The 70,552-nt window shown below is 48.9% G+C and overlaps 2 protein-coding genes, 1 long non-coding RNA gene and 1 pseudogene across 3 annotated transcripts in view; all 4 read left to right on the top strand.

Annotated features, from left to right (window-relative positions):
- Positions 1–6,797: 6,797 nt before the first annotated feature.
- On the top strand, positions 6,798–10,074 carry LOC127033140 (zinc finger protein 850-like). Its single transcript, XM_050920944.1, has 3 exons — positions 6,798–6,978; positions 7,590–7,703; positions 8,031–10,074. The coding sequence occupies exons 1-3, from the start codon at positions 6,798–6,800 to the stop codon at positions 9,767–9,769; spliced, it is 2,034 nt and encodes a 677-aa protein (XP_050776901.1). The 3' UTR covers positions 9,770–10,074.
- Positions 10,075–17,148: 7,074 nt separating this feature from the next.
- On the top strand, positions 17,149–28,408 carry LOC127033301 (zinc finger protein RFP-like; annotated as a pseudogene).
- Positions 28,409–32,576: 4,168 nt separating this feature from the next.
- Positions 32,577–49,764, top strand: LOC127033346 (myelin-oligodendrocyte glycoprotein-like). The gene is made up of 7 exons (XM_050921374.1): positions 32,577–36,208; positions 37,210–37,557; positions 40,287–40,307; positions 41,259–41,279; positions 42,369–42,389; positions 44,233–44,259; positions 49,153–49,764. Exons 1-7 carry the CDS (start codon positions 36,037–36,039, stop codon positions 49,284–49,286), a joined length of 744 nt encoding a protein of 247 aa, XP_050777331.1. The 5' UTR covers positions 32,577–36,036; the 3' UTR covers positions 49,287–49,764.
- A 16,493-nt stretch (positions 49,765–66,257) lies between these two features.
- The window catches only part of LOC127033398 (uncharacterized), a 5,413-nt gene continuing 1,118 nt past the window's right edge, over positions 66,258–70,552 (top strand). The window contains exons 1-2 of the long non-coding RNA XR_007769088.1: positions 66,258–66,335; positions 67,393–67,508. This is a non-coding gene — a long non-coding RNA (uncharacterized LOC127033398). The remainder of the gene's footprint in view (positions 66,336–67,392; positions 67,509–70,552) is intronic.

Below are 70,552 nucleotides of genomic sequence, written 5' to 3'. Positions count from 1 at the left end.
ATAAGGATGGCCCTGCTCTAAGCTTACTAGCTGGCCCAATTTTGGGTAACAGGTAGTGTTTCCATATTGCTGAGATGCCGAGGTTGGGTGCAGGCAAGAAGGGAGTCGGGGATGTCAACACACCTGGGCAGCCTTGAAGCCAGGCCAATCCCCATCACTGAGGCAGGAGTGAGATAAGGAATCTGACAGCCCAGCCGGTCTCCGCCTCTCCCTCACGGCATAGACCCAGGGCCGGTGCAACCATTAGGCAAACTAGGCAGCTGCCTAGGGCCCCAAGATTTGAGGGCGCCAAAAAGCAGTGCCCAAAATGTCTGGGACGCTCACCCAGTGCTGTGGCTGTGCCCACTACCCCGGCAGGGGGAAGTGCAGAGACCTGGCCCAGCCACGCTGCTGGGGAGTGGTTCCCCCCTGTCCCCCCAGCCAGCCCCCTCAGAGGCCTGGGAACCCCCACTCCCACCCCCCCCATGGAATCCTGGGGCCCCCCTGTTCCCCCAGAGGCCTGGGGCACCACAGCCCCTCCCCCTGCAGGGAGGCTGCATAGGGCCCCAGAATATCTAGGGATGGCCCTGCCCGCCACCTTGCCCGCAGCCAGCCCCTGCTGCACACCCGGCCCTGCCTTCAGCCAGCCCCACACGCCCTGCCCTGCCCGCGGCAAGACCCACACCACCTGTCTCCAGCCAGCCCCTGCCGCACCCCCCGCCTGAAGTCAGGCCCACACCCCCTGTCTCCAGCCAACCCAACACCCCATCTCCAACTGGCTCCGCATCACCTGCCCTGCCTGAAGCCAGCCAGCCCCACATTCCCTATCTCCAGCCAATCCCTACCTACCGCACCCCCTTGCCCGAAGCCAGCTAGCCCCACACCCCGTCTCCATCCAATCCCTGTTACACCCTCCTGCCCAAAGCCAGCCAGCCCCGCACTCCCCTGTCTCCAGCCAGCCCCTGCCGCACACCCCTGCCCAAAACCAGCTAGCCCCACACCCCCTGTCTCCATCCAACCCCTGCCGCACCTCTGTGCCCAAAGCCAGCCAGCCCCACACCCTGTCAGGTTATTCATTTATTTTCCTTAAACATGTAGCTGAATGTGTATCAATTCTAATGAACAATGCCACGTTATGCAGTTTTCATTTTTGAAAGTTAATAATAAGCGATGCTGGGGGGATGGGGGGCACAAGGTGGACGTTTCGCCTAGGATGCAAAATATCCTTGCACCGGCCCTGCTGTCTGGTAAATCCCAGACATATGGTAACTCTATTTCTTATTGAAATATGGAACACCTACAGACTAGTTCCTCAGAGACGCCTGGTCTTGGGTGTTAGAAAACTCTTATCTGGCCGTCCACCAACAGGAAGAAAGGGGTAAACAAAGACATTTACAGTTCATCTGTAGGACGCTTTGGAGCTCACCTACACCGTGGAGTTGCCTGTCTCAATGTCCCAGCAAAGATCTTTCCAGTATAAAGGGACAGAGTATAAGAAGGGGTGGGGGGAGAAGGCCTCTGGATATCTCCTCATCCCCGTCTCTACTGAGTGCACTTGAAAGACAATAGGAGCATCATTTGGTGGGTGGGGGGGCTGGTCCTAGCTGGATGGCTTCCCAGTGAGCAGGGACTGCTGAAAGCTCTTGGGTGAGAGAAATCCTTTCGCTTGTAAGGGTACGTCTACACGCCAAGCCAAGCTCTACACATATTAGGTTGACTTACAGCCACCACAGTAATTACTGCAGCAGCCAATATTCACACTACCTTGCTTGGGTTGCTAGGGTGCGTCCTCACAGGAGCCCTTCCACCCAGAGCTGGTGCAAGGATATTTTGCGCCCTAGGCAAAACTTCCACCTTGCATCTCCCGCCCCCACCCTTCCCCCCTAGACCATTGCTTATTATAAACTTTCAAAAATGAATACTGCATAACGTGGCATTGTTCATTAGAATTAACACACATTCGGCTTGAAAATTTATTAACTTCATTATTAAGTCTACATAGTTATTGAAAATAAATGAATAACCTGATGGTGTGGGGCTGGCTGGCTTTGGGCAAGGGGGTGCAGCAGGGGTTGGCTGGAGACGGGGGGTGGGGGAGCTGGCTGCAGGCAAGGCGAGGGGGCTGGCTGTGGGCCGGGCAGGGGTTGTGGGGCTGGCTGCGGGCAGGGGTTGTGGGGCTGGCTGCAGGCCGGGCAGGGCTTGTGGGGCTGGCTGCGGGCAGGGCAGGGGTTGTGCGGCTGGTTGCGAGCAGGGCAGAGGGTGTGGGGTTGGCCTAGGGGGTAGGGGGAACCACTCCCCAGCGGCGCGGTTGGGGCCGGGTCTCTGCACTTCTCCCCACTGCCTGGCCCTGCTGCAGAGCTCAGGGGAGTGGGGACAGGGCGGGGGCCCGGGTCAGAGCCAGAGCAGCAGGGAGCAGCGCTGTGCCCCTGGCACCCAGAGGAGGAATAATATCACTCCCTGGCCAGCCGGAGCTGATCAGAGCCGCAGCGCTCCCTCGCACAGCGGCGGGAAGAGGGTTACACGTTTAGCTGGCACCGGCTGAGCATCCCAGACATTATGGGCACCGCTTTTTGGTGCCCTCAAATCTTGGAGCCCTAGGCAGCTGCCTAGTTTACTTAGTGGTTGCACCGGCCCTGGCTCAGGCCCGGCAGCAGGAAGTGACTCGCAGCTGCTGCGGTGACTCTGGCTCCCAGGCTCCTGGCGAGATCCCCGAGCCCCGGCGGCTGGTGCTGGGAGCCCGGAGCCCTGGCTGCAGCCGGGAGAGGGGAATCTCCAGCAGGGCCGTTCCCGCTGCTCCCCAGGAGCCTCTCTCAGGGCAGAGCCCCCAGCCTGGCCAGGGCCCCTTCCCAGCCCAATCACTGCCTCAGGGGGGCCCCGCTCGGAGGGAACATAAGAGAGACCCTCCCCCGCATCACCCCCGGGCTGCAGGGGGAGGGTTTGGCCCCAGGCTGCTCCCAGCGGAGCTGGCTGCAATTCCCGCCCTGGGCCTGGGAAAGCTGCCGCCAGCCCCGGTGGGTGTGGGGCAGGGGGAGCCAGCCCGGGCTGGGACAGCAACACGTGGGGGGACAAAAGGAAGGGAGAGCTGGGGCACAGGCTCTCCCAGACAGGGAAGAGTGGGAAACCCAGGAATAGGGAGGGGCAGGGGGAATAAACATTCCTCCAGATATAGATTTTTCTAGTGCCTTGTTTATACCTTTAATTCCCTGTTTGAGGTTCCCAGCCTTTTATGGATGCTCCATTTCTGTTGTGATCCATGTCAGGGATGTTCTGTGTTCTGACACATGGACTGATTTCTAGGGCCCAAGTCAAAGAATTTTTAAACTGAATTGTTCAGTTTTCCCTTTGCATTGGTCAGTTCAGGGACACCGTTCTGACCTCACCTTTTCCTTTATGTTTTTGCAGTGGACTAGCTAATGCAGGTTAGTTACCCCGTGGGCAAAAACACCCGTGTTTTCTATAGACACAGACTATGCTGCTGAGTCTGATGTTAAATGACCCCTTATCGTTCATGGGCTGAAAACTCTGATACTGATTGTGTGGCGGCTGCTGCTGCTCCTGTGCCAGGTGCTGCATTTGAATGTCTGCACTCATTTGTGGGGGCATCATGGAAAAGAAATTAAAACATTTAAAGCTAAAGGAATTAGCAGAGACCTCCCTCCCCCGCACCAACCTATTTCCCATATTCCCATCCCATTAGCATCAGTCCATGCAGACGAGCCCTGAAGAAATAAAGGTGTGACGTTAATGCACATGAATTCTAGGGCTTTAAATCCCTGTGTGGCTGCTTTCCTTCAGAAGTAAGGTGGCCTTAATTTCGACAATGGTGGTCAGGGCAATCACAGAAAATTGCCGGTGTCCTTCCCCCAACACTGTAAATCAGTGGTCCCCAACGTGGTGCCCGCGTACTGGCCGGCAGACAAGCATCAGCCGAAATGCCACCGAGAAGCAGCGTCATCAAGAGGTGTTGCCGCCAAAATGCCGGTCCTTTGTGGCTAGTCGTCCGGTGCCTGCCACCTGGAAAAGCTTGGGGACCACTGCTGTAAACCATCAAGTCTTTGATCACTTCTTGAACACTTTTAAAGTTTTCTATAGTCCAGGTGTAACCCCCATGCAGTTTTGCAAGTCGGAAGAGAAGGATCGAAGCCGTGGGGCTCTCGTCTCATCTCCCCTGAGTGTTCCCTTGTGCAGAAACGCCATTACGCTATTTCACAGCTTTAGCCTGATAGAATTTCATGAAAGGGGTTGAGGTTGAAATGTAAGGTGATCTCGCTCATCCTCTCTCTCTCTCCTGCAAAGGACAGGACAGCCTTCATGAGCAGGAGATCAAAGGCCGGATAGTTTCATGGCAGATCCTGCTGTGCTGTACAGGGTTCCGCTTTCATAAGCAACATAGACCAAGTGAGGGCACTTCTGTCCCATGAGAATGAACCGATTGATCCACAGTTTTGGTGCTTTAAACTGGAGAAACTCTTCTTTGACCTCAGCCTCTCCTTGCTTGCTAACCACACGGTATCTAAACTACACCGGACCCTCGCTAGAACGCGGGATGTGGGACCCATGCCAAGTCCCGCATTCTAGTGGGGACCATATTACAATGAAAATGGCCGTTACTAAATCTGGGATCCGCGACCACGTTCTATTGGAATTTGTGTTATGCAGATGTGTGTTCTAGTGAGGATCTGGTGTATATCTCTTCCTAACTAGGCACTGCCAGCCAGGGAAATGTAACTCAGACAGACAGCATTGTCTGTTACCCCGTCGTATATGGGGATGGTCATGTCAGTGAGTCTGACTGCCATGCTCGCAAAGGTGTGAGGGCGCAATCTGGCAGCTGTAAGAAAAATATAGTAAGCTTAGGGTTAGAGTCCGTGTCACCATGAAATGTGTCCCCTGCTGTTCTCTCTAGGACCAGGACTCCATCACTGTCGATATTGGGGACTCTCTGGAAGAACTGTGGGTCTCTATAGAAGTGCCCCTTCATCTCTCCCCAGGATCCTGATATCTCCTTTCTGTCCTTCCATTGACTCGGTGGCTTTTATGGATGATGACCCTATAGTGCTATGGCCTGGGGACGTGGAGGCTCTGAGGGGCAGGGAGGTTTCAGTGCAATGGGTTTTACTGGTCGGGCCCAGTGGCAGCAATCAGTGGTGTTCCTCATTGCCGGCTGCAGGAAGGGAATCGCATTCACTGTAGTAACTGGTCATTGCTGTGTGGAATCCCGGTTCCCTGCAAAATCCCAAGCCCTGGCTTAGAGAGGAGAGGTGTATATTGTGAGGCAGTAACATTCATGCTATGCCCCAGGAACATCTCCCAGGGAAGAGCCCCCAGCCTGACCAGGACCCCCCTCCCACCCAGCCCCTGCCCATAGAGAGGACACCGCTCAGAGGGAAGGTAAGGGAGACCTTTGTTATCTTCCCCGGGAGCGATGCCTCCCCTTTACACCTGCAGGGGGAGATGGCTAAAGAGGTGCAGGGGGATGTGTGGGCAGGTGGGAGGAACAGGGATATGTTAGGTGGCTGGAAACAGGCGTTGAGGATGCAGGAGGCAGTGAGGATGGGGCGATGCAGGGGACTCGGGATGTAGGAGGAGAATTATGGGGCTGAGGAGAACGAGGCTGGAATCAGGTAACACGTGAGTGGGGGACACAGTGAGGGAAAGGGGGGATGGGAGAGGAGGCTGGATGGGGAAGAGAGAGAGAGAGGCAGGGAGAAGGCAGCGGGGTGGGGAGAGATACAAGGGCAGCTCTCTGACTCTGTGGGGTAGGGGAGAGTGAGGGGCTGCCCCACCCAGCAGCCAGTGGGAATTTTTTCCCCTGGAAGTGGTAAAACGAGCATAGGGGAGTGAGCAGGGGTCTCACTGCTCAGGGGTCTGTGTCTCTTGAGTGTTCAGAGCTGCCCCAGGTCCTGATTTGATTTCCCTGCAGCATTTAGATCTCAGCCACACCTGGTGTCAGACCGGAGTCACTGCTGGCTCTGGGAGGGGTGGGGGGGGAGGTGCAGATAGGCAGTGAGATTAGCCTCTGCCTGCCTGGCCCTGGGGGCTGTCGGCAGCTGGGGGAGTCCAGGGCAGCTCATTCTTCAGGCGTTGCCACCAGAGGGGGAGGGGTTTACACTGCAATGGGGGGCAATCTCCCAAGTGGCCCCTTTGATTCTGCTCTTTTTCTAGTGTTTGGCTCAGAGATGCTGTTACTGGGAGGGTCTGAAGAGCCTGGTGGGAATCAGGGTATGACGAACTGAAGCCCTGTCTGTAACCTCCCTCATCGCCCCTCTCGCCCCGACAGGCTGAGGAATCACGTCCACATTTTGCTCCAGATCATCCTGTCTTCCAGGAGGTGGGGAAGGGAAATGGCTGTGATGGAGCCAGCTCAGGTAGGGGATTTTCAGGGAGCTGCTGGAGGGGGGAAGGGAGAGGCAGGGAGAAGACAGTCTCTGATAAACCTGCTGATTTTCTGAGTAGGCCCATTCGCAGCAGGGAAGGAAGCAACATTCCCATATTTGTCAAACAGGACACAACCACCTGGGCAGGGCTGGGAACATTTTCCAGGCTCCCAGTGCTGGAGCCTGAACCCGTTAGCCAGAGGCTGCTGTGAAATACGCAGGGAAGCTGTTGGGATTCCTGTCTCTGTCCCCAGCTCAAAGCTCTGCTTCCCGCATCAGCCTGTGGCCGGCAAGCGTGTGGGAAATGAGAAGACCTTGCCCTACTCCGTGTGCTGGGGGGACAAGGAGCTCTCACCTTCTCCCACCCCCTGAAGCCTCCTGGCTGCTCTGAGCAGGGTGGGGGTGGGATTCTGCATCTCTATCCCTCCTCCCCCATGACCAATGGGTTTGTGGCTGGGGCAGCAGGTGCTGAGTGGGGGACTCTTGTTGTCACAGGTGCCGGTGACCTTCGAGGAAGTGGCTGTGTATTTCACCCAGCGGCAGGGGGCTCTGCTGGACCCCGCTCAGAGAGCCCTCTACAGGGACGTCATGCTGGAGAACTACGAGACGGTGACCTCGCTGGGTAAGGGATTCCCATCCCCTCGGTTATTAGAAAGTGTAGGGCCTGCACTGCTGATGCTGGTTACTTTCTTCCCTGGTCAGTTAGGTTTGCGGAGAATTTGTCTCATAGTCCACAGCTGCAGTATGAGGGAGACGTGCATCTCTGTACCCTCTCCAATGGGACCACAATGTCAAAACTTAATGGATATGCTAAACCATTCCCACCCACCCCTACCGTTCAGTGGGGAAAAAGTTGTGCATTGTCCTGTCTGCATTATTTCTCATTCATACACAGCATCACTGTTCACTTCCCTCCCTGGGACTAGCTCCAGCCATGGGAAGGGCTCCGGGCTCCACAGGTTTAGAAATAGGCACGGATTTAATTCTCCAGCTGTGTGTTTGTCAGCAAGGCCCCCAGAGTGTACAGATCCTGCAAACTCCTAGCAAAGGTGTAATAATTCCCCCCACCTCCCCAGACGTCTGCCTCCCCCAAGGGGGCTCAGTGACCCTGTTCCTGTCCTCTTGGATTCTGATTCCTCCAGCACAGCACCGGGTCATGGTATGTCCTTTCTGACAGAAGCTCTCTCAATCTTCCATGCACCCTGATCTGATCTGATTTCACCCCCTGTGCAGGATTTCCCTTTCCCAAACCTGAGCTGATCGCCCGGCTGGAACGAGAGGAAGAGCCATGGGTGCTCAATCTCCAGGTCTGCAGGGAAAGAGAGATCCTGAGACGCGCCCACACAGGTGAGGACTGACACAGAAACCATTTGGCTAATGAAGGAGAAAGTTGAGAATCCCCAAAATATGGTGTGAGTAACGCCCTCAGTCCTTCCTCATCTCAGCCAGAGCAGGGCTGTAGTCAGCAGATATTGCTCACTGTTTTCCACCCACCCTGTTAACTGCAGGAGTTTCCTTCCCAATTTTCCTTCCCTGTGAGTGTTTGGGTGGGAAGTCACGGCAGAATCCAATTGCTTCGCCTTCGCAGTGTTAACGTGTTGGGTTTTCCTTCTGTGGTATTCCTCTTTCTCCCCAGCACAATGACTCCAGTCTGGTTTGTCTTTCTCCCAGCAGGTGCTGAGCGAGGGAATGAGAATGAGGAGAGAAATCATAAGGAGGATGTTCCTAGTGAAGTGGATGAATGTATTATATGTAGGGGAGGACCCAATGACTCCACAGTCCAGCAGACAAATCCCAATGAAGAGAATCCCTATCAGTGCCTCAAATGTGGGAAAGGATTAATTCTGAGATCACAGCTTGTGACACATCAGACAATCCATACTAGAGAGAAACCCCTTCAATGCTTGGACCATGGCAAAACCTTCAATAATCGCTCAGACCTGAAAATCCATGGGAGAAGCCACACGAGAGAGAAACCCTCTCGATGTCTTGAGCGCAAGAAATCTTTCTACTGTAAATCAGCACTAATAACACATCCGAGAATTCACACACGAGAGAGACCCCATAAGTGCTTGCATTGTGGGAAAAGTTTCACACGGAGATCACACCTCATTCAACATGGGAGAATCCACACAGGAGAGAGACCCCATAAATGCTTGGACTGTGGGAAAAGTTTCAGATACAGATCAGTCTTTCTTTCACATCTGAGAACCCACACAGGAGAGAAACCCCATAAGTGCTTGGACTGTGGGAAAAGTTTCAGATACAGATCAGTCCTTCTTTCACATCTGAGAACCCACACAGGAGAGAAACCCCATAAGTGCTTGGAGTGTGGGAAAAGTTTCATGTGGAGATCCACCCTTGTTTTACATCAGAGAATCCACACAGGAGAGAGACCCCATAAGTGCTTGGAGTGTGGGAAAAGTTTCATGTGGAGACCCGCCCTTGTTTTACATCAGAGAATCCACACAGGAGAGAGACCCCATAAGTGCTTGGACTGTGGGAAAAGTTTCACACGGAGATCTGTCCTTGTTTCACATCAGAGAATCCATACAGTACAGAGACCCCATAAGTGCTTGGACTGTGGGAAAAGTTTCATACGGAGATCAGACCTCATTAAACATGGGAGAATCCACACAGAAGAGAGACCTCATAAGTGCTTGGACTGTGGGAAAAGTTTCACACGGAGACCTGCCCTTGTTTCACATCAGACAATCCACACAGGAGAGAGATCCCTTAAGTGCTTGGACTGTGGGAATTGTTTCAGGTGGAAGTCAAACCTTATAAGACATCGAAGAATTCACACAGTAGAGAGCCCCCATAAGTGCTTGGCCTGTGGGAAGAGTTTCATGCGGAGATCAGATCTTGATTTACATCAGAGAATCCACACAGGAGAGAGACCCCATAGGTGCTTAGACTGTGGGAAAAGTTTCACATGGAGATCTGCCCTCGTTAAACATGGGAGAACCCACACAGGAGAGAGACCCCATAAGTGCTTAGACTGCGGGAAAAGTTTCACATGGAGATCTGTCCTCGTTAAACATGGGAGAACCCACACAGGAGAGAGACCCCATAAGTGCTTGGACTGTGGGAAAAGTTTCACATGGAGATCTGTCCTCGTTAAACATGGGAGAATCCACACGGGAGAGAGACCCCATAAGTGCTTGGACTGTGGGAAAAGTTTCACATGGAGATCTGCCCTTGTTTCACATCAGAGAATCCACACAGGAGAGAGACCCCATAAGTGCTTGGACTGTGGGAAAAGTTTCATATGGCGATCTGCCCTTGTTTCACATAAGAGAATCCACACAGGAGAGAGACCCCATAAGGGCTTAGACTGTGGGAAAAGTTTCACACAGAGATCAAACCTCATTAAACATGGGAGAATCCACACAGCATCTAAAATTCTGTGACACATGGCCAGAAAAGGTGAAGCAACTTGCAGGCTAATTGATCCAGTTTCAACCTTTAGAGACATGCTTCATAAGTGTGTAAATGGTATTTAGGTCCTTTCCATGCTCTACAGGCTTGAGCTTTGAAATGAAAACTTGTATTCCTAAAGAACTGGAAGAAGATGGTAACTATAGCAGACTGTTTATCCATGTCTTGTTGGAGGTTAACAATGTAACCAAAGGGGTTCCTCTCTAGGGGTGTATTCTGTTAATTTGGAGATCAAAAGGAAATATTAACATTTAGCTAAAACTTGGGTGTAATACTGTCATTGTCTGCATGTCTCTTTAAAGTTTGTGGTAAACAGTCCATGAACTGCTTAATGGATAATTGACTTATGTTAATCCATGTAGTTAATTGCCAGTGATGTTTACTAAATACAAGGTTACTTCAAAAGCCTATTGTTCACCATAGGACTTCATGCTGTTGAGAGGCTGCAAAAATCTGTATAAAAACTTTCGGGACCTGATCCTTTTCTCTCAGATTCTTAAGCTTTATTTGGGGGTAGTTTGCATCGTAAGACAGAGATCTCCAGTCCCCTCTGGACTGTGCTGAAATCGAACATTTAGACATTAGACTGAAACCTGATGAAATGATTCTGAGAGGGACTCTTCAATTCTAAAGCACCATCTCTGCAGTGAAACTGACCTAAGGACTCTTCTGTCTGTACAATGATCAACACTTTCTCTCTTTTCTTCTTTTAATAAATTTTACTTTAGTTAATAGGAATTGGCTGTAAGCGTGTATTTGGGTAAGAACTGAAGGATTCATTAACAACTTGGGTAACGTGTCCGATCCTTTGGGATTGGTAGAACTTTTTAGATGATGAACACGATTTTCAGTAATCCGCATTAAGGGGGCTGTCTGGGAGGAAGCCCAAGGCTGGGTTGTTTTAAGGCAGAGGTAGTCAATAAGCAGTCTGTGAGCCAAATGTAGACAGCCAGATGCTTTTGAATGGATCTCTGAAATCTTTTTATCTATTGTTATCATTACTGTTGTGTTTTTTTTAATTATTATTTCCTTTGGCGTGTGGACCTTGTCTATACCTTGACCAAGACATTTTTGACCTTGACAAAAAAGAATTGACTACCTGTGGTCCCTTATTCCCTGGGTAAGGGATTCCCATTCCCTTGGTTATTAGAAGCTGTGGGGTCTGTGTGTCTTAATCTGGTCAGGTTCTTCCCTGGTCAGTTAGATCAGAGGTGAATGGGTTCCATAATGCAGTTGCCATGAGAGAAAAGCTTGCATCTTTGTACCCCCTTCAGTGGGATACGGTGTCACAACCTAATGGACATGCTATGTCATCCCCATCCCTCCAGCTTTCAGGAGGACAAAATTCATTCATTGTCCTGTCTGTGTTGTTTTTCAGTTGTAAATAGAATCCCTGCGCATCTTCCTTCTGGGCTCTGCAGGTTTAGAAATAGGCAGGGGTTGAACTCCAGAGCTGTGTGTGTATCAGCAAGGCCCCCAAAGAACACAGACCCTGGGAACTCCTAGTGAGGGCGTAACAATTCCCCGCACCTCCCCAGACATCTGCTTCTCCCAAGGGGGCTCAGTGATCATGTTCCCGACCTCTTGGGTTCCATGATCACCCAGAAGAGCACAGGGAGAAGTTCCACTCACATAATGTCCTTTGTGACAGACACTCTCTCAATAATCCATGCACCCTGATCTGGTCTGGTTTTATCCCATGAGCAAGAGGTCTCATTCCCAAATCTGATCTGATCACCTGGCTGGAACAAGGGGAAGAGTTGTGGGTGCCTGATCTCCAAGCCTGCGAGGAAAGAGAGATCCCAAGAGGCACACGCACAGGTGAGGACTGACACACAAACCATCTGGGAAATAAAAGAAAAAGTTGAGAATCCCCAACTATGGTGTGAGGAACCACCCTCAGTTCTTCCTCATCTCACCAAGGGCAGGGCTGTAGTCAGCAGATATCGCTCACAGCTTTCCACCCGTCCTGTTAACTGCAGGAGTTTCCCTCCCAATTTTCCTTCCCTGTGAGTGTTTGGGTGGGATGTGGAGGCAGAATCCTATTGCTTGAGTCTTTGAAACTATGTTGTATTGGGTTTTCCCTCCATGCTATTCAACATTCCCCCCAGCACAATGACTCCTGTCTGGATTGTCTCTCTCCCAGCAGGTGCTGAGAGAGACAGTGAGAAGGAGGAGGGGAATCATCATCAGGAAGCTCCTGGTGAAGTGGAACCACAGGGGACATTTATGGGAAGAGCTGCAGGGAATTTTTTCCAGTGTGTGGAACAAGGAGAAACCTGGGGAAATTGGCACAGGTCAGAGAGGCTGCTGGGAAACTACCCAAGGAAGAAAGTTGATGAATCCATTAAATGTGCAGGAGGAGACAAAAAGAGAAACCTTGCCACTGCCTGCAGTGTGGGAAAGGATTCATTCTGAGTCAACAGCTTGTTACACATCAGACAATCCATATTGGAGAGAAACTCCTTCAATGCTTGGCCCATGGGAAAATCTTCTCTAACTATGCAGACCTTAGTAACAGAAGAAAAACATTATAGATACCTTCAGCTAAGCCACACAGGAGAGAGACCCCATAAGTGCTTAGACTGTGGAAAAAAATTCATACGGAGGTCATACCTTAACCATCAGGCAGTTCACACAGGAGAGAGATCCTATTGGAGTGTGGACTGTGGGAAAAGATTCCGAAACCGGTCAGCCCTTCTTAAACATCAGACAATCCACAAAGGAGAGAGACCCCACAAGTGCTTGGACTGAGGGAAAAGTTTCATACACAGGTCAAACCTTGTTCAACATCAGGCAATCCACACGGGAGACAGACCCCACAAGTGCCTGGATTGTGGGAAAAGTTTCATGCGGAGATCAGGCCTTGTTACCCATCAGGCAATCCACACAAGAGAGAGCGCCCTAGATGAAACTTCCACCTTGCGCCCCACCCCCCGTAACATCAGTTCATTGAGGGGCAAATCCCAACAAGCCTTTATAAACCCCAGGGGCCAGCCTGCACAGGGCCCAGCCATGCCCAGGGGCTGCTCCCCAGACCAGGTTCCCCCCTCCCTGCCCCCTGAAGTCCCCTGGAGGGTGCACAGCCCTCCCATGAGCCCTCCCCACCCCGGCGGCCCCCATCCCGAGTCCACTCACTGGCTTTGCCGGGCTTGGGCTGCTGCAGCAGCTCAGCAGAGAGGAGCCGCTGCCCCTCCTGGAGCAGGCTCAGGGCCCCGCATCTTTGCAGGGCTCCTGCCCTGTGTGCCGCACCGGCTCCTCCATGGCTGGGGCTCACTGCCCCCGCACGCCAAAGCTCTGGCTCTCCGGTGCCTCCGGAAGGTGGCTCCTCTCTGCCGAGCCAGGGCACCACTTTTTGGTGCCTCCAGGGCTGTCCTTAGGATTTATGGGGCCCTATGCAGTATTATTAAACTGGTGCCCATATGCCCCATGGCAGCCCAAGCTTGCAGCCCGGCAGGATGAGGGAGGCTCAAGGCAGCAAAGGATAATTGTAGAACCAATGTGAATGAAATTGTTTTTAGTTAGTCACTGTACCATTGTAACTTCTGTTCACCATTTCATTATTGTAACATTGTAACTTCTCATTTTGCCTACATTGTAATATTGTAACTTCTGTGCAATATTGTAACTCAAAACCCATTTTAAAATGCTGACTCCATTTTGTAGAAGGCTTGTGCTGCAGCCCCCATTTTTGCAAGCCATACTGTAATTTTATTAGTCTAGTTGAGATGTGTGAATGAGGTATGCATGGGTGATAGAATCAACCTCCAGCACCAGCCCGTCCTGATGAGATAAAGTTCAAATACCAACGGCTGAAGAACCAGACAACAGCCCTAACTCAAGCAAGAAGCATCCACCCTAAAAAGAAACAACAGAAGGAAGATCAAAGCCAGGTCCCAGGCTGACAGTCACGCCTGCAATTGACGGGTGATCAAGCAAACCCAGAGGCGGCGTGACACAGCGAGACCTAGGAACTTTAAATCCAAACTAAACTCCTATAAAAAGGGAAGGGTGAGATGAGAGATTTTGGGTAACGTTCTGCTACCAACGTCAAGGAGCATCGGTGCGCGCCCGACAGAGACCCGGCTCCTCCTCGTGCTCAGCTTTCCTGGCCAGTTAGCTGCCACGAGCTCCGATCTCAAGCTGCGAACTCAAACTGCAATCAGGACTGGTAACTATCAAGCAGCTGCAGAACATTTTGGTGTGTGTGTGTGTGTGAGTGTATGTGTATAAGCATTAGGGTATTTGCTAATAGTTACGAATTAATAATAAATGTGGCATCTTTGTCTTAACCCCTAAAACGATCCTGTGTAAGTTTGTGGGACAACATAATGAGATGCCCAGCCCGCCTTACGGTGGCGGAGAGTCACAGTTCCCCATAGAGACCCCTATACTCTCTCCCTCCGCAGAATGGATGTGCAGAAGGTACCTAATTAAAAGCACTAAACTTGGAAATAAAAAATGTCAGTCACGGGTTTTTTGATCTGCCCTGAAGTTTGTCTGACATTTATTTGCAAAAACTCATAGTAAGGGTGAGTCAGCTGTTTGCTGAATACAACATTAAATATTATGGACTACATGATGCAGCTCTTCTCTCTTTTACATTTTCTTAATCAGTATTTCTAAGCTCATTTTATATTTTAAATATACTCTTAAGCCTTCATAAAGTAATCACTCCAGAGGACTACATATTTTAACTCACTGAAACAGACATTATTTTAAATTAATCAGTCACAGAGGTTTAGTGTGTTCATAACTATGTTCATTGCTTTTAGAAAAAAGGGAACACTAATTTACTGTGTGTAATCTCCATAACAATGCACATGTTTATGAAATTTCACCAACTTTAAAAAATTTGTTTCCAAAGATTTTAGGCATAACAAAGGATTTTATATCTTACTAAGGTACTGATTTTGCTTAAAACTAGTTCATCAGATAGCCAAAAGTAAAGAAAGGGAAACTCTTTGTCCAGCTATCTGGAAGCAAAGGGCAGTTGCTTCCTTCAGTGAGGGGATGAGGGGGGTGAAGGGAGAAATAGATGGACAGAAAGAACAGAAAGCCTTTGGAAGAAAGTTTTTTTACTATAATAATTAAAATGCGTATTTTAACTGAGGGTGGTCTTCTGAAGAATTTATTTTAAAAATCATATGTCTGAAGATCCAAGCATTGAAGGCTTAAGATGATTGTGCATCTAGAAATCTATGCAAGGAGTTTTTAGAGATGTGATTTTATAATCTTCACCAACTCACTAATGAAATATTTTTAAAGCAAATTTTAAACTAAGGTCCTGTAGACTGACATGTTCTGAGTAAATATTACAGTCATGCACAACTGCTTTTGTCACTACATTCAGAAACCTATACTATATACCAGGGGGTTGGCAAATGCCTGTTAATTGGCTTCATTATCCCTTGAATGGCTCTTTAACAGTTTCAGTGTTGTGCTAATAGGTCTGGCAGGCTGGAGACTTTTTGTCTTCTAACTACTAGATCCCCTTCCCAGGAAGAAGCAGAGCCTGCAGGAAGGGTCAGAACAGGGATAGGAAAACCAGTTGGGTGGACACTAAGACCCAGCGGTGCCATACATTTTCAGGTGCCCTACACAGCTGCCTATGCTTAAGGACTGCCCTGGGCGCCCTCAACCACTTACTGCCCTAGGCCACTGCCCAGTTTACCTAGAGGTTGCACTGCCCCTGTTCTGATCTCCGATCCACTCTGCCACAATAGAGTCCTGGCTGCAGTACCCAGCCACACGAAACAGCAGCAGAATGAAGGTGTGTGACTGATGGCTCCAGATCTCCAGTCATGCCTTCTCCAGCAAAACAAGGAGCAGTGCCAGCCTTCCCCTGTAAGAAATTAATTTCAGCTCACACCATCCAGCTGCAAGAAGGTAGGAATTCCCAAGTCCACTGCATTAAAGAGTCTTCAAAATTGTATCCAACTATATGACAGCCCCTGTGACCAGCCACATCCTCACACCTTCTATGGGTCATCTTAATTATCACTTCCAAAGTTTTTTTCTCCTGCTGACGATAGCTCATCTCAATTGATTAGACTCTTCCTGTTGGTATGCATACTTCCACCTTTTCATGTTCTCTGTATGTATAAATAGCTCCTGTCTGTGTGTTCCATTCTATGCATCCAAAGAAGTGAGCTATAGCTCACAAAAGCGCATGCTGAAATAAATTTGTTAGTCTCTAAGGTGCCACAAGTACTCCTGTTCTTTATCCCTGGCAAACTCTCCTTTCTCACCACAGCTGGATTTCCATTTTTGGTCCCAGGTGGCTGATCCCCAGACTCTCCCAGGACCACTCTGTCTGTCCCCAGATCCCCTCCTGCAGCCAGACTGGACAAGTGGCCCGAGAGCCTTGGAGACAGGAGATCTCTGGTTAGCCCATCCCCTGTACAGCGCAGGAGCCCCAGCGCCAGCGCCCCTCACACCCGCTGCCATCTGCAGAGAGCTAGGAGTCCCAGAGAGCTGGGGAGACTGTGCAGGGAAACAGAAGCAGGAGCCACCAGGCTAAGAACCAGGGTGATGGCTGCTCTCTTGGCCAGCGCACCCAGCACTGAACCAGGGACCCCTAGAGCTAAAAGCACAGGCTGCCCCAGCTTATGCTAAATAGTCAACCCTTTGTAACTGTACCAGCTCCATACACACCCCAGTGGGTTACACAAGCACCAGAGAGACATGGGTCTTAAGGAGCCTGAAGGCCAGGTAGGGAATGGGCAGTAGGAGTCAGCAGCTGTGATTCTCACCCTCCTTCCCAGGCTGCTCCACCATATCCTCATGTCAGGCAGTGGAAACCCCCAGTCGTTTGTTACCCCTTTTTGAGCCAAGTGACTAGTCCAAAGTTTGGGGCCTGGCACCAGAACCGGCGCTAGAGTTTTTCGCACTCTAGGCGCACGGCCATTTCGCCGCCCTGCGCGCAGCTCCCGCAGCCATTTCTGCAGAGGGTCCATTGGTCCGCGGCTCCGGTGGAGCTGCCGCAGCCGTGCCTGCGGGAGGTCCACCGGAGCCGCGTGGGACCAGCGGACCATCCGCAGGCACGACTGCGCCAGCTCCACCGGAGCCGCCTGCTGCCCCCCCCCGGCAAAATGCCACCCCCTGATAATCCTGGCACCCTAAGCGATTGCCTAGTTCGCCTCAATGGAAGCGCCGGCCCTGCCTGGCACATGTTTTGGAGGAGCTGGTGACAATTTAGACTCATCAAACTTCATTCAAAGGCTCTTTACAGTCCACAGAGAAGAAATCACATGAGACCACACCCATAGAGGAAACGCCTAATGGTACAAAGTTTAATCAGCCCATTTCTGAGAACAAGAAAGTGAAACTAAACTCCTCTCTTGTCTCTTTCCTGCACTAGACGCCATGGCTGCTGCGAATCCAGCAAAAACTCTCCAGGATGAACTGACCTGTCCCATCTGTCTGGAGTATTTTAAAGATCCGGTGTCTCTAGACTGTGATCACAATTTCTGCCAAGCCTGCATCACCCAGTTCTGGGAGGGATTGGCTACCGACGTCCCCTGCCCTCAGTGCAGAGTGACTTTTCCCCAAAGGAACCTCCGGCTGAACAGGCAGCTCAGGAATGTTGTGGAAGCAGTCAGAGAACTCAGGTTGTCCTCAGGGAGGGAACCAGAAACAGAGGGACTGTGTGAGAAACACAAGGAGCCTCTAAAACTGTTCTGCAAAGAGGACGAAATCCCCATCTGCCTGGTGTGTGACAGATCCAAGGAGCACAGAGATCACATCGTCATTCCTGCAGAGGAAGCTGCCAAAGAATTCAAGGTAGGAAAATAACCTATTGTTATTTTTATAACCAGAGCCTTGGGGAACTCACCTTCCCCCAGCATTAGAGTTTCTGTTAGGCCCAGACAGCCACTCAGTGAGCTCCACTGGAGAGGAACGAAGGATTTCAGACCTAAGTAGGTTTCCCAGCAACTGAGAATCCTCCCAAGGCTCATGCAGGGGAAGTGTGGCCCTCCATAAACGTCCTAAGGCTGACACGTTGGAGTGAGGGGGAGTGATGAACCCGCACTCCATCCTCCTGCTCCCCATACACAGAGTCCTGAGCACTGAAGGACCCCACCCTTCCCTGTCTGCCCTGCCCCACTTCCACCACCTCCCAAAGCTATAAACACCCACCATGTCCGTGCTCCCCTTCTTCTTAGGGCTGAGGGAGCAGTAGGATGTAGCTGGGGCTGTCCTGTTGGCCCTCATCCTCTTCAACCTTTTCCTGCAGAGCTCCTCACACAGACAGAAAGGGAGTCCCACCCTCATGAAACTTTGGGGGGGGCACAGGAATGAAGCCCCCATCCTGCAACCATAGGCGTCGACTCCGTGGGTGTTCCAGGACTGGAGCACCCATGGGCAAAAATTGGTGAGTGCTCTGCACCCACCTCAGCTCACCTCCACTCCGCCTCCACCTCCTCTCCTGAGCGTGTCGTGGCTCCACTTCCCTCCCCTCCTTCCCAGTGCTTCTTGCTGTGAAACAGCTGATTTGTGGTGGCAAACACTGGGAGGAGGGGGAACACGATGCACTCAAGGAAGACAGAATCCACACAAGCTTTTCTGTGGCCAGTAGCATCCCTGCTCTCCCAGCAGTGACTCCCAGGTCTTCTAGTCTAGAGTTCAGCCTTATCACCCTGAAGAAAATCCAAGGCCTTCTCCCTATGGCCTTCCATAGGCCTCTGTTTTACCTACTCCAGGCCTGGTTGGATTACATGACACCTCCCTCTCCTCTGATCACTGCTCCTTCATTGTCCTCACCTGGGGAGGAGAACTGGTTTATCACAGGTGGGGCTGAGACCCCTCTCTCTTTATAGGGCCAGACACCCTGTGACTGGCATTGTTCCTCTTCGACGACTCCTGAGGCCACAGGGAGAGAGTGCTAGGCCTGCCGATTTCAATTTGGAGATTTTGGCCATAGATTTCAGTGTGGAAACCATATGCCCATAAAGATTTCCATCTTGACATTAATAATGACAATAATAATTTGTAATCAATAGAATGTACTGATTTCTATGGCAGTGGCATCTCTGGGCCCCAGTGAGAGATTAGGGCCCTGTTGTGCCAGGCACTGTACAGAGATAGAATCAGAGGCGTAGCGAGCGCCCTCCATACCCTCCGACCGGAGGGGGCCCCGCAAGAAGGGGGGCCCCTAAAAGTGGGAAAAAAATGTAAGGTATAACTAGGTAAGTGACATTTATTGACGCTATTTCACAAACCATGTCAGTTTTATTAACAAAACCGTGAAGTCATTATGATAAATCATAATGCTATTGGCTACATCAGTTGTCTGTCGATCACTTTTGAATTTTAGTTGGACCGTGTATTTGTGTTCATAATGGCAGTCGGCGGATAAATGTTATTAATTTAGTTGTTTAGTTTTTTATCGTTTCTGCATTGTAAGAGGCCCCAGACATATGTTCGGAGGGGGCCACATTCTTTGTTGCTACGGCCCTGGATAGAATCATAGAATGTCAGGGTTGGAAGGGACCTCAGGGGCTCATCTAGTCCAACCCCCTGCTCAAAGCAGGACCTAATCCACTAGCCGTCCTGCTGTCCGCTCCGCTCTCCCGCGCCTCTCCGCTAGCCATCCTGCTAGCCACTCACTAACATGTCTTCAGCCTCCCCCGCTTAACACAGCTCTCAGTGATCTCAGCTCTTAGTAACTTCAGCACTCAGTGAGTTTAGCTGGTAGCAAGGGAGCCTCAGTGCTGGTGCACCACTAGCCCAAAGTAGGTCTAATGCTTAGACCCAGGTATCAGTGATTTCAGCTCTGCAGCATGTAACAAGACTCAAAATGGAGTCAAAATTAGCTCTGTTATTACACAATGGAGAGAGGAGGGGTCAAAGTAGTGTTAAGTGCCCTCAAAAGGGACCCACACTACCAGGTACACATATGTCCCGAGTCCCAAGTCAGACAAAGAGCCCACAGTCACAGTCTAAGGAAGACAATCTGCAGCAGGTAGATAAAGAAAGAACCGGGGCTGGGAGCAGGGGACAGTTAAAGAAGGTTGTGTTTGCATACACTGGCAATCGCGATAGGTCATCCAGATTTCAAAGCTGTCCATTTTCTGTGGTGCAGACTTAGATGCCTGTACTTTTCTATGGGGAATGTTTTAGGCGAGGGAGTGGTAGCAGACAGGAGGGGGATTCCATGGCCTAGTCTCCCTCCCTCCTGTGGGCTTCAGCAGAAACGTCAGAATCAGGGTTAGGGAGTTGAGACCCCCTCGGGTGCTATATCCCAAATGGTGGCTTGTGACCCACCAGTGAGTCATGGGAAGTTGTAGATGGGTTGTGGGCTTGGTGTGGAGGGACAGCCCTGTGGGGACAGGAGTGGCAGCTCCTGTCCCGCAGGGCTGAGTCCAGCTCTCCACAGAGGGAGCATGTGGAAAAATTCCAGCATGAACCTACCTGTCCCATCTCTCAGGAGTATTTCAGAGAACCTGTCACTCTGGAGAGTGGGAACATTTTCTGCCAAACCTGCATCACCCAGAACTGGGAGTAACCAGATATAGCCATCTCCTGACTGAACAGTAATTAAAAAAGGCCATTAGAGAGAAAGATGCCTTGATAAAGGTGGCAGGCCCTGCAGGGAGATGATGTTTCCCACTGGGATTCTGAACTCCTGTGCTGCTCCACGAGGGGTTAAACTCAGATGCTGCTGGCCTGCATTAGAGGAGATCAGTGTCCTAAACACCATGTGGATTCCAAGCACCTTGAGTCCTCACACAAAAGGGCTCCAGACAGCGCAGGTCCATGCCAAATACCATGGGGATTAGATTGGATTGTAGCAAAACTAACCCTTGGGCGGTGGTGTCCATGTCAGGGTGAGGAACCAGCTGAAGTGGTTCCATTAATCCTCACACTGCTCTCCCACAGTGCAGCATTTTGAAATCTCTGGAACTCGCTGCTTCTGGAAGCTAAGCTGGGGAACAGGTACCCAGGCAGCCCTGCCTCTGTAAGGGCCCAGGACAGAACTAGGGCAAACCCCGACTGCTCTTGACAACAATGAAAACATCTAATGTGGATTGCCCTAGTGCCCAAGTCAATTCTATCAAACTAGTCCAGTGCCCAGGGTTCAGGGCTGAAATTCAGAGGAGATCAGTCTCCTCTGAGAATCTCAGGAGGTTTCTGGGATTTGTATCATTTTCTTTGTGAAAGAAAAATCCAAGGATGTGACGCCAGTGTCATGTTGGTATAAATCAATGGGGGGAAAAGGTCAAACAATTTCAAGGAGTCTGAAAATGAAACACTCCCAGCGTCCATTAATATGACTTCACTTCCTTGGTATTGCTGATATCGTAAAGCTACTGGGTTCTCCACTCATCAGTAGAGTGTTTGTTTGTGTTGGAAAAGCTCCCACCAACACTCTGACTCCTAACAATAACAATAACACCACTCAACTCAGTTTCTGTTTCTTCAGGAAAAGATTCAAGCCCATTTGAAGATGCTGAGGGAAGAGAGAGAAAAGCTCCTGGGATTTAAAGTGAGAGAAGAGAAGAGAAGCCAGGAATATCTGGTAGGTGCCTGTCATTATTAATCTGCATTTGTAACGAGCCGGATGAAGGTGCATTCTGAATCAGAGCAATAACGAGAGGCAGGGCAATCTACCGGCCCGATTATGTTTTATCTCAATGAGTTAGGGCTGATAAAGCAGAAATCCATTAAGTGGGGAATAATCACAAGTAAATCAAAATTAGTTGTTTTAGCAGGAATTACTACTTAGGCCTACACCATAAACCAGTGGGTTTCAACCTTTTTGCATTTGATAATTTTGAATTTGGGTACAGAGGCGACTCTGGAAATCTATTATCTGTACCGATCACAGGTTGAAACCCACTGCCATGAACTACTGTAACTGTTATTATTATCTATTGTATATTAACTCCTGTTAGCTTAATTAAACTTTCTTCATAGGAAACAATGTACATGAATGAAATAACAGAATTTTGAATTAGAAAATCCATTGCACTAAAATAAACCCTCACTGTTACACATTCAGGCATCAGTTTCACAGTTTTCATTGTCTGTTAGCTCAGAGTTTGGGGGATGTTCAGTTATCTCTTGAGGAATCCTCTTGTGCAATCTTTGTTTACTATTTTGAGTTTCAGCTTAAATAGAGACATTTGTGTCTGGCTTTGAAGTCTTAGTTTCTTGACCGAACAATCTCCCTCTGCTCATTTCTGGCTTGCAGTCCCATTGTACTCTGACAATCTCTCCATTCCTGTCATTCACCTTTTATGCCTGAGGGTGTTGTCCAGATGTGTTGTTTTACAGTCCTTAGTATTTTCTTATTTTCACCTCCCGCTGCTTTGGATCTCATCTCCAAGGCCATCGATAACACACTATCCAGACCATGTCAGACATGGGAACGTCCCATTACGAGATTCTGGGGCCAAATGGAAAGATGTGAGATAAGTCTCTCTCTAGTAACCACAGGATATTGTTCAGAGTCAGATGACTTAGAATTTGGAAAAAAATTCTCCCTCCTACACACTCAGCGCTCTATGAAAGGACTCCAGGCTCCATCCATGTCCCTGACCAGCCCTTTTCCTATTTTCCTTCACAGAGAAATATACAAACCAAGAGGGAGAAGATTGTGTCTGAATTTCAGCAACTGCGGCAGTTCCTGGAGGAAAAAGAGCAACTCCTGCTGGTCCAGCTGGAGAAGCTGGACAAGGAGATTGTGAAGATACAGAATGAAAATGTCAGTAAACTATCTGAGGAAATTTCCCGTCTCAATAACGTGATCAGTGAGATGGAGCAGAAATGTGAGAAGCCAGTGACTGAATTGTTGCAGGTGAGACTGAGTTAGAAATACTCCAGACCCCAACACATGGACAAGACTGCTCCTAAAACATGGGCACAGGAGTCCAGCAGTCAGAGACCACCATGTAACTCAATGTGTATTGCAGAGATGTGAATGACTGCTATTTTTGAAAAGTTACAGACACTGTGATGTAAAAAGTGGAAAAGCCTCATTAGCTCAGCAAATACATGGCCCTGGGGCCTCTTTTCCCCAGAGTTCCTACACCCCTTCTTTTGGAATGCCAAGTGTGTCAGGTGGGACTGAAACGCTCTCTATTTCTCTCCTCTAGGACATCAGAAGCACCTTCAGCAGGTACGTGGCTCTCTCTTACTCCCCCTCCCCCTTTGCAATGCTGGAAAAGGGCTTGGTGGTGATGTTACCACTGCCTCTCCCCAGGGCTCTACAGCCAAATGTGTGGGGAAAGTCATATTTTGGATACAAATCTCTCTGATCAACTTCATCCAGTGGTTCTCATCCTTTTATAGAAGACTCTGGAATTCTCCATTCAGTGGGAAGGACTGACCTCAAGTATTTCCTAGAGATGTCACATCCCTGGGGGACTGGCCGCCCAAGGATAGTGAGGATGGAATATGGGCCTGTCACTGATGGGGCACTGGTCACCATTCAGCCCAGGGCAGCAGTGGTCAAGAGTCTTCCCCACCTGAGGGCTGTTTGAAGACTTGTGTGGAATGAGCTGGGAAGGGGGAGTTCCTAGAAGACAGATTTCTACACTTCCTGTCCCTCAGAGCATGAAGGCCATGGTGTGAATTGGCCGTAGAGACGCAATTCCCTTTTTGTCCCCGGAGCTAGACTCTCCAGACCAGAGCTGAAGAATAATAATAGGACCTTTGTGGGGGGCAGGAAGGGTTCACTGCCACGGCCTTGCTTTCAGGAAGAAGAAGAGAAATTCTAATTCCAGACCTGTTAGAACAGCGAGTCACTAGCAAGAATTTATAATGAGTCAATAAATGAAATATAACCATGTGGAATTATTTCTCTCTAGGTCTGTGAAGGGGAAGTTCCAGCAGCCAGAGGAGATTTCTCCTAAGTTAGAATTAAGACTCAGTGATTTCTCCCAGAAAACTGTTGCTCTAGTGGAGACTCTCAGGAAGTTCAAAGGTACTGAGAAGGGATCTAGGAGGGGAAATTGGGATGAGCCGCTGAGACTGTGGGAATAGAATGGGTCTGGCCAATTGGTTGATAATTAGATGATGGATCTATTTAATTGTTGGGTGAGAATGCCACATACTTGGGGTCCAAGACACTCCAGCTGATTAATCCAAACCTTTATTTGTACCACAAGCATGCCTTGCCATTGCAATTACTATTAAAGTAAGAAATTACAGACATACCTTATAGAAGTACTGGCCAGTTACCTTCTTCTGGGGCGTAGGTGGGTCACAGAAAATTCCCTGTGAAGTTCAGATTCCTCTTTACAGATCCAAATCATATATTTTAGTTTTTTCCATCATCTTCGACTGTTACAAATATTAAGTATCTTATATAACTCATACAATAAACATGCATGAACTTTTTAATTGGCAGGGCTTTTGCTGTACAAGCTATTTTCATGTTTTTGATCTCTTGTTTGATTGGTTTATTGCCAATGATTATGTATAGGTAACTTTGACCCTGTTCTCTGCATAGGGGGTTTTGGACTTTGCTAACTGGGAGGGATTGCAACTGCTTTGGAGGATAGGGTTATAATTCAAAATGATCTGGACAAATTGGAGAAATGGTCTGAGGTAAACAGGATGAAGTTTAACAAAGACAAATGCAAAGTGCTCCACTTAGGAAGGAACAATCAGTTTCACACATATAGAATGGGAAGAGACTGTCTAGGAAGGAGTACAACAGAAAGGGATCTAGGGGTTATAGTGGACCACAAGCTAAATATGAGTCAACAGTGCGATGCTGTTGCAAAAAAAGCAAACGTGATTCTCGGATGCATTAACAGGTGCGTTGTGAGCAAGACACGAGAAGTCATTCTTCCATTCTACTCTGCGCTGGTTAGGCCTCAACTGGAGTATTGTGTCCAGTTCTGGGCACCGCATTTCAAGAAAGATGTGGAGAAATTGGAGAGGGTCCAGAGAGGAGCAACAAGAATGATTAAAGGTCTTGAGAACATGACCTATGAAGGAAGGCTGAAAGAATTGGGTTTGTTTAGTCTGGAAAAGACAAAACTGAGAAGGGACATGATAGCAGTTTTCAGATATCTAAAAAGGCATCATAACGAGGAGGGAGAAATCTTGTTCATCTTAGTCTCTAAGGACAGAACAAGAAGCAATGGGCTTAAACTGCAGCAAGAGAGGTTTAGGTTGGACATTAGGAAAAAGTTCCTAACTATCAGGGTGGTTAAACACTGGAATAAATTGCCTAGGGAGGTTGTGGGATTTCCATCTCTGGAGATATTTAAGAGTAGGTTAGATAAATGTCTATCAGGGATGGTCTAGACAGTATTTGGTCCTGCCATGAGGGCAGGGGACTGGACTCGATGACCTCTTGAGGTCCCTTCCAGTCCTCGAATCTATGAATCTATGAAATGGTTCCTGGGCAGTACATTTTGGGTGTCTGGGTAGAGGTTTATAAGAAATGACCCTTGTACCAATTCTCAATACTTAACTTAATAACTAGTGGAAAGCAGACAAATGGAGCAGATGAGCAGATCCCAGGCATTAGGATGTTTCACATGAATTCATGACTTACTGAAGGTTACAACATTTAGTTCCAATTTCCCCAAAATGGCCTAATCTGAGGCACCTGGATTTCTCTCTTCCCAACTAGAGAGCTGCAGGGCAGGTGCTTCCGAACCATGTAGCCTCCAGAGCTGCAGGTAGAGTCAGTGGAGCTGCAGATGCCCAACCCCTCTGAGAACCAGGCCCCTGGTGCCTAAAAGTCCTCACCCAAAATTTACACCCTAAATTAAAGGTCATTTGTTAAAGCTGGACACAGCCCATCACTGTGCTCTGGTCCCGTATGGCAGCTAGTCTGGGCCAAATGTCCCTCCAGCACAAGGGCCTCTTGTGCCTCCTCCACAGCAGCTGCAGGGACAAGGCATGTTCCTGAGAGGGCTGGGATTGGGGTGGGGGTGGTGAGGGCAGGTGGAGAGGGAGGGGGTGGACAAGGGATAGAGGGACGTGGGCAATGTAAAGGAATGTAAAGCTGGGCCTCTGACACTCTGCACGTGGGGCAAGACACACAGGGGCCATTGTCATCAGACATTAGGAATGGCAATATACAAAAAACCTGTAGGAGAGCACTTCAACCTCCCTGGCCACACTATTGCAGACCTTAAGGTGGCCATCCTGCAGCAAAAAAACTTCAGGACCAGACTTCAAAGAGAAATTGCTGAGCTTCAGTTCATCTGCAAATTTGACACCATCAGCTCAGGATTGAACAAAGACTGTGAATGGCTTGCCAACTACAGAACCAGTTTCTCCTCTCTTGGTTTTCACACCTCAACTGCTAGAACAGGGCCTCATCCTCCCTGATTGAACTGACCTCGTTATCTCTAGCTTGCTTGCTAGCATATATATACCTGCCCCTGGAAATTTCCACCACATGCATCTGAAGAAATGGGTATTCACCCACGAAAGCTCATGCTCCAAAACGTCTGTTAGTCTATAAGGTGCCACAGGATTCTTTGCTGCTTTTACAGATCCAGACTAACACGGCTACCCCTCTGATACTTGTCATAGGGATGTAACTCTGGCTGGCTTCAGAACTTCCTCAGCCTGTGCCAAGGTTTGCACCAGCCCCTGCAGCCACTGAACAGCAGAGTCACCCCTCAATTTCCACATTTATAAAATGGTTTTACTATTATTTATATTTCTGCCTATGGAGGACAAGGCCCCATCGTGCTGCTTTCCGTAAAGACGATGAGTAAACAAACCCAACAGCTCACAGTTAGAGCCAGGATTTCACAAACTCTCAACATCCCGTTAGTGTCAAAGGGACCGAAGTCGGAAAAGTTACTTTTATGCCAAAGTCTTTGCAGGCTGTGGGTCTAGGTTATGACAAAAGGCAGCAAATGAATGAGACAAACCAACTGCGGTGTGAAGGGAGGGAGGGGATAAGGAGGGGAAAAGTAAATCTCACTTGCAGATTGTCCTGGAATGGTTGTCAGGCTGCAAAGACATTGGTTCCATTACTGGGAGATGCCTGAATCTGAATGAGAGAGGAAAAAGACAGTTTCAGACCTTTTTATATTAAATTTCTTGGCGGCTTCTCTGTCATAATTAAAAGACAGTTCTAGGAGTTGAGAGTGGGAATGATGTTATAAATGTGAAAGCCTGAAATCTTGTCTCCTTTCTCCTTCCCCCCTCCAGACACTCTGCCATCTGCACTGGAGACAAAAGGAGGAGGATCCCTAGGAACATTCAGACAGGGTGAGATTGCAGCTGGAGATTATCTTTAAATGATCAGAAAATGTCTTCAAGAGATTGTAGCTATAGTTACCAACCAAACTGTACTGACCATGACACACAGAGCCCTAACAACAACACACTGAAGAGTGAGGAGCTCCCACACTGAAGTCACACAAACACTCCTGACACCAACCTTAGTGCTGAGTTCATGCCCAGGAACTGCACTGACACCTCTGCTCAGTTTCAGGTGCCCAGGGCAGAGGCAGCTCCCTGGGGTCCAGCCCTGTCCCAGCCAGGACAGGGCTGCTGGGGAGTGTGAGAAATTGTCCCAGCCTCCCCCAGGGCTGAACTCTGCCCCTAACGCTCTGATTCGCTCTTTCTCCAGCGAATGTGACTCTGGATCCAGACACGGCTCATCCTGAACTCGTCCTGTCTGAGGATCGGAAAAGTGTGATGCGGGGAGACACACGGCAGCGACTGCCCAACAACCCTGAGAGATTTGACACTGATCTCTGTGTGCTGGGCTGTGAGGGATTCACCTCGGGGAGACATTGCTGGGAGGTGGAGGTGGGGGCCGGGCAATACTGGTCTGTGGGCGTGACCAGAGAGTCTGTGGGGAGGAAGGGACGGATCAGCCATAGGCCTGAGGGGGGGATCTGGGCTGTGGGGCGGTGCTGGGGGGGTCAGTTCTGGGCTCTGACCTCCCCTGTGACCCCCCTGCCCCTGAGCCGGGTCCCCAGCAGGATCCGGGTTTGTCTGGACTGTGACCGGGGGGCAGGTGACATTTATCGATGCTGGTGACGAGGCCCCGATCTTCACTTTCCCGCCGGGCTCCGTCCCTGGGGAGAGAATCCGACCCTGGTTCTGGGTGGGGGACACCCCCCTCCAACTGTGTCCCTGAGACACAGCAGAGGGGGGAACCGGAAATCAGCCTCTCTAGCCTCATGGTCCCAAGTCTCTATGACCCCAGAGGACTCCCATCTACCCAGCCCCTGGCCCCTCATCTCTATGGCTGCTGGAAGCTCCTCCCTGTCCCTCTCTGCAGCCCCAGGGAGTGAGGGGGAGGGGAAAAGAACCCCTGGGGCTGCAGGAGGCGCAGAGGGGCCCTGAGGGGCAGAGATGGGGGCTGGGCAGGGGGTAGCACTCACAGCCAGGCTGGGCACAGGCAGGGGTGGGGGTGGCAGGGACACAGCACGAATCAATCAGGGGTTGGGGAGAAGCAGCAGCAGGGAGCAGTTTGTACAGATCTGTGTCCTTAGATCTCACTGGGATCTCCCAGCCTGAGCTCCTGCCGCAGGGGCTCAAGTCACCTTCCCCTATAGATGCAGGGTTGGCACCACTGTATTTGTCACACCCATGGGGCATGGACAGGGAGAGTTAAAAAATCACAAGATAAACCAGGCTACATTATATAACGTTTTTTTTGGAAACCTCATGTTTTGGGGAGTCAATTTCAGTTCTGCGTCATGATTTTTAGCTTCTGGGGTTAGCAACACTGTGAGAGTCGGGGGCTGGCTGGGCAGAGCCAGAAGGAACAGAGAAAACACAAGGAAAAGATAAAGTAAAACAAAAGAAAGAGAGAGTCCTGGAGAAAGGGTGAAAATTAAATATAAAACCAATGAAAGGAAAACACTTTGGAGAGGGGAAAGGACCAGAGGCAGGGAGAGGGAAGGGATAAATTCTGGGGAATGATGGAGAACATGAGGGGGATGGTCTGTGACAGGGATCAGAGAAGAATGGAAGAGACACAGAGAAATAAACAGGGATGGGAAATGAGGGCTAGGAAAATGGTTAGTGATAATGAACAGTATGAATGAGAAGGGAGAGGAAAAGGGAACACAAGAGGGACAGAGATTTATACAACGTCACTGAAGATGAGACTGCAACTCAGGGGTGGACGACCTGAGCCTGAGACGGATCTAGAATTTACCAATATACATTGCCAAAGAGCCACAGTAATAAGTCAGCAGCCCCCCATCAGCTCCTCCCCTCACCCCCGGCGCTTCTCACCCGTTGGTGGACCTGCCGATCGGCACCTCCCTCTCCCTTCCCATGCCTCCTGCCCACTGCGATCAGCTGTTTTGCAGTGGGCAGGAGGCTCTGGGGGGAAGGAGGGAGGAGTGAGGGCATGGGAAGGGGTGGGGGCTTTATGAGAAGGGGTGGAGTGGAGTGGAATGGGGTCAGGGCCTGGGGCACAGCCGCAGTTTAAGCAGTGAGCACCCCCGGCACATTGGAACGTTGGTGTCTGTAGTTCCAGCCCCGGAGTAGGTGCCTATGCAAAGAGCTGAATATTAAGTTCTGAAGAGCTGCATTCGCTCCGCAGCCACAGGTTGGCCACCCCTGCTGTCCCTAGTTAATTTCAGAATACTCAAGAAGTGAGTATTCACCCATGAAAGCTTCAGAAGTTTGGACTGCGCTTTGTCTGAACAGCCCCTCAGAACTGTTCGCTGAGGGTGGCCCTCCTAGGAGAACAAGACACCGGACACCGTGGCTTGGAGGGTCAGTAAGTTTGGCCACCCTTGAGACAGAAAGTGGGCATTTGAGAGTCGGGGTTTGTGGCTTCAGCCCCATGGGAGGGGCCTGCCTGGGCTCTGGGCATTCTCCGTGTGGGGAGGGGATCTTGGGGCTTCAGCCCCACGAAAGGCACCTGTTGTGGCTCAGGGCTTCAGCCCTGTGGGGAGGGGGTCTTGGCGCTTCAGCCCTGCAGGGTGGAGGGTCTTCAACCCCAGGGGAGTCCAAACTTCTGAAGACCCCAATGGCAGAACAGGTCTATTTGAGGATGTGCCAGTTCTCTGCGTCTGTAAAGGTAGATGAGGGCTGCTGCAGGACAGAGACCTCTGGTTGTTTCGGATTTCCCTGCTACTGGGTCCAGGGCGCCTTCCTCTCAAGTTTCATGAGGTTGCCACCTGCACACTGGCTTCCCCACATTAAAATATTTCACATGTAGGCTTCTGCCAAGGCTGTTAACATCTTTTCCCCCTGGCAGACATCATCCTTGTATTGAGAGATAGCTGCCACCACCGCCTTTAGATAAACATTGACACAGTGATGGGAACACCACCACCACCTCCGGTGGACAGATGTTTGAATGGGACCCAATCTGGTTGCAAGCTGGAAGGATCAGGCCCCACTCACAAGATTGGCAGCTGACTGATTTTCTAGGTGCCTGAGCTTCTTTGTGAATCCTTAACAAGTGTGTTTGGGCCTGAAGAACTACATCTTGTTGCCCTGGGGCTATTCACCATAACCACTTCCTGGTCTTTCAAAGGCCCTGTCTACACAACACAGTTTTGTCAACATAACGCAGCTTACATCAACCTTACTATGCAAGTTTACACACTGCAATGCTGCTCCCGCTGCTTCAACTCGCATGTTACGCCGGCGTAATAAACCCCCCTCGAGGAGAGGCGTGGAGCTTAGGGCGATGTAGTTAAAGCGACACAATGTCAGTGTGAACACTGCATTGTTTGCATTGCCCTACGTGGCCTCCACGATGTGTCAATCCCAGAATGTCCCACAGTGACCACCTTGGCCACCATTTTGAACCCTGCTGCCCAGTAGCCAGGTACCCAGGTGAATGCCCCTCCCCTGTTAAAGCCCCAGGAAGGTGTGAACGTGCTCTTCCTGTTTGCTCAGCGTGGAGAGCTCACATAGCAACTGCCCAGCTGAGCAGGCCGGCTCCACGTAGCAAATGGCTCCTGCCTGGAGTCTGCGGGAGATGGTGGATCTCACGGGTCTGTGGGGAGAGGAGGCTGTGCAGGCCCAGCTCTGATCCAGGCACAGGAACTTGTGCAGGGATGGAGGGGAAGGGCGGTGATACAGACATGCGGCAGGGCCGTGTAAAACCCAAAGAGCTGCAGCAGGCAGAGCAGGAGGCAAATAGTTGCCCCTGATGCAGAACGACAGACCTGCCACTTCTACAAGGAGGGGGCTGGAGTCAGGGTGATGGTGAATCGCCCCCACATTGAGCTCCTCTTACAGCCTTGTGCTCATAACGCACAGCACAGTGCTGCAGAGCAGTGCAGGATCCTGCTTTCTGACCCAGATGGCTGGCTCATGGGTTACCAGGGCAGTTGAAACGTGACTGGAAACCTAGTAGGATGCCCATGGAACAATGGGGCTGAGAAACCTGCATCATGTGACTTTATACCTGTCCCATGAGGCATTGCAAACCCTTCCCAAAGCACCCTGCAGCCAGTTGCACAATGGGATAGCTACCCACAGTGCCCTGCTCTCGGTGCCCTTGCAAGAGCTGCTACTGTGGATGTGTTCTGCTGACACGTGAAGCATGGTGTGGACATGCAACAGCGGTTTAATTACAGCCATGACTGTACATCGATGTAACTTAAATCAACTTTGAACTTTGTAGTGCCGACATAGCCTAAGATGGCTCTACAGATAGATAAACTGTCAAGCTGCTGCTGAAAAAAAACCCTCCTAATATTTGAGCGTTCTATCTGAGATCATGAGTGAGGCTTAATTTCACTTAGAAATTGCTGTTAAACCCCGCACGGAGCCGGCCAAGCCTCCTCTGTCACGCAGAACCAGTACATGGCCAATTCAAATGTTTTTGTCATCCGGGAAAGCTTTTGACTACCAAATGAAATAGTTCCCCATGCCACGTTTCTGTAATTAAAAAATGCCATTAGTGGAACTGCTTACACAAGGGCAGTGTGCCATGGAAGAGAACAACTGGAATTTTACATGATGCATCTCCATCAAACTGAAGTGATAAAACTGGAACAAAATTCCAAAGGACAAAATATTCCATGTAGCCACTGCATTAGGGCTATGGCAGGGCCCCTCCATGCCAATCAAGCAAGCTGAGTCTGAGTTGTAGGTGGGATGACATAAGCTGCACCCTGCTCTTCTTGAAGATCCTGGTTCATTGCATGGGCTGACCTGGAGCATGAGAGGAGGAAGAGCAGGAAAGACCCTGTTCCACCCTGCAACCTTTTGGGCAAGGTGCATCCCTGGGATGCCAAGAGAAGGAGTGTGATTGTGACTGGCCTTTGTGGAGGGTGAGGAAAGGGAGGAGGAGGCTTGCAGCACCCTCTCTGCATATCCACACAAATGCCAGCTACCACTGGGCCTCCAGACGTGCAGAAGTGAGTGACCCAAATCACACAAGCCCATTATCTGAATCGATGTTCGAACAAGACAGCCAGGGAAGTCAACAGAACACTTGCGAGTAAAGGCATTTTCTAAGTCTGCCGACTGTGATACAGTAGTGAGACACAGACTGACTTTTCCTCCAGACACACCTTCCTTCATGACCTTGTGGTCCCTCCCAGCTCTATGCACTGCAGGAATGGACTCTCAGAGATAATTCTCCCACTGTGCAATTCTGGGAGAGAGCCCATAGCAGCTGGGAGGTACAATTCCTGGCTTGGATGTTCATACCTGTGCTAGCTCCCTCTTTCTTCTTCCCCTCCTCCTTTGCAGTGACAAAATGGACAGCGATAAGCCCCCTGTCAAGCCTCACACATGGCTGGGACCCCCCCTGTAATCCCTCAGTGGCTGCTCCCCTGCCAGCCTGGGAACTGGGAGCGGGGACTCCACTGCAACCTGCATCCCAAGCCTGGGGAGGGTGAGGAACCCTAAGAAGAGCAGAGGTGAGGCTGAGAGGGCTGAACAGCAGCTAGGGGGCTGCCGGGGGGCTGAAGTGAGGAGGGTGGGGTCTGCATTAATGGTAGGTTCTGAGCAGATGACCCGGTACTGGGAGGGTGAACTGAGGATGGTGGGGGTGATGGAATGAGGGGGTGGCTGAACTGATGGGGTTGTGATGATGGGGGCTGAGGGACTGATTGAGGGGTTGGGTTGGGGACAGGATTAATTGCTGGGCAGGGTGAGAGCTGCTGCAGCAGGGGCCTTACCCAGTACGTGTAGGAGAGAACACTAATAGTCACACACTCTGAGGATGGGGTGGGGAGGGGGTGTTCCCTCTCAGAAAGAAACTGTGTTGAAGATGATGAAAGGAACATGTCTGAACATGCAGGATCTTCAGGTTGGTAAACTTTTTTTTATTTGATACTCCGTTCTTAAGGACTGCCTGTCTTTCTTCTGGACTATTCTTGAATTCTCATATTTGAGCAAAAAAATATAGTTGTTACCCTATGGGTGCTATCATTTTTGATGCAGTTGTGATAAAAATAAATAGCTGAAATAGGCAGATCTTCCTTCTACAATTTCACCTTTAAAGTAGTACTGAGTGTCAGTGAATGCAATGAGTAATACTAAACGAGCAGTATGGTAATAATAATTAAATAACTGCATTGACTTATTTTGTTCAGGAGAATCCATTTGCAACATACAGGATTCTGAACACTCTCCACCTTAAAGATCACCATCATTTTCTGTTGTTTCAGAAAAAACAACAAAGAGTCTTGTGGCACCTTAAAGACTAACAAATTTATTAGAACATAAGCTTTCATGGGCTTTAGCACTTATTCAGATGTGAGAGTTTAAACTGGAGTTTGGCAGGTGAACAAATCTATACTTACAAAGATGGGTGTGGAGCATTATTATGCAGAGGGCCAGTGTTAAAGAGTCCAAGACAATTGGGGGGGGGGTGGCCCATTATTAGCTGTAATGAGAAGTTGTGAATATCAAAAGTGCGAGAATGTTTTTTGTCGTGAGCCAGCCATTCCCAATCTTTATTCAAGCCAAGTGTGAGACAATCAAACTTGCAAATGTATTCTAATTCAGCTGTTTCATGCAGGAGTCTGTTTTTGAAGTTTTTTTTAAATGTGGCAACTTTCAAATTTGACACTGAGTGTCCAAGGAGATTAAAATGCTCTCCCACTGGTTTTTGAATATTCCCATTCCTGATGTCTGATTTGTGTTCATTTATTCTTTTGCACAGAGACAGTCCAGTTTGGCCAATGTACAGTTTCAGAGTTATCTGCCAATGATTCTGTTTCAGTCACATCATGTATGTCACATAGCCACTGTATATCACCTACAGCAAAAAGAAAAATCATCCATCATCCAGAAACAACCATAGAAAAGTTTGTGATAAAAACTAGCAGATTACAAAGAGAGGTAATTGGTGAAAAAATTGCCCAGTTTGTTTATGCAATAAACTCTCCTATCCGTATGACTGAGAACCCACACTTCTTTAACGTGGTTCAGTCATTAAGACCAGGATACAGTACACCCAACAGAGCAGATGTCGCAGGCAAATTGCTGGATAAAGTGTATGAAAGAGAAATTAAGCAGTGTGCGAAAAGTCTAGAGGGTAAAATTGTTAACCTGAGTCTTGATGGGAGGAGCAATGTCCACAATGAACCTGTTGTATGTGCCTGTGTGACAACAGAAGAAGGGAACGTCTTCCTTACAGAAACAACTGATACATCAGGAAATGCACACACAGCAGAATACTTACAAGAAGTAGCAGTAAAAGCTATAACAAACTGTGAAAAAAAATTCAAATGTCTAGTATGCAGCTTGGTCGCAGACAACGCTGCAAGTGTATCCAAGATGAGAAGAAATTTAGAAGAGTCTCAAGCTAATAACACGGTTGCAGTGCTCATCTGATGCATCTTCTAGCCAAAGACTTCAGTGTTCCAGAAATATTTTTTTTTGAAATTGCAAAATACTTCCATGACAACCACTTTGCAGCAGCTGCTCTGAAAAAAAATGGAAAGAACCAAGCTAACACTCCCACAAGATGTGTGACGGAACTCAGTAGTGGACTGTTTTGAGCACTATGTCAAGAACTGGCCTAACCTGGTGACAGTTTGTGAACAAAATCCTGAAAAAACAGATGGCACCGTCACAGCCAAAGTTCTCAACATTGGGCTTAAGAGAAATGTTGAACACATGCTGAGTACCCCGAAGCCTATTTCTGTAGCCTTGAACAAAATGCAGGGAAATAGCTGTTTAATTGCTGATGCTGCTGAAATTTGGAAGGAACTGAGTGAGATCTTAAAAAGAGAACTATGCAATGACAGAGTTAAATTACAAGTATTAAAAAATGAATGGGACAAGCACTTTCTCCAGCTCATTTTCTTGCAAATAGTCTCAATACTTGGTACCAACGTCAAACCTTAACTGCTGAAGAAGAGGAGTTGGCTATGACATGAACATCCAGCAATCATCCCTCCATAATGCCAACTAGAATAAACTTCAGAGCTAAGAGTGAACCATTGAAGAAACGTATGTTTGCTGATGATGATTTAAAGAAAGTCACACCAGTGAACTGGTGGAAGTCACTTAAGCACTTGGATTCAGAGACTGTTGAAGGGATCATCTCACTTTTAACAGCAGTAGCTTCTTCTGTCAGCATAGAAAGAATATTTTCTTCCTTTGGACTAATTCATTCCAAACTGAGAAATCATTTGGGACTTGAAAAAGCAGGAAAGCTTGTTTTTCTTTCCCAGATTACGAACAAACAGGAAAATGAAGGTGAAGATGACTGAGTTAACTGCAGAAGCTGATATTTTAAGTTTCTCATGTTGACCTGGCTGATATAGTCAATTTAATTTTTGTCTTGTTTTTTAAATATTTCATTTAACTATTTTAGTTTAAAAGAATTTCAACAAAAACAAATCTGATTTTAAATACTTGAATATTTAACTAAATTCAAAAATTCGCATGCTTGTTTTGTACAATATTCTATGTTTGCTATTGAAGAAAAAATCCAGAATACATAACGTTGTTGTTTTAGTTAAATAAAACAATTTAAATGTCTGTCTGGTGATGTTTTCCTCCATGGCAAGAAAATCCTCCAAATATTAATGATTAACCTGTTGAATTGGAGATCGTTCACCCCCTAATGACTTCATAAATATCTGCTTCAATTACCTTTGGTAAATGAAATAACCAAACAATCATTGGTTTTCTGATATAGCTGTAAAACTCATCTGAAAAGTTTTCAAAATAAATCACTGTTTAAAAATGTATAGTGTGTACCTTCCAAAAACGAAACCTACATCTGTCTCTGTGTTGTGAAGAATATGTATTAAGGTTATAACAAAGAACACAAATGCACTTTTATGCAGAAAACCAGGATTAAATGGAGTCTTCCTGACGAGTGATTTAAATCATGATTTAAATGAAATCCACCCTGTTTGATAAAGAATTTTTCTCTTCAGCAGCCTGTTATCCAGATCAAGTTACAGTGAAGATGAAGGTTCTTTCATTCTGTCCTAGCTCCACAGTGAGCCCCTCTCTGCCTGGTTTGATCGTTTTCTTCATTACTTTTCCCATTCACAAGCTGGAATCAGGTAGGAATCCCATTGTTCCTGCTGCTGCTTGTAGGATTTGTTTCATTGCAGTAATTTGTAAATTGTGCCTGTTCTATTCCTTTGTACAAAACTGAAAAAGACAAAACAAAAAAACCTACAACAAATCCCAGAATGGATCAATATCAGTAAAGAATAAGTCTCCACTTCCTCCCCACCCCTTCACAAGGAGCAATTCTCCACCCACTGCACATGATGCAACTCAGTGTCTCTATATAGCTAAGTACTTGTATAGCTTTCATTACCATAGTGTCTGAGTACCCTACGTTATATGCTTACATCCTCTTTGACCCAATCCTGTGTCAAACACTGAGGCAGCCTGACCTGTAGCCGAAGGGATTTGGGTTCAGTGAGGCCAAGGCAAGAAATGAGTCTCAGAGTTGAAGACCTTTTTCTGAAAATGTCCTGGCAGAGGCCCAAGCCCACTAAAAACAGTAGGAGAGGGGCAGAGGAGGAAGACTCAAGAACCTCAGCTGTTCTCAGAGAAAATTGTGTCATATGAGGTGAGAGGTGGTGGTCTCCAAAGAAGCTGGGTCCCAAAACACTAGGGTGAAATCCTACGGATTCTCTGTTGACTTCAGTGGAGTCAGGTTTTCATCTTTTCATCAGTCACATATGAAAGCCAACAATGACAATCACATCAGAAATATAGTGACGGCCGGAACAGATCACAGAGCTGAGGTATACAGCGTATATCCTCAGTTCAACCCTGCCCATTCACAGGGCGCTGAAATCGCTCTATGGCATGTCAAATTAATATAAGGGGAGTTCTCAGTGACACCCAGACCTGAGCTGGCCTGTCACTTTCTACTATAAATGCCTTTTTCAGTTGCTTGTAATTTTGCCAAATTTTAAATATTCGGGTTGAAAATTTGCATGTCAGGCTGAATTTTTGGAAAGTTTGAACCTCCTGATCTTTCCGTTTTTAGCATTTTTCCCCCCTCTCTGAGCTTGTTCTCTTTTTGCTTTGGTGTATTTCACAGCCCAATTCAGCGTGACCGGTCCTGGTCACCCTGTCACTGCCATTGTGGGTGAGGCCATTGTGTTACCCTGTCACCTGTCCCCCAGGATGAGCACTGAGAACATGGAGGTGAGATGGTTTCGATCTCAGTTCTCTGGAGTTGTGCATCTGTACCATGATGGGCAGGATCAGTATAGAGAGCAGATGCCAGACTATCATGGAAGGACAGAACTTTTGAAAGATGGCATCATGGATGGGAATGTTTCCTTGCGGATTCTTAACATCTGTCGCTCAGATGAAGGACAATACAGCTGTTTTATTCAAAGTCATGCTTTTTATGGTGAAGCCCTATTGGAACTGAAGATAGCAGGTCAGCAGCTCTTGTCTGTATTGTCTTATTATGGTCTGCAGGTTTTATTCTTTCCTACTGCAACAACTGTGACTAGCAACTTGTGAATTTTTTTAGAGTAACACACTGTGTTACAACCACATTCATATACTTTCTAAAATATGCAGACAACTTTCCCAACATTTTATTAAAGACATTTTCAGAATGGTCAAGAGGCTTCCTTGCCCAAAATAAATTCTCGATTGACTCCAAAAGGGGCCCTTGCTTAGGAGGGAAAGGACTTGTGAACAAATAGTCTTCCAATTTCTCTGCATTCATTTTGTGGATGTGTGGCCAAGGTAGAACTGCCTGATTTATATGGTCTTCTGATGTGGTCACTACTGCTTGTTATTTAAGGGTGCAGTGAAAATCAGTTGCAGCTTTCTGATTGGCTGAGGCTATATAATGGTGGTGATGCTGAAGTTGTGTATTTACCACTTCTAGATACAGCTGAGCATTGGTCCCCTGCTGTTCTCACATTGTAACTGTGGAGTTATTTAGTTATTTATTTAAACAAAGGGGAGGAGAAATCTGTCCAATGCATTGACCATAAGAGGTTTTTAAATTTAAATGAAGTGGTCGGATTTCAACACTCAGTTGCTCTTATGTTGAGAGGACAACATCTCTCATTGAGTGAGTGAAATTATATTAAATACTTGTTCACATGTTTTCCTGTGTCCATGAATATTGGGAATTCAGAGATTTGGGTATTCATTTGTCCCATCTACATGAGTAAGCCCTGGCCTACACTATGGGGCTAGGTTGAATTTAGCTGCGTTAGGTCGATTTAAAAATTACTGTGTCCACACAACCAACTCCGTTCTATTAACCTAAAGAGCTCTTAAAATTGACTTCTGTACTCCTCCTTGACGAGGGGAGTAGCACTAAAATTGACCTTGCTGGGTCGAATTTGGGGTAGTGCGGACGCAAATCGGTGGTATTGGCTCCATTGTGACTGCTCTGGACAGCACTTTGAACTCTGATGCACTAGCCAGGTACACAGGAAAAGCCCCGGGAACTTTTAAATTTCATTTCCTATTTGGTCAGCATGGCAAACTCGTCAGCACTCACCAGCACAGGTGCTCATGCAGTCCTCCCAGAATCATAGAGTGTAGAATGTTGACCCAAAACCCATCCATGCCTCACGCTTTTCTGCCCACTTCCCACCCAGCTGTGAAGTTATTCCTTCCTCATTCCCAGTGGACTCTGGGAATTAGTAAATGTCTTTTTTCCCTCCTCTGATCAGTAAATATTTTGTACAGAATTGGGTCCCCATAAAGATCGTGTGAGATTTTTATTAGGGGAGCAGTTGTCTGTGACTTCATTTACTGTTAAAAAGAAATTGGGATGAGACAAAGCCTGGCAAATTTCATCTGAATAGGCAATATTAGAACAAGAGGGGTCTAAATAGACAGGAGCTCTGCGCCTGAACCTGAGTTCTGAGAATAGTGAGAAACAACAAGTCAGAGATGGAGAAGGGAAAACCTTTTCCCCCTCCTGGTGCTGAGAACATGAAACGCATCAAAGGCTCGTGAATTGTATAATCACTGTGCAACTTTCATGAAATGCAGACAACTGTATAACCAAGGGGACAATGCTTCTAATAAATCTTTATTTCTGTTTAGTTTTAATGGAATGGGATATAGAAATCTGTAAATGTTGTGCTCTTTCCTCCAACAAGCAAAACTTTTGTACAAGTTTGTCTCTTCATAAGAGTGTTTGTTTATGCTATTTATGTGCTTTTTTTTGGATGGCATTTTTTAACCAGAAAAAAAATGAAAATCCTGATGCTGCACCACTAACATCAGTTAGAACAGGGGTTCCCAACGCGGTGCCCGTGGGCACCATGGCACCCGCGGGGGCATCTAAAGGCATCTGCGTCCTGGCTGGCAGTGGAGCATCTGCCAGAATGCCGCCAAATTTCTGCAGCGTTTCAGCAGCGACGCCTCTTGATGACGTCACCTGTTGACAGCAAGTGACGTCATTGAGAGGCGTAGCCGCCGAAAAGCCGCAGAAATTTGGCGGTAGCGCCTCTCGATGACATCACTTGCCACCAACAAGCGACGTCATCGAGAGGCATTGCCGCCGAAATGCTGCAGAAATTCGGCAGTATTTCGGCGGGTGCTCCACCGCCGCCACGGCCTTTCGTCTGGCGCCCGCCAGGTGAAAAGGTGGGGACCACTGAGTTAGAACTTCACCATTGACTTCAATAAACTTCACCATTGACTTCAATGAGTGTAGGATCAAGCACTGAATGCACAAGTCATATCGCTAAAACAATAATGCTGATAATTTGAGGGCCAGAAATTCCAGTCTGCACCCCCAGAGCTCCCAGCAAAGCCAATGGGAATGTGAGAGATATAAGGAAGCAGGGTTGAGCTCTACTGGATAGATTTTTTAAAGTATTTTTGGTCAGCTAACGCCCACTGGAATCAATGGGAGTGAGGCTCCTAAACATCTTGAAATATCGGGCCCTAATTCCATAAGGAATTCAAAACTTTCAGAATCGTAAATCCTTGAAAATAGCCAGTTACTGTTGGACACTTAACTCTAGTGTGGCCACATGGCTAGTAAAACGTGAATGAAATGTTAGTTATCTAGAGGCTAGGCGTTTATATCATGAAAATACTGTCTCCTTTAAAACTGCATTAACTGAAAATATTCTTAAATAACTTGTATTGACATCTGTTTCCTTTATTTCATTTCTTTAGGGAAACATCTTAAAGATATCAGTAAGTTCAATTTTTCTCCATATAGAACCTTTTCCGTTAAGTTGTTCGCTGCTTTATTGATGATGATGATGATGATATCAACTTGCAAATCACATGAAATATCAGTAATAAGGTGATAATGTATTGATAATAATTCAGTATGTGGGTAACGGGAAATCATAAATAAACCATTATTTGAAATGTATCTTCTCTGCGGTTGAAATTCACCAAGTGCTGGAGGCAATATGAAGTGGGAAATGAGGAAGACCCTGTGCCCCAAATGTCCTTTCCCCTCATCTGACAAGTAAATATTTTTGTCAAAATTGGATGATCCTACAGAGCATGCGTAATTTTATTTTGGGAGCCACTATTTCATTTAATTTTAAAAATAAATCAGGTTGCGACTGATCCTGATGAATTTAATCTCACCAGCAGCAAAGGGAAGGAAAGGTTACTAAGATTCCCCTTTGCTCCAGGGGATAGTGATCTGCATCAGCCCTTTACCAGCACAGACTACCCCTTCCTCCCCACCCTCCCAACCCACTGATACAGTTCTTCCCTCATCCATTCCAACAGTAAATATTTTGTACAAAGTTGGGTCATCGTTAAGATTGTGAGTGATTTATATTAGGGGAGCAGTTTCCGATTTTATTTAATGTTAAAAAAGAAATTGGGATGAGACTAAGTTTGATAAATTGCGCCCCAGTAGGTAATATGAAAAAGTTAGACACAGTAGAAAATGAATAGAAATGAGCTCTCTGCCTAAACTTTAGTACTGACAACACTGAGAAACGACACCTAAGAGATGGAGAAAGGAAATCCTTTTTCTCTTGGTATTGACAACGTTGAAACCCCTCAAAGACCAATGAATTATACAATCACTGTTCAACTTTCACAAAAGTCAGACAACCATATAACCAAGGGAAAAAGGCTCCTAATATTAATTTCTGTTTATTTCTGTTTATTTTTTAGAGGAATGGGTTACAGAAATTGGTAAGTGTCATGCTCTTTCCCCCATAAAACTTTTGCACAAATTCCTCTCCTCATAAGAGTGTTTGTTTGTTTATTTGTTTATTTTTGGGAGGAGTTTTTTTAGCAAGAAAAAGATGAAAGCCCTGATGCTGCATCACTAACATCAGTTAGAGCTTCCCCATTGACTTCAGTGAGTGTAGGATCAAACAGTAAATGCACAAGTCACATCAGTAAAACAGTAATGCTGATAATTTGAGAGCCATAAATTCCACTCTTTGCACCACCAAAATGCCCATTAAGGCCAATGGGAGTATGTGAGATTCTAGGAAAGAGGATTGGGATGCTGTAGCCACACTGGTCCCGGGATATTAGAGGTACATGATGGATGGGGTGAGATCTTCTATTGGATCAACTTCTGTTGGTGAGGGAGACAAGCTTTAGGGCTACACAGAGCTCTTCAGGTCTGGGAAGGATACTGCGAATGTCACAGTTAAATACACGATGGAACAGATTGTTTAGCAAAAGTAGTCAGCAGAGTCTGGTGCTGCTTTGAATTGGTGTGTCTAAATCTCTGGGGAGTTTGCTTCTGATGCTGAGCTTGGAGACAGACCAACTCAAAGCAGCATAACTCTGTTAGACACTATAGTCATGATTTATGGCTTATTACAACAGTCTGTAACCCACAAACCCCTTCCCCCCTTTTCTGTCCTATAACCGCAGAGGTGTGGATAGGTCACTGCACCTTAAATAGTCCCTTAGCATATGTGTTAACTACTTATGCTAAACAATCTGTTCCACCTTGTATGTAGCTGTGACTCTGGGAGGAACTTTTCCAGACCTGAAGATGAGCTCTGCGTAGCTCAAAAGCTTGTCTCTCCCACCAACAGAAGTTAACCTGTTAAAATCCCTGTGGGACTTTGCAGGTGTTCTGTGCCTTGCCTGTGGGTTGGAAAGACACTCTTCTCCCCAGACCTCAGTAGTTTCCCTGCTCAGAGCCTGGATCAGTGGGTTTGTGAGGGACAAGCTGCATGATGGGAGACTGGGGCTGATTCTGCTTGAGAAGAGAAGCACTTAATTAGTGTGTGTTTGTTTCTCTCCTGTGTTACCTAGATGGTCTTCAAAGAGAACTTGGTAAGTGTTTCTATTTCTCGAATTCAGCCTTTTCCGTGCTGTTGAAACTATTTCTGGATCTATCGATCTCTCACCCTTCTGCCAGGTGGAGTCGGCAGCAAGACGGGCTGGGTTCAATGTCAGGAGTTCCTCTTAGCAACACAAACCAGAAAACACTTGAGACCTCACCCACTAATCTGGGAAAATTTAACTCCAGTCCTGGGCTCCTTTAAGGCTATGTCTGCACTACAGACCTTACAGCCCTGCAATCGGGTCTCCCGTGTAGCTGCTCTGTGCTGACCTCCCATCAGCATAATTAAATCAGCGAGCGGCAATAGCTATGACAGTGGGAGAGCGTCTCCCGCTGACACAGCACTGTCCACACCGGTGCTTTTGTCGGTGAAATTTATGTCGGTCAGAGATGTGCTTTTTTCACATCCTGACTGACAAAAGTTTTACTGACAAAACTGCTAATGTGGACACAGGATAAGAAACAAAACTTCCCACTCACCCGCCCTGAGTCTGGGTGTAACAAAAGAAAACTTGTATTACAAGGCAAAGAGACCCCAGCATTGTTTTGGGAAAACACAACAGCCATGATTCCAAAGCATGTAACCCTGAGCAAACCTCCACCCCACAGTACACTGGACAATGTCCTTTGCCTCAGTTTCCTACTTTGCCATGTGAAAATCCAATGAGTGAACGACCTGTAACACACCACTGCCCTCTCCCGCCACTGCAGCCCACTCACAGTTGGTTATTCTTGATCAGCCAAGACCCAGAGTTCAGAGGTTCCCTCTCACCCCTAAAAGGTGTGTGTGTGTGTTGGGGGGAGCAATGCGCCTGCTGCTGCCTCCACCTCTGCAACTGGCTTGCTGCTGCTGCTATCCCTGTCACCGCTGCAGCCCTGTCCCCACACTAGGTCTACAATGTGGCCCCTAGACCTGCTCATCAGTGGTTTCAGCTCTCCCAATCACTGAACTGAAACAAGGGCTCCCCATGGGGTCTAATCAGCTCTGGGTTTAAGCACAGGAGAGGGGAGGGGAGGGTCAAATGGTACCTAGCCTCTTGAAGGGGAATTCATAGCATCAGGCAGGAACACTTGTCCCCACCCCCTCTGATTTTCACTGGGTTTTGGCATCTCTATCCCCTGCTTAGCCAGTGAGCTTTAATTTAGGGTGTCACTGACATACCCAGGGTACAGTCCAGACTAATGGGTGGCTGTGTCACCCCTGCCCTGCAACCTGGGTGCCCCATACAATGCTCTGCCTCTGTAGCCTCCTACCTGGACATCTCACAAACAGCCTCCACGGGGGCTGGATTCTTTAATTGATTTTCAGATTAAAACCAAGGTCTTAATCTGGCATCAGAAGAGGCCTGGGAGCCAGTGAAGGGACTGGAACATGGGCCTGATGTGTTCACTGTGGCCTAAGCCCTGGAGAAGGCCGGCAGCTGCATTAGGTACCTGCTGGAGCCTACACACTCAGCTGTGGATTCAGTGATCTACTGTAACCCAGCCTGGCAGTGGCAGAGATAGGGATCACTGTGGCCAGATTGTTGCCCACAGGAAGATGCAGTTTCCTAGTGAGCTGAGATGTTTAGACACTGATGCTACCTGGTCACCTAGGCCTAGTGAAGGGTCACATAGGACCTGAGTCTTTGCACGTTTTGGTGAATGGGGCTGTAGAAATTCAATGGAATGAATGGAAGTGTCTCATCTAGTTCTTCAAAATGTGTCCCTGCTTCTGAATCACTTTGCTCTTGCCTAGGTTCAGCTTAAGCCAGCTGCTCTTCATCCCAGAGCCCTGGTGTTCGTGCATTTGCTCAGCTGAGTTCTCATCCCTCTCTTTGTGTTTGGTTTCAGCCTGGAGAAGAAACATCGTCTGCCCAGGTAACTACAGCTCCTATTGCATCACTATCCAAAGCTCCCCTGCCCTGAGATTTCCCATCTCTTTTGCTCATACAGTTAACATTTTACACTAGGTCTTTGGGGCAGGGACTGCTCTGTACTAAGGTGGAAAGACTCAAAGGCTTGTGTGGCCAGCACTGCTGGTTTGGGTGCCTAAGGGGGATTCTTCATGCACGCTGGGAACTCAGAATTCTCAGCAAGATGCTGTTAGTGGCCCTGATGGGGCTGGAGGCTCAGGGAGGGCAGGTGGACAAAGGGCTGGACCAGGCCAGGTTAATGTCTAGGCTGCTCATTTTAGTTTTCAGAAGCCCTAACAGGGCTGCATGTGCCCAGACAGCTGCTGCTGCTCTAGCCGTGGCACAGGTACACGGCAGCTCAGGAGAGGTAATTTGGCACATTCACTGCACACAGACACCCATTGGCTCCCGTGGATGCAGCAGGCACAGAGATACAGAGACCCCCATCACACACTGACTGCAACCCCCAAACACACGGCAGGATCCAAGCTGCATGAGGAGCCTGGGAGCCAGTAAGGGCCCGGAGAGAGCCAGTGTGCACTGGAATATCTTGGGCAGGAGAGGACTGTTATGGGGAGGGGTAAGCTTAGGGCTATGGAGTGGAAGAGGAATGGAGGGATGCACAGGGGATCTGGGGAGTGAGCCTTGTGGGGACTGATACCTCTTGAAAGGGGGCTGTGGCTGAGGTTGGCACCAACAATACACCCATCAATCATACCACTGATATTCAGTGAGGAAGTGTGACGGAGACTGGTGGGGTTGGGGGAGAAGGAAGGGAGGAGAGGTGAGAATATTGCTCAGGAGCTAAAATATTTCTTTGTACCCGGAACTATCAGAGAGTGAGGTGTCAGTGGAAGTAAACGATATTATAAAGTAAAAACTCACCAGCCACAGCTGGCGCATCCAAGAGTTCTGGAGGGGCTTGAGTGTTTGAGAAGCTGGACTGGAGAATAGCAAACATGGTACCTGTATATTACAAGGGACCTAGGGGTGCTCCAGGGGATGATGCACCAGGAAGTTTTACAGCTTACCTGGTAAATTGCCACAAATGATCATTAAAAAGAGAATCACAAAATTCCTGGAAGATCATGGTGAGATCATGTCTGGCCAGCAACATTCCTGCTAATGAAAATCGTGACTCACTTTTCATCTCTTAAGATTCTTTTTGCTCATGTCAGTAAAGTAGCATGTAAAGGAGAATAAGATGATATAATATATTTAGACCTTGAAAAGGCTTTTGATGAAGTCCCTCACAACAGGCTATTTAAGAAACTAAGTGGTAATGGAATAAGACAAAGTATTGTATTGTCAAGTTTAAAAAACTCACTAGGAGACAGAAATCAAATAAATGAAATAATGTTTCTGTTATCATAGCAAAGGTTAACAACAAGGGTTCCTCAACTTTATAGGGACTAGGTTCAGTTTATTTATTAATAATCTTGAAACCCAGGGGTGTGAGCAGCGTAATTGAAAGCTAAAATGATTGTAATGTTGAGCCATGGCGCCATCTGTAACATAACCTCCCTGAGCTGGTACCAGCCAAGCTAGTCATGCATTACAGTATCGTTGCAGGGTAGACCTGCACTGCTGTAGCGCCTAGTGGAGACCCTACCTATGCTGATGGGAGAACTCCTATCAGCATAGTTAATCCACCTCCCCAAGAGGCTGTAGCTGTGTGTGGGGGGGAGGGATAGCTCAGGGGTTTGAGCATTGGCCTACTAAACCCAGGGTTGTGAGTTCAATCCCTGAGGGGGCCATTAAGGGACTGGGGTAAAAATCTGGGGATTGGTCCTGCTTGGAGCAGGGGGTTGGACTAGATGACCTCCTGAGGTCCCTTCCAACCCTAATAGTCTATGATTCTATGATTCTATGCCCTCTCACCGACATAGGCCTCCTTAAACCAGGGGTTAAGCAGTTTAACTGCATCCCACAGAGGTGTGGGTTTTTCACATCCCTGAGCGATGTAGTTATACCAGTGTAAGTTCATAGTAGAGACGTGGCCTTAGTTAAGTTACCCAGCAACCTTGCTTAGGTATGTGAAACAGGCACACCCAAAGCAGCGTCAATAAGCTAACCTAACCCTCAGTGTAGACAGCTACCACTGCTTGGGGAGGTGGGTTAACTAGAATGAAGGAAGAACCCCTCCTGTTGCTGTAGTGCACCAATGCCAGTGTAGACTAGCCCTTATGAGAAGACATCTCTTGTACCTCTCTCCAGGATGGGAGCTGTGGCCTGTCCATATCTGGTACAGAACCCTCATTTGTTAGTAGTAACTTGGCAACTTGTGCACAAGGAGGACATGACGCGAAGTGAGGTAGCACAAATGTAGCAAAGTTATTCAGGCTCATCAAGTCCAGTGAAGTGTGTGAGGGGGTTCAGAGGGACCTACCCACCCAAGCTGTGTGAAAGGGAAACACGGGAAATGAAGTGCATTGGTGACAAATGAATGTGCAGTGGAGGGGAAAAAATTGAACATCTCATTCAGGTTACAGGCTTTGAAAATAAGTGTGTAAGTAGCTCAGTAATGCAACCTGGAATTCACTGTGACCAGCTTGACAAAAACCTCTGCTCACTGCGCAGCTCTGGGGAAAGGTCAAACAAAATGTGAGAATCCTTAAAAATGGAATGGTGAATGACATGGAAATATTATATGGCTATTATATAGATAAGTGTTTCACCTCATCTGGGGCACTGTGTTGGGTATTTCTCACTCCATCTCAGAAAGGATATCGAAGAAGAAAAGGGGGCTCAGAGAGATGCAATGAGAATCAGCATGAGGAGAGATTGAAAAAAATGGGAATTCTTACCTTTAAGCGAGAGGAGCGAGAGGGGACATGATACAAATATGTTGTACAACCACCTGACCAGAAGATGATTTAAACTGAAATGTCAACCACTTGGTAGTTAGGAAATGCCAGTTTTCTGCTTGCCTGTACACCCTTAATTCTCACCCCTTGTGCATCCATCTTGGGCAGTGAAAGAATGAGGCAGGGGTCCTGAGGCAAAAACTGTGTAATCATGTTATTGGAGATTGTATCATAATACACACACACGGGTCACTGGCCAATGGTCCAACCCCTGGGACACAATATGTTGCCAGAGAACACAAGAGAAGGGTAGCAAGCGTGGAGAAAGGAGCTTTACAGGCTATAACAGGTACAGACACTGGGAACTGGTGGGAATAATTTCAGTTCTTGCAGCTCCTTGTGCAGCTCTGGTGTGCAGTGTGGCCTATGTTGCAATCAGAGTGTGATGGGGCCGATACAGCATCAGGCTGAACCTGTGTGTGTGTGTGTATGTGTGTGTGTGTGTGTGTGTGTGTCAGTGTCAGACAGAAAGATGAACCAACAGGAAATTAACTAGACAGCAGAGGGATATGAGCAAAAGAAATGGACACACGTTATTTGCGTTTGTTCATTTTTGCACCACAAACTACATGCTTGCCAGAGAGTTTTCTTCATCTTTTGCGTGTGCTAAGAATCAGTGCACTGAGAGAGACATCTATGCCAGCCACCTACCCAACCCCTAAACTGAACGGCACAGACTGGGTGGGACAGATTGGTCAGTGAAGGAGGTAGAAACCTGAGGAGTAGGTCAGGGTCAATAGATTGGGGAAGGGTAACACGGACATGAGTTTGGTGGTGGGGAGAGAAGACTGGACTTAGACTCTCAGGCTCCTTTGGCAAATGGGGCTTCAGCACTTTGGGGATTTTGAAAATTGTACCCAAAGCCAATAAGTTAATGCTCATTCTCGATCTTTAGTTAAGGAGGGTGACCCTTGACCCCAGCAGACTGTCTGCAGGGACAAAAACCTGCTCCAGACAGTGGACAACTTGAAAGAGGAAATATAAAGTCTTCTCCTATGCCCGAGTTGCCCTCTGGTCTTTACATCATATTCACAGGAGCCAAAAGAAAACCCTTTTCTCCCACCCAGGGCTGCTGATAGGTGTGGGTGGAGGGTGGGGGCAAGAGGGACAGCTGCCCTGGGGCCCAGATATTGTAAAGGGCCTGGGGCTCCCAGTCACTGCTGCCGTGGCCGGAGCCCTGGGCCCTTTAAATCACTGCCAGGGCCGTGGACAGCGGGTTGGTCAGCACTGAAGAACTGGGTGAGGGAGACTATCCCCCAGCCCTGCCCCTTATGCCTGAGGCCCAGCCTCTTCCAGGGGCCCATAGCTGCCCCCACACACACACCTTGCCCAGGGGCCTGACAATTCTGTTGGCAGCCCTGCTCTCATCTCTTTCAAAATTCCCCTCCGTGCCTCAGGCCTCCCATTGAATTCCAGGGGAGATTGGCCAGCGACATGAATGGCAGCTGGATCAGATCTTTGGTAGCAGGCTGGCAATGTCACTTCAGAGTGTCAGAAGGGAAAGGCTAATTCATGATTATTAATAATTATAAATGTGATAGAAATTCTGCTAAGGAAAAAAGAGTCTGTTAAATCTGTAGCCACTGACAGAGAAATGCTCACACGTGTATTTGGGGATTGTTTACTTTATGCTGAACTCTAGAACGTATCTTTTTCCCAGTGTAACATTTTATAAGCATAAGGGGCCACTCAGTCACTCCCAGAACACTCAACATTTCCAGACTGTCGGGTTTGGTTTGGGCCCCCCTGTGCCACACCATCCTCCTTGGCATGATGGTGCGTGTGAGGTTATGCCACATGGGGGGGACACCATTTTTCAGAGATGGAGGGGGCAGAGTGATGTCCCCTGTCCAACACTGGACAAAATCACATCCATTTTAGATTCTGTGCTGGACAGTGGACAAACCTCTCAAACAGAGGCCTGTCCATTTAAATCCCGGACGAGTTCCTCCCTCTCTACAACACTAATTTCTGTTAATGTGCTTGTTCAGATGAGCTCTCATCTCTGATTCTGTGTTTCCAGGGCTGGGAAGTTCTACGCCACCTGTACAAGGTAACTGAAGTTCAGATTCTATCAATGTGCCAATCTCAGCTGCTCTTAGAACATTTTGCTTCTTTCCTCTGACTGTGGCCGTGGGAGAGGAGTTCGTTGCTCAGGGTAGAGCTCACAAGCATCCTGCATTTCCCAGCACAGCGGGAGGGGAGGGAGGTTGTGTAGCCATGGCCTGAGTACAGCAGTAAATCCAGACGCTATTGTGTCTACTCCTCCTGTCTCTCCTCTGCCTTCATGTGCAGTGCGACCTGCAGAGCTTCCTGGGCCCACCGCCCAGCCTGGCTGCACAGACACTGATGTGTCCCTGTCCCTAGCACAGGACCAAAGACACAGCTCCTTGTCCCCGCAGCTCCCCAGGGCTGTCCCTGCTCACAGCCCCCTCCCTACCTGAGGCCCTGGGGGCCAGAGCCATGAGCTGTGGAACAGGAGCAAACTGAATTCTGGGTCTGTTAAATGTCCAGTAACTGAGGATTAACAATTCAGAGTTTGGAAAGAGAGGAAATGACATGTAAATGCTAAAATTTAGAGATTAGAGAGAGGAACAAAGATATTTCAAAAAAGCAGCAAAGAATCCTGTGGCACCTTATAGACTAACAGACGTTTGGAGCATGAGCTTTCGTGGTGAATACCCACTTCCTCAGATGCATGTCAGGTGCCACAGGATTCTTTGCTGCTTTTACAGATCCAGACTAACACGGCTACCCCTCTGATAAAAGATATTTCAAGTGACAAAACAGGGAGGCAAGGAAATAAAATATGCCCAGTGACGAGAATCCTGGTGCTAGAGTACAGGAAGAACACAGGGGGAAAGTCATGAGAGTGCAAAGAGGGGGACACGTCGGGATTGGGAAGCGCCCAGAAAATTGAGGGATGGGGCAGCGTTTGGAAGGGTCTGGAGGGCCGGCAGTGCCTGGCAGGAACAGGAGGGTGGGGACAGCAGGAGGCCCTCACCTGAATGGGGCTGGTGCAGAGGCAGTAGGAGTCAGGGCAGGTGGAGGTTTGGTGATGGTGGCTGTTTGGAGGGAATGGGCCAGCGAGTTGCTGTTTTCACACTCACAGCAAATTCTCCATAACCCTCTGCTGCCCCATCTCCTCATCCAGTACTGTTTTCTCTGGGATCCCTTCCTTCACATCTCCATTCACCTCTCTGCTCTCCCTCCTTCCCCTCCCGCTCCTTCTCCCCCAGCACTCCCCTTGCTCTCACGTAGGCTGAGGGCGCAGGGCTGGGATGTATCTGTTCTCTCCCCACAGTGATGATCTCTCTCAGCTGGGAATATGGGGTTTAAGATGGGAAACGGCAGGGAGAGGTGAGGAAGGTCAGTGAGCACTGAGCAGAGGGAGCTCAGTTTGTCACTACTCCATGGGGCCCCTCATGACACCAGGGGCTCTAGTCCCATGTGTGGGGAGATGTGGAGCAGGACATGAAAGAGCCTGAGTCCCAGACCTGGCACAAGTGACCCTTTTGCTGCATGGATGGCTCATCTCTACCGGGGGCGTGACACTACTCTGCACTGTGCTGACACCTCAGAGCTGCTCCCCATTCAGAGCGCGGTAAATTCCCTGGTTCACTCTCCAGCTGGGGCAGATTCTGTCACTGACGCTATGAAAACCCTCCCCCAGGGCCGAGTTCTGCCCCTAATGCTCTGATTCTCTTCCCCCCGCCCCCAGCAAATGTGACTCTGGATCTAGACATGGCTCATCCCAACTTCGTCCTGTCTGAGGGTCAGAAAAATGTGAGATGGGAAATCACAAGGCAGCATCCGCCCAACACCCCTGAGAGATTTGACACTGAGCCCTGTGTGCTTGGCTGTGAGGGATTCACCTTAGGGAGACACTACTGGGAGGTGGAGGTGGGGGGTGGGAGACACTGGGCTGTGGGGGTGGCCAGAGAGTCTGTGAGGAGGAAGGGACAGATCAACCTCAGCCCTGAGGGGGGAGGATCTGGGCTGTGCACCAGTGTGGGGATCAGTTTCAGGCTCTCACCTCCTCTGTGACCCCCCTGCCCCTGAGCCGGGTCCCCAGCAGGATCCGGGTTTGTCTGGACTGTGACCCGGGGCAGGTTACATTTATCGATGCTGGTGACGAGACCCCGATCTTCACTTTCCCACTGGGCTTCATCCCTGGGGAAAGAATCCGACCCTGGCTGTGGGTGTGGGATGCAGAAACCCGGCTCAGACTGTGTCCCTGAGAGGGGAATATCCTACTGGGGACCTGGAAACCAGCCTCTATAGCCTTATGGACCCCAGTCTTTCTGGTCCTGGAAGACTCCCATCTACCCATCCCCTGGCCCCTCATTATATGGCCCCAGGAAGATTCTCCCCCTCCTTCTTTGCAGCCCCAGGGATTGGGTGGGGGAAGAACCCCTGGGGCTGCAGGAGGGGCAGAGGGGCCCTGAGGAGCAGATGTGGGAGCTGGGCAGGGGGCAGAACTAAGAGTCGGGCTGGGCACAGGCAGATGTGGGAATGGCAGGGACACAGAATGAATCAATCAGGGTTTGAGGGTTGGGGAGAAGCAGCAGCAGGGAACGGTTTGTACAGATCTGTGTCATTAGATCTCACTGGGGTCTCCCATCCAGAGCTCCTGCCACAGGGGCTCAAGTCACCTTCCCAGAGAGCTGGCAAATTTGTAATTGTCACACAAACGGGGTGGGCGGGGGTGCAGCTAGACCAAAAACCATTATAAATTTTTTTTTAAATCATTTTAGGTCAGTCTCATGATTTTTTTAAAACTCCAGAGATTGGCAGCACTAGGGGAGGCAGGGACAGGGCGGGTTTAACCAGAGGGAATTAGAAGAAAGAAGAAGAAAATGAGAATTAAACTAAAACAAAAATAAAAGGAGAGTCCAGGAGAAATGGTGAAAAACCGAAATGAAAAAGAGTGATGGGAAAATATCCCTGCCAGGGGTTCAGCAGGAAGGGAAGGGATAAAATCAGGAAAAGAATAGAGTAGCTTGCGGGGCGGGGGAGGGAGATCTGTGAGAGGGAGGAGAGGAGAGTGGGAGAGACACAGGAAAATAAACAGGGGTGGGAAGTTAGGGCTAGAAAAATGCTGAGTAGAAAAGGACAGTATGGAAGGAAAGGGAACGTAAGTGGGACGGGGAGATTTATTACATGTTACTGAAAGTGAGACTGAAACTCATCAATTCCCTATATTAATTCCTGGGCATTGGTGCTATTTTAGTGCCATTAAAAAACAGTTCCTAGTAGCTGGGGGTCTCCTTACAATATGCTGTGGCCATTAAACTCTCTCTTAGCTCCTTTTAGCTTCCTGCTTTCCACCTACTTACAGTAAAATAAAAACATTACAAACAATTCTTGTTTCTTCCACTTTAATGGAACCCAGCTGTGGTTGTTGGGGGCAGCTCAGGAATGTGAGGACCAACCTCAGGTCATTTACAAAACAGGGCACAAACCCCACACTGGTTGTGTGTTCTGATTTCACTCACCAGGTATCAAGTGCGAACCCCTCAAGCACTAAAACAGCCGTAACATGGGCAGTGGGTGAAGCTTCCCCTGGGGGATGCTAGTTCCCTGTCCCACCTCTTGCACCCACATCCCACCCCTGTACTATCTAGGCTCCACCCCCACTCTGCCCCACACTGTGCCCCCTCCCTGCTCAGCCACCACGACTCACCAGACCTCTCCTCTTCTGTCCCTGTGAGGGGCAGGGGTTGAGAAGGGATGTGATGAGAAGGGGAGGAGTCTCCAGGGCAAGGGGGGGTGAGGAGGGATGCGGCGAGCGGCAGTTGGGAGATTCTGGGGGGGGTAGAGGAAAGGAGAGATGTGGAGAGTGGTGGGTGGGGATCTCCACAGGGGAGGGGGTGGAGGTGAGGAGGCACATGGCAAGCAGTGGGTGGCATCTCACAGTGGCGGGTGGTGAGCAAGGATGTGGCAAGTGGCAGGTGGGGGATGTCTCGTGGGGGTGAGGAGGGATGCGGCAGGCAGGGCCCTCTGCATGAGATACACATGTGGTAGTTAATTCAGATAGGAAAGCAAGACATGATATGGAAAGTATTAGAAACCACCATTGTTAGCTAAACCTGATGGCTAAATCTGACAGGTGGCTGTTTTTCACACAACCCCTGGCGAGGGGCTTTGAAAATTTGGGGGGCTGGGGAACCAAGCTGGAGGGGCACCTGCCAACAGCAAACAATGCCCCCGTTTGGAAGGGAAACATGGTAAACTTGTCAGAATGAAGGACAGTGCTGAAATGTATCAAAATGAAAATATTTACCAAAGAGAAAAGCCTTTAACTAAGGTTGGCACCTGTGAGGTACAAAGAATCAAGATGTCCTCAGCTGATAAACCTGGCAGCATCTAACGAACACCTTACAGATCTCCCAGGGCAGCTACGTCCAAAAAACTTACCCTTCAGTGTTCACAGAATGGAAGAATTAGTTAGACTATAGACTATCAGGGTTGGAAGGGACCTCAGGAGATCATCTAGCCCAACCCTCTGCTCAAAGCAGGACCAATCCCCAACTAAATCCTCAAATGGTCCCCTCAAGGATTGAACTCACAACCCTGGGTTTAGCAGGCCAATGCTCAAAACACTGAGCTATCCCTCCCCTGTAGAGGTACAAACATTAAGTTTATTATCTTTTAATTTAAAAGTTATGAAAAGTACATAAAATGGGAAGTCCAAAATGGTATTAATTGTCATTGGAACATAAGGCCACTTTAGATATATGGAACGTTTCAGAGCAGTAACAGTCAATCAATGGTTGCAATTTCAGCTTGCAAACTAAGGCCCGTATCCAGAAAAAAAATGTAAACACATCCTTAACCGTATTCAGTGCAATTGTCATTGATACCAGCATAATATGTGTCTAGGTAGACAAATACATATAACCAGTGTTACCAACTATTGCAATTTTACCACACAGATGGCAGTATTTGGTTTTTTTATTCTGAAAGCACATGCTTCTGGGATCAAACGATTGCTTGAGAACCACAGTTTTCGTTAAGTATACCAATAAAAATGATTTTAACTTGTGGTTTCGGAAAAAAAGTGAAAATATGAATCTAGTGCATCCCTAAAGACTCAGACACCAAAATGAAAATATAAAGAACCCCAAACATATTTGGTTTTAAATCAGTTCTTTGGTGCACGATGTACCATATGATTTCTTGGGGTTATCACTACTGTATATCTCTGTTTAGTCAAAATTACAGTAGAAATTTGCCTCTGAAAGAGATTTCATGCAAGAGAGTCAGGGCCATCCCTACCCATGTGCGTAGGGCACCAGGAAATTTGAGGCACAAGATTTCCTGGTGCCCTGCACAGCTGAGTGCTGCTCCAGCCCCTGCTCTGCCTCTTCCCCAAAGCTCCCGCCCCTGCTCTGCCCCAGCCCCACTTCTTCCTACCCCTTCCCCAAGGCCTCCAACCTGCTCTGCCCCCTTTCTGCCCCTTCCTGCCCCAGCTCTGCCCCCACTCCCCTGAGCTCTGCAGCAGGGCTGGGCCTGCACTCACCGGTGGTGGGACGTGCAGTGACCTGGCCCTAGTTGCGCCGCCGGTGAGTGCTGGGGGGTGGTTTCCCCCTGTCCCACAAACCAGCCCCACCTCTCCCACCCCCCGCAGAGGCCTGGGGCCCCACTCCATCCCCAGCAGGGGGGCTGCGTAGGGCCATAGAATAGCTAAGGACAGCCCTGAAGAGAGTGTTACTAGGTTGATCCGAGTGGATGGTTGATGTTGAAGACCCTGCACACTGTTCCAGTTGAGAGTAGAATTTGATTAGTCTGGTATCTGTGACAGGGTCTGCCTACCCCGCACTAGCCCGGACAGCGGAAGTCCCACCTCCCTGGCGAGACTGGGCATGCGCCAAGTGCTCTAGTAGTATAAAGGGATGGGGCCCTGCTCATCCTAAGCTGGAGGCTGCAGGGGAAGGACCTGTTTGGGCCAGCCACAGCCTCTAACTGCACTGGGAATTGAAGCCATCCATGACCTGCCTGCTCCCCAGCGACTGGAGGAGCCCCTGGAGATGACTGATCCTGCTGAACACAGAGGATCTGACAGCTCATGGGGAACCCCAGCACAGATTCTGGTAGGAAGTGACCCAGGGAGGGTGATGGAGTGGTATCCCCTGTCTGTCCTGTCTGGGGAAACTCAGCGTCTTTTGGTAGGAACCCCCTGCTGATGGCAAGCTGCTATGCCATTGTTAAGGCCCTGGGTCAGGGCCTGGTGGAGTCGGGTGGGCTTGGGTCCCCCTACTGAAGTTGCCACACCCCAAAGTGGGTGCCCCAACTCTATAGACCCTGGCCACTAGGCCAGCTGCCCTGTGCCAAAGGACTGCTTTGTAGACTCTGGCTGCTAGGCCATGCTGTCCTGCACCCAAGGGCAGTGCTATAGACTCTGGCTGCTAAGTCACGCTGACCTGCGCCAAAGGGCTGCTTTATAGACTCTGGCCACTAGGCCCTGCACCAAAGGGGGTGCTGCAAACTCTGGCCTTTAGGTGATGTTGTCCTGCTGCTTCATAAACTATGCCCGATAGGCCATGCTGCCCTGATCCTAGGGGCATGGACCGTCACAGTATCTTTCATACAATCTAGTTATTTACAAAGTATGTAGGAAGTTCTGTTTCCATTTTCTAAGGAGGCACCAAACCATCCCATCCATCCAAAAAAATGCAGAAATCTTCCTTTGCTCACTGCTCCAAACTCTATCAGTCAACTTGTGACTGGGCGTGCATGCACACACGCGTGCACACACACACAAAACACAAAAATTCCAGAGTGGCCTTGGGTCTTCTCTTTTTTAACCTGGGCAAAGGGCAGCTGCTACATTCATCCATTTAAATGGCTCTAAACCAACAACAGGCCAGTGCCTTTAGTGAACATATGCAAAGTAAGTCAATTATGAACCAGGTAGCACAATGACATACCTCTACACAGTCTTACCCAAAGTGATGGTGAACTAAGAACAACAAGAGTAATAAAATAGATAATGAAAAGGAGTGAAACGGCATCTACCAGGGATTACATAAAAGGGAGTGCAATACAAGCAATTAAATACTCCTTAGGGAATTCTGTGCCACTGCACAGGCGCAGAATTCATGTGCCATCCAGACTTTTCTTTTTCTCTGCAGAAAATACATTCTGCTTTCACTCACCAGGGGCCACTGAGGAGGGGGGGCAGAGGGGGCAATTTCCAAGGGGCCCAGGAGATTTCAAAGGGCCTGGGAACCCTGGCTGCCACCACTGCGGTGGTAGTGGTGCCTGGGAGCCCCAGGCTGTTTGAAATCACCCGGATGACCTGCAGGGCTCCTACACGCATATGCTGGACGGGTGCAGTGGCAGATTAGGGGGGAGAGAAGTTCCAGAGCTTGGCAGGAGCTGCGTTGTGCAGAGTGGGAGTAAACCAGAAGCCCCAGACCTAAGTTCCCTCTAAGCTATGCCCCTTCCCTGGTTCCCACCAAGCCTAGTGCAAACCTGCCCTGGAGGGGGGATAGATGCCCCCAGTCAGGCCGCTGGAGAAGCTTTGACCTTGGAGAGGTATCTCAAGTGGCCTCGAGCTGCTTCAGTGAGAGAGGGCTTGGGGTAGTCCCCAGGGCAGCTGGCACCCCAAATCTTTCTTCACCAGCCTCACCCTTAACCCCACATGCTCAGCTAGAGTCCTCACCTGCCCTGCACGCAAACCCTCTGCCCCAGCCCTGAACCCCTCCTGCACCCTGAACTGCTTGGCCCCACCCCTGCCACACACCTCGATATCGGTGCACATAATAAAAGTCATTCCTCACAGGGACACAAAAAATTACAGGGAACTCTGTCATGGACTCTGGCAGAAGCCATGCAGGATGGGTGGAAGACGCCTCAGACTCTGGGAGAAGACATGGAGCTGAAGCCCTCAGTTCAGGACCCCCAGATGCTCTAGCAGCAGAAGCTGAAGCCCTGCCCCCCCATGCAGAGCTGGTCTGAGCCCTTCTCTCTCCCATGCCCCCTGTGTGGATCTGGCTCTCACTCTCAGGCTGTGGAGAAATTCAGCTCGAATCTACTCACTTTGGTATCTTCTTTTCCCCCATCACCACACAGCCATGAAGGGATTCAGCCTCAGAGGCAGGGTCAGTATTAGCCCCATTTGGCAGGTGGGATCTAGGGCACACAGAGGTGAAGTGACTTTCCCAAGGCTAAGCAGGGAGTCAGTGGCAGAGCAGAGAACCAAATTCAGCACACCTGAGCCCCAGGCCTGTGTCTGAACCACTGGGTCACCCTTCCTACCTGACGAGGGGGAACCTCCTCTGCTGCTTAGAGTGTGTGTGGGAGTGGGCACTAGGTAGCGCCCCCAGGAGGTGGGGAGCAGAGAGAAATGGGTAAAGGGACACGGGTGGGAAGCAAGAAAGGGGAAACATCTGGAAAGGGGGGAGCACACAGAGGCTTGCTATGTGAAAGGGGTCACCAGTACAAAAATTTGAGACTCTCTGATCTACAGGAGAATCTCTCGACTTAGCCTAGGTCACAACCCAAAGAAAGGTCAAAGGTTGAAACCATTGGTTTGCAATGAAATGCTCCCTGTTACAGGAAAGGGGCTATAATTAAATAGTCATTGGAGCAGGGTCCTGCTCCTGCATCTTCTACCCACCAGTGCCCTGACCCACAGCTACAGAGTCATTGTCACCAGTGATAAGCTGCCAAAATCTTAGGAACCGGTTCCCTACGGGGTCTTCGGCGGCACAGCGGCGGTGAGTCCTTCAGTGCTGGAGTGAGTGAAGGACCTGCCGCCGAAGTGCCACTGAAGACTCGGTAGGGAACCACCTGGTGAGTACAAGCCCCACCCTCCTCCCAAAACAGCCTATCCCCCCGCATCCAACCCCCACCCATGTCCTGCCCCCGACTGCCCCCCTCAGAACCCGCAACCCATCAACCCCCCTGCTCCTTGTCCCCTGATCGCTCCTTCCCAAGACCCTTCACCCTAACTGACCCCCTGGACCTCAGCCCCTACCCAACTCGCCCTGCTCCCCCGGACTCCAGCCCCTACCCAACTCGCCCTGCTCCCTGTCCCTTGACTGCCCCGACCCCATCTACCACCACCCTGACAGACCCTGGAACTCCCACCTACCCAACCTCCCCTTCCCCATCCCCTGACCGTCCCCACGGAACCTCTGCTCCATCCAACCCCCCCTGTGCCCAGGGCTCCCTGCCCCTTATCCAACCTCACTGGCCCTGGCCCCTTACCACACCGCTTACCCCTGCCTCTCCCCTCTCCCGGAGCCTCAGTGCGCCGTGTCCAGGAGCAACCCTGGACAGTGCTGCAGCAGCCTGGCTGGCTGCAGTGAGGCCTGAGCTCCTGCCTCTTGGCCCGGAGCTCACAGCCCTGCCCCAGTCTTACCACGCGGCTCTGAGCAGGGTAAGCAGCATGGTAAGAATCCTGGCCGGGGGAGGTTGGATAAGGGGCAGGGAGTCCCGGGGACGGGGAGTGAGGGGGGGTTGGATGGGGCAGAGATTCTGGGGGGTGGTCAGGGGATGGGGAACAGGGTGGGTTGGCTAGGGGGGAAGGCAGAGGCGTGGCTAGGGGGAGTCTCAGATTCTCGTGAGGGCCCCTGTGGGGCCCGGGCCAAATTACCCCACTTGCCCCCTCGGGTGGCCCTGGAGCTCGCAGCCCCCCCTTACCTTGCAAGCAGCTGCTCAAAGCAGCAGGTCTGGGGAGCTGAGCTGCCGGCAGCTCTGCACGCTGCAGCTCTGGTGGAGGAGGGGGGAAGGGCCAGGGAAGGTCCCAGCTCAGCTGGGAGCTCAGGTGGGGGACAGGATGGTCCCATGGGCTGGATGTGGCCCATGGACCAGAGTAGTTTGCCCAGCCACCCGGCCCTTTAACAGCCGGTTCTCCACCCGCATCTAATTTTAGCAACCGATTCTTGGAAACTGGTGCGAACTGGCTCCAGCTCACCACTGGTTGTCACCCTCTCGCTCTGACCCAGGGACTGTTTAATTCTTTAGCCAGAGTGGAGCAGCGTGATCAGAAGAGATTGCGGGATCCTCACGTCAGAATATCCCAGACCCCTGCGGTTAGGGCAGTCACCTGAGCAGTGGAGACCGCTCTTCAAACCCTTCCTCCCCATCAGGCAGAGCAGGGAGCAGAATCTGAGTCTCCCATGTGCCAGGTGAGTGCCCTAACTCCTGAGCTCACAGTCATAAAGGAGCCTCTCCCAGCACCTACCCCGGATATTGTCAGGGACTCCATCCAGAAGGGGTGCTCAGCGCATTCCTACAGGATAGGCTTTCCCCTGTCTGCCTTCTGGTTTGAGGCTCCTTCTGGGATTTACACATGAGGCAGGTGTGTGGACGCTTAGCGTGAGGCAGCAGCACTCAAACTCAGGAACAGAGAAATTTAGGAACTCTGGAAATTTTATCATAGAAATGTTGGTGTTGAGTAAGTTCAGGTGTCTGCAGAGTTAGGGGCTGCCAGGCAGAGGTTTTCTGCATTTCAGTGGGGCGGGAAGAGGTGGGGAAGGGGTGGAGTGGGGGCAGAGCAGGGGTCAAGCACCCCCAGGGAAATTAGAAAGAACAGTCGCCTCTGGGCATTGTTACTGGAGAAGAGTCTGGGGATTCTCATGGGCATAGTCAGCTGCAAGTGACATGGGCAGAGGGATCCATCTCTCCAGCCTCCCCATCACAGCTCCTGGAGACCACTTCTATTGGCCAAAAATAACTGCATGTCACCTGTGTCTGACTAATGCCTGCAATTCCCAGGCAATCCGTTCACCAGTACAAACCTCAGCATCAGTGAGATCCTCTACCTGAGCCCATCCACGAGAACTGACAGCATCTGGAGGCCATGAAACTGCAAGGCTGGTTAGAAGCAAGTTTACAACCATGTAACGAGTTTGCCTTACACAAGAGTAACAATGTATCTCATCACAATAGGAGTCAGGATCTGTAACAATATTGTATCCAGTTGCTCATGGATTAAACAGCCGCTTCCCCAGCAGCATCTCTGCCCTGCAGACCTTTCCCATCACAGCTGCAGCTCCTGTTCTGGTTCCAGAAGGCCACTCCCCAGATTCCGTATTGATTCTGATCTCAGATCCACTCTGCCACAATAGAGTCCTGGCTGCAGTGCCCAGCCACAAGAAACAGCAGCAGAATGAAGGCGTGTGACTGATGGCTATAGATCTCCAGCCATGCGTTCTCCAGCAAAACAAGGAGCAGTGACAGCCTTGCCCTTAAGGAAAATAATTTCATCTCACACCATCCAGCTGCAAGAATGTATGAATTGTCCAGTGCACTGCATTAAATAGCTGCAATGTTGTATCCAGCTGTAGGGCAGCCCCTGTAAGCAGCAACATCCCTGGAAGCTCTCGCTTCTCAATACCGCAGGATTTCCAATTCTGCTCCCAGGTGGCTGCCCCCCCACACTCTCTCAGGCCCCCTCTCTGTCCCCAGATATCCTCCTGCAGCCAGGCTGGACAAGGGGCCTGAGAGCCTTGGAGACAGGAGATCTCTGGTTAGCCCATCCCCTGTACAGACAGCCAGGAGTCCCCGAGAGCTGGGGAGACTGTGCAGGGAAACAGAAACAGGAGCCACCAGGCTAAGAACAGGGGTGACGACTGCTCTCTTGGCTAGCGCACCCAGCACTGAACCAGGGACCCCTAGAGCTAAAAGCACAGGCTGCCCCAGCTTATGCTAAATAGTCAACCCTTTGTAACTGTACCAGCTCCACACACACCCCAGTGGGTTACACAAGCACCAGAGAGACATGGGTCTTAAGGAGCCTGAAGGCCAGGTAGGGAACAGGCAGTAGGAATCAGCAGTTGTGAGTCTCAGCCTCCTACCAGGCTGCCCCATCAGATCCTCATGTCAGGCAGTGAAACCCCCAGTTGCTCGTTACCCCTTTTTGACCCAAGTGACTGGTCCACAGTTTGGGGCCTGGCAGACATTTCGGAGGAGCTGGTGACAATATAGACTCATCACACTTCATTCAAGGGCTCTTTACAGTCCACAAAACAGAAATTACATGAGACCACACCCAGAAAGGAAACATCTAATGGTACAAAGTTCAATCAGCCCATTTCTGAGGAGAAGGAAGTGAACTAAATCCTCTCTTGACTCTTTCCTCCACTAGAGGCCATGGCTGCTGCGAATCCAGCAAAAACACTCCAGGATGAACTGACCTGTTCATCTGTCTGGAGTATTTTAAAGATCCGGTGTCTCTAGACTGTGAATCACAATTTCTGCCGAGCCTGCAATCACCCAGTTCTGGGAGGGTTTGGCTACCAACGTCTCCTGCCCTCAGTGGCAGAGTGACTGTTTCCCCAGAGAAACCTCCGGCTGAACAGGCAGCTCAGGATATTGTGGAAGCAGCCAGAGAACTCAGGTTGCCGTCAGGGAGGGAACCAGAACCAGAGAGACTGTGTGAGAAACACAAGGAGCCTCTAAAACTGTTCTGCAAAGAGGATGAAATCCCATCAGCCTGGTGTGTGACAGATCCAAGCAGCACAGAGATAACACTGTCATTCCTGCAGAGGAAGCTGCCAAAGAATTCAAGGTAGGAAAATAACCTATTCTTGTTTTGATAACCAGAGCCTTGGGAATTTCCAGAGCATTCGTTTCCTTTAGCCCCAGACAGCTACTCAGTGAGCTCCACTGGAGAGGAACGAGGGGTTTCAAGCCTAAGCAGGTTTCCCAGCAACTGGGAATCCTCCCAAGGCTGATGCAAGTGGAGAGGTGTGGCCCTCCATAAACATCCTAAGGCTGACACATTGGAGTGAGAGGGAGTGATGCACCCTACCCCTCCTGCTCCCCATACACAGAGTCCTGGGCACTGAATGACCCCTTTTCTCTGCCCCTCCCCACTTCCACCCTTTCCCAAAGCTATAAACACCATGTCCGTGCTTCTGCTCCTCTCCCTGGGGCTGAGAGAGCAGGAGGAGCTGCCCGCTTGGCACACATCCCCTTTGCTCTTCTCCTGCAGAGCTCCTCATAACAACAGGAAGGGAGCCCCACCCTCATGAGAGTGCGGGGAGCACAGGAGTGGAGCTCCAGTCCTGCAAAACCCAGCAAGTCTGCCTGATATAATCAGAGATGGGATTGCAGGAAGCAGGGACTGGGTGGGAGCAGGCGGCACAGCAATGGGGCACAGTAGCAGGGTCATTGCTTCCAGAGTGTCCCCTCATGGCCTGGGGTAGCCCTACCTCAATTTCCCTCTGAAGTTCCCAGAAATAAGCCACAAGGGCTTTTCTGTGGCCAGTAACACCCATGCTCTCTGAGCAGTGACTCCCAGGTCTTCTAGTCTGGAGTTTGGCCTTATCACCCTGAAGAAGATCCCGAGTCCTCCTTTGCCTTCTCCATGGGTCTTCTCCCTTTGGCTCTCCATAGGCCTCTGTTTTACCTATCCCAGGCCTGGCTGGATGACATGGCATCCCCTTCTCCTCCCGGTCACTGCTCATTCATTCTCCCCACCTGGGGAGGAGAACTGGCTATGTCAAACCCAGCCGTGATCACCACTCCTTTGTTGTCCTTGCCTGGGGAGGAGAACTGGTTTATCACAGGTGGGGCTGAGACCCCTCTCTCTTTATAGGGCCAGCCACTCTGTGACCGACATCGTTCCTCTTCCACATCTCCTGAGGACACATGGAGACAGTTCCCATCCTGCAGATTTCACTTAGGAAATTTTGGCCTTGGTTTCAGTGTGGGAACCTTGTGCCCATAAAATTTTCCATGTTGGCATCAATAGCAATAATAAAAATTCATAACCAATAGAATGTTCTGATTTCTACTGCAGTAGCATCTCCAGGCCCCAATGAGGGATCAGGGCCCCATTGTGCCAGGCACTGTACAGACAAGTCAGGCAAAGAGCCCACAGCCACAGTCTAATGAAGATGATATGCAGCTGGTGGATAAAGAAAGAACCAGGGCTAGGAGTGGGGGACATGTAAAGAGGGTTGTGTTTGCATACATTAGCAATCACAATAGGTCATTATGGGTGGCCACCATTCCATATTTCAAAGCTGTCCATTTTCCATGGTGCAAACTTAGGTGCCTGCACTTTTCTATGAGGAATGTTTTAGGTGATGGAGTGGTAGCAGGCATGAGGGGGAGTCCATGGCTCAGTCTCCCCACCCTCCTGTGGGCTTGGCAGGAATTTCAGAATCAGGGTTAGGGAGTTGAGACCCCCTTGGATGCTATTTCCTAAATGGTGGCTTGTGACCCACCAGTGAGTTGTGGGAAGTTGTAGCTGGGTTGTGGGCTTGGTGTGGAAGGGCAGCCCTGTGGGGACAGGAGTGGCAGCTCCTGTCCCGCAGGGCTGAGTCCAGCTCTCCACAAAGGGAGCCTGTGGAAAAATTCCAGCATGAACCTACTTGTCCCATCTCTCTGGAGTATTTCAGAGAACCTGTCACTCTGGAGAGTGGGAACATTTTCTGACAAACCTGCATCACCCAGAACTGGGAGTAATTAGATACAGCCATCTCCTGACTGAGCAATAATTAAAAAAGGCCATTAGAGGGAAAGATGCCTTGATAAAGGTGGCAGACCCTGCAGGGAGATGATGTTTCCCACTGGGATTCTGAACTCCTGTGCTGCGCCACGAGGGGTTAAACTCAGATGCTGCTGGCCTGCACTAGAGGAGATCAGTGTCCTAAACACCATTTGGACTCCAAGCACATTGAGTCTTCACACAAAAGGGCTCCAGACAGCGCAGGTCCATGCCAAATACAATGGAGATCATAGGTGCCGACTCCATGAGTGCTCCAAGGCTGGAGGACCCACGGGGAAAAATTAGTGGGTGCTCTGCACCCACTGGCAGACAAGCTCCCCGCCCCCTGCTGCCTCCTCCTCCCCTGAGCATGCTGCGCCCCCGCTCCTCCACCTCCCACCTGGCCACCACCAAACAGCAGTAGCAAGCTCCAGGAGGGATGTGGGGGAGAAGTGGGAATGTAGCGCACTCAGGAGAGGAGGCGGGGATTTGGAGAAGGAGTTGAATAGGTGTGGGGGGGGGGAGTCAGGGCAGGGACTTCGAGAAAGGGGTTGGAATGGCTCTGGGAGGGGCAGGGCAGGGGTGGAGTCAGGGCTGGACTGGAGGCAGAGGGGGGTCAAGCACCCACTGGCACCATTAGAAGTCAGCACTTATGATGGGGATTAGACTGGGTTGTAGCTAAACTAACCCCTGGGGCGGCGGTGACCGTGTCAAGCTGAAGAACCGCCGAACTGGTTCCATTAATCTTTACACCGCTCTTCCACAATGCGGCATTCTGAAATCTCTAGAACTCGCTGCTTCTGGGCACTGAGCTGGGGAACAGGTACCCAGGCAGCCCTGCCTCTGTAAGGGTCAGGGACAGAAACCAGGGCAAACCCCAACTGTTCTTGACAACAATGAACACATCGAATGTGGTTTGCCCAAATGCCCAAGCCAATTCTATCCACCCAGTCCAGTCCCCAGGGGGTTCAGGGCTGAAATTCAGTGGAAATTGGGCTCTTTTGAAAATCCCAGTCCATATTTCAAGCCCTGGAGGTTTCTAGGATTTCTATCACTTTGTTTGTTAAGCTTCCTCAAAAACAGAATATTTCACAGTGAAAGAAAAATCCAAGGATGTGATGCCAGTGCCATGTTGGCATAAATCAATGGAGGGAAAAGGTCAAACAATTTCAAGGAGTCTGAAAATGAAACACTCCCAGTGTCCATCAATATGACTTCAATTCCTTGGTATCATAGATATCATATGAGTTACTGGGTTCTCCACTCATCAGTAGAGTGTTTGTTTGTGTTGGAAAAGCTCCCCTCCCACTCACAATCTTACATCTAACGATAACACCACTTCTGTTTCTTCAGGAAAAGATTCAAGCTCATTTGAAGATGCTGAGGGAAGAGAGAGAAAAGCTCCTGGGATTTAAAGTGAGAGAAGAGAAGAGAAGCCTGGAATATCTGGTAGAGGCCCATCATTATTAATCTGCATTTGTAACGAGCAGGATGGAGGGGCGTTCTGAATCAGAGCAATAATGAGAGGCAGGGGCAATCTAGAGGCCCAATCACGTTTTATTTCAATCAGTTGGGGGTAAAGCAGAAAGCTGTTAAGTGGGGAATAATCACAAGTAAATCAAAATTAGTTGTTTTGGCAGGAATTACTACTTAGGACTATACCATAAACCAGTGGGTTTCAACCTTTTTGCATTTGATAATTTTGAACTGGGGGTGCAGAGACCACTTTGGAAATCTATTGTCTGTACGGACCACAGGTTGAAACCCACTGCCATAAACTACTGTAACTATTATTCTTATCTATCGTATATTGACTACTGTTAACTTAATTACACAGTCTTCATAGGAAACAATTTACATTAATGAAATGACAGAATTTTGAATTAGAAAATCCAGTGCACTAAAACAAACCCTCACTGTTACACATTCAGGCATCAGTTTCACAGTTTTCATTGTCTGTTAGCTCAGAGTTTGGGAGCTGTTCAGTTATATCTTGAGGAATCCTCTTGTGCAATTTTTGTTGACTGTTTTGAGTTCCAGCTTAAATAGAGTCATGTGTCTCTGGCTGTGAAGTCTTCGTTTCTTGACTGAACAATTATCCCTCTGCTCATTTCTGGCTTGCAGTCCCGTTGTGCTCTGACAATCTCTCCATTCCTGTCATTCACCTTTTATATCTGAAAGTGTTGTCCAGATGTGTTGTTTTACAGTCCTTAGTATTTTCTTATTTTCACCTCCCACTGCTTTGGATCTCCAACTCCAAAGCCATTGATAACACGCTATCCAGACCATGTCAGAATGGGAACGTCCCTTTATGAGATTCTGGGGCAAAATGGAAAGGTGTGAGATAATTCTCTCTCTAGTAACCACAGGATATTGTTCAGAGTGAGATGACTTAGAACTTGGAAAAAAATTCTCCCTCCAACACACTCCAACATACTCCAGGCTCCACCCATGTTCCTGACCAGCCCTTTCCCTATTTTCCTTCACAGAACAAACAGAAACCGAGAGGCAGAAGATTGTGTCTGAATTTCAGCAACTGTGGCAGTTCCTGGAGGAACAAGAGCGACTCCTGCTGTCCCAGCTGGAGAAGCTGGACAAGGAGATTGTGAAGATACAGAATGAAAGTGTCAGTAACTATCTGAGGAAATTTCCCGTCTTGGTAACCTGATCAGTGAGATGGAGGGGAAATGTCAGAAGCCAGTGACTGAATTGTTGCAGGTAAGACTGAGTTAGAAATACTCCAGATCCCAACACAGGGACAAGACTGCTCCTAAAACATGGGCACGGGAGTCCAGCAGTCAGAGATCACCGTGTAACTCAATGTGTATAGCCGAGATGTGAATGACTGCTATTTTTGAAAAGTTACAGACATTGTGATGTGAGAGATGGAAAAAGCCTCATTAGCTCAGCAAACACATGGTCCTGGGGCCAGAACATAGCCTCTTTTCCCATACTTGCTAAATCCCTTCATCTGGAATTCTAAGTGTGTCAAGTGGGACACACATTTCCTCTCTCTATTTCTCTCTAGGATGTCAGAAGCCCTTGAGCAGGTACGTGTCTCTCTCTCTCTCCCCCCCCCCACACCTCACAACGCTGGGAAGAGCTTGGAAATGATATTAGCACCACATCCCCTCAGGGCTCTACAGCAAAATGTGTGGGGAAGGTCATATTTTTGGATACAAATCTTTCTGATCAACTTCATCCAGTGGTTCTCACCCTTTTATAGAAGACTCTGGAATTCTCCATTCAGTGGGAAGGACTGACCTCAAGTATTTCCCAGAGTATGTCACCTCCCCAAGGGACTGGCCTCCTCAGGACAGTGGAGATGGAATATGGGCCTGTCACTGCTGGGGCCCTGATCACTATTCAGCCCAGGGCAGCACTGGTCAAGACTCTTTCCCACCTGAAGGCTGTTTGGAGACCTGTGTGGAATGAGGTGGGAGGGGGGAGTTGGTGTCTCAGTCTAGTTCCTAATGGACATATTTCTACACTTACCCTGGGAACCTCCTGTCCCTCAGAGTATGAAGGCCAAGGACTGAATTGGCCATGGAGACTCAATTCCCCTTTTGTCACCAGAGCTGGTTTTCTCCAGCCAGAGCTGAAGAATAATAATGGACCTTCGTGTGGGGCAGGAAGGGTTCACTGCCACGGCCTTGCTCCTGAAGCTGGGAGAAGTATAGGAATTCTAATTCTAACCCATTAGAACAGTGATTCACTAGCAAAAATTTATGAGTCAATAAATGAAATATAACCATGTCAAATTGTTTCTCTCTAGGTCTGGGAACGGGAAGTTCCAGCAGCCAGAGGAGATTTCTCCTAAGTTAGAATTAAGATTCAACGATTTCTCCCAGAAAACTGTTGCTCTAGTGGAGACTCTCAGGAAGTTCAAAGGTACTGAGAAGGGACCTAGGAGAGGAAATTGGGATGAGCCGCTGAGACTGTGGGAATAGAATGGGTCTGGCCAATTGGTTGATAATTAGATGATGGATCTATGTAATTGTTGGGTGAAAATGCCACATACTTGGGGTCCAAGAAACTCCAGTTGATTGAATCAAACCTTTATTTGTCCCACAAGCATGCCTTGCCATTGCAATTACTGTTCAAGTAAGAAATTACAGACATACCTTATAGATGTACTGGCCAGTTACCTTCTTCTGGGGCATAGCTGCAGCACAGGGAATTTCCTGTGAAGTTCAGATTCCTCTTTACAGATCCAAATTATATATTTATTAGATTTTTCAATCATCTTTGACTGTCACAAATATTAAGTATCTTACATAACTCGTACAATAAACATTCATGAACTTTTTAATTGACAGGGCTTTTGCTATACAAGCTATTTTCACGTTATTGGTCTCTTTTCTGATTGGTTTATTGCTATAGATTACGTATAGGTCACTTTGACCCTGTTCTCTGCATAGGGGTTTTGGACTTTGCTAACTGCTCCTGGGCTGTACATTTTGGGTGTCTGATGTCTTTAATGTTTCAGAGGGTAGCCGTGTTATTCCCAAGTCTTTGCAGGCTCTGGGTCTAGATTATGGCAAGGGGCAGAAAGTGAATGAGAGAAACCAATTGGAGTCTGAAGGGAGGGAGAGAGGGGATGAGGAGGGGAAAAGTAAGGGGCTGGTCTACACTACGGGGGGAAATCGATCTTAGATACGCAACTTCAGCTACATGAATAACGTAGCTGAAGTCGAATATCTAAGATCGGATTACTCACCCGTCCTCACCGCGCGGGATCGATGTCCGCGGCTCCAGGGCCGGCTTTAGGATTTATGGTGCCCTAGGCGAGATTATTAACTGTGCCCCTGTGCCTGATCTGCTCTTAGCAACACAAACATAAGCTTATAGTATTGGAAAACTTGCCACATTCACATTATTAAAACCAGTTTAACTTAATTAAGCACACTGTAATGCTGATGGACTAGCACTAAAGAAGCAGCACTATAGAAAAAAATTCTGATATGACAGAATGATGCAAATAATATTTTTTTTTAATTTATCAAAATTTTATTGGAAATCTATAAGAGGAGGTATTGAAACAATAATTTGTTTTTAATTAAAAGCAATCTTTCTGGCTTTTTTGGCTGCAAAATCAGTAATAATGTCATCGTATGACAAAGACAAAGTCGTGTCTTGTTCAATCGCAAGAATAGCAAGACCAGTCAAGTGTTCCTGACTCATTGTAGAGCGGAGATAGTTTTTAATGAGCTTTAGTTTTGAGAAACTCCGTTCTCCTGATGCTACTCTTACAGGAATTGTCAGTAGAATACGAGTGGCAATGTACACATTAGGATATATGTCAACAAGTTTGCAGGTATGAATAAACTGTACAATGTCCATCACCGATTTTGCATGTGGCAAAATTGATGACAGTGTACTCAATTCTTTGTACAGTTCAAGTCCATTTAATCAAAACTATCACCGTGCTTCAGGAGGCTCTCTAGATTCTTGCACTTTGTCATTAGTTGCTCTTGTTTTCCTATTTCGTTGAATTTAGTTATGTCATACAAAAATCCAAACTGTTCATGGTGTACTTGCAAGGTATTAACCTTTCATCAACAGCAGATACTGCTTTATCCATCACATATTAAAAAATTCAACCTCAAATTTCTTTTCTGGATCATCTATGGGCATGATCTGCTGTATAATTCTTCATAAAGAAGTCTTCCTGGCCTTTTTAACTCATATTAACTATGTATTTACTTTATGAAAGTTGGAGAAAACATTGTGAAAACGTAAAACATTGGCTGCCCAACTTCTAGGTTGGCAAAAGTTATACTGACTCACAGGGAAAAAAAAAAGCAGGAGAATCTTAGTAAAACATATGGTCACTCTATACCAGGGGTCGAGTCGGCAACCTTTCAGAAGTGGTGTGCCAAGTTCACTGTAATTTTAAGGTTTCTCGTGCCAGTAATACATTTTAATGTTTGTAGAAAGTTTCTCTCTATGTCTATATTATATAAATAACTATTGTTATTATCTGAGGTCTTGGCCACCGGTCCTGCTCAGGCCACTGCCAGCTGAGTAAATGAAACCCAAACCGGCAGCGGGCTGGTGGCTGGAACCCTAGACAAGGATCCCAGGCCCTGCTCAGCCCGCTGCTGGTCTGGTTCTGACCACCAACTCCTGCCAGCTAGGATCCCGGCCGCCAACCACCCCCTTCAGCCCGCTACCAGCCTGGGATTCTGCTCACCAGGCTGGCAGGAGGAAGAGTGGGGATGGCGGCTGAGCTCCTGACTGGCAAGGGGCCGGCAGCTGGAACCCCGGAGTAGCAGTAGTCTGAGTGCTGCTGGCACCCCAGACTGGCAGCAGACTGAGCCACTCAACCCCCACCGGCCCTGCTCAGCCCGCCACCAGCCCACTCAGCCCGCTGTCGGCTGAGTGAATGGAACCCCAGGCTGACAGCAGGTTGAGTGGTTCAACTGGCCTGCTCAGCCCACTGCCAGACTGGGGTTCCTTGGGGGTCCCCAGGCCAGCAGCAGGTGCTGAGTGGGGGGGCCGATGGCTGGTATTCCCAGCTGGCAATAGGGCAGCAGCCAGAACCCCAGAGCAGTGATGGGCTGAGCCGTTCAGCCTGCTGCTTGCATACCATCAAAATCAGTCACCTGCCACCTTTGACACGTGTGCCGTGGTTGCCAACCCCTGCTTTATACACTAGTAAGGAGATGAGCATATTACAGTTGTTGGAGGGCTCTTATCAGGAGTAACAGGCTATAGGAAAGTCAGTCAACATTTTTTGTTTTCTCTGATGAAACTGACCCACTCCCTGCCTCAAACCAACCTGTCACTAATAATTGTCAACACTTAATTTTCTGTTTATGGCTAAGATATTGATTTAAAAAAATATTGAAATTGGATTCAGGATTGTTAGCAAGAATTTTTGGCAAACAAAGTTATTAAATGACAATCTAAATGGCAACACAGTACTGCTT

The sequence above is a fragment of the Gopherus flavomarginatus genome, chromosome 12 (assembly GCF_025201925.1).
Source record: "Gopherus flavomarginatus isolate rGopFla2 chromosome 12, rGopFla2.mat.asm, whole genome shotgun sequence".
Taxonomy (NCBI): Eukaryota; Metazoa; Chordata; order Testudines; family Testudinidae; genus Gopherus; species Gopherus flavomarginatus.
The sequence above is the reverse complement of the archived record's forward strand: the minus strand, read 5'-3'. Positions and strand labels throughout refer to the sequence as shown.

What these genes read in the sequence shown, in the direction of transcription:
- LOC127033140 (XM_050920944.1), top strand. Translation starts at nt 6,798, where the DNA reads ATGGGTTTGTGGCTGGGGCAGCAGGTGCTGAGTGGGGGACTCTTGTTG. An exon ending in CGAGACGGTGACCTCGCTGG is followed by an intron (nt 6,979 to 7,589) that starts GTAAGGGATTCC and finishes CCCCCTGTGCAG; the next exon opens with GATTTCCCTTTCCCAAACCT. An exon ending in CCTGAGACGCGCCCACACAG is followed by an intron (nt 7,704 to 8,030) that starts GTGAGGACTGAC and finishes TTCTCCCAGCAG; the next exon opens with GTGCTGAGCGAGGGAATGAG.
- LOC127033346 (XM_050921374.1), top strand. Translation starts at nt 36,037, where the DNA reads ATGAAATCCACCCTGTTTGATAAAGAATTTTTCTCTTCAGCAGCCTGT. An exon ending in CATTCACAAGCTGGAATCAG is followed by an intron (nt 36,209 to 37,209) that starts GTAGGAATCCCA and finishes TGTATTTCACAG; the next exon opens with CCCAATTCAGCGTGACCGGT. An exon ending in GGAATGGGTTACAGAAATTG is followed by an intron (nt 41,280 to 42,368) that starts GTAAGTGTCATG and finishes TGTGTTACCTAG; the next exon opens with ATGGTCTTCAAAGAGAACTT.